Source organism: Beta vulgaris, chromosome 3 (assembly GCF_026745355.1).
Source record: "Beta vulgaris subsp. vulgaris cultivar EL10 chromosome 3, EL10.2, whole genome shotgun sequence".
In the NCBI taxonomy this organism is placed as follows: domain Eukaryota; kingdom Viridiplantae; phylum Streptophyta; class Magnoliopsida; order Caryophyllales; family Amaranthaceae; genus Beta; species Beta vulgaris.
Window position 1 is genome coordinate 34,644,925 of NC_079204.1, and position 72,089 is coordinate 34,717,013.

The 72,089-nt window shown below is 38.8% G+C and overlaps 2 protein-coding genes across 3 annotated transcripts; both read left to right on the top strand.

The window, feature by feature from the left end:
* The first annotated feature begins 1,471 nt into the window (after nt 1-1,471).
* LOC104883499 (squamosa promoter-binding-like protein 7) lies at nt 1,472-31,805 on the top strand. Of its 2 annotated transcripts, none has more exons than XM_048641408.2 (10): nt 1,472-2,243; nt 10,265-10,434; nt 12,640-12,836; nt 12,926-13,012; nt 13,091-13,198; nt 13,814-13,928; nt 18,889-19,024; nt 26,166-26,328; nt 28,976-29,554; nt 31,074-31,805. In XM_048641408.2, exons 1-10 carry the CDS (start codon nt 1,726-1,728, stop codon nt 31,374-31,376), a joined length of 2,376 nt encoding a protein of 791 aa, XP_048497365.1. In that variant the 5' UTR covers nt 1,472-1,725; the 3' UTR covers nt 31,377-31,805. The 2 variants fall into 2 exon arrangements, with proteins under 2 accessions (XP_048497365.1, XP_010666331.1); XM_010668029.4 differs by having other exon boundaries at nt 1,475-2,243; nt 12,916-12,990.
* Nucleotides 31,806-47,842: 16,037 nt separating this feature from the next.
* On the top strand, nt 47,843-48,991 carry LOC125495613 (uncharacterized). The gene has a single exon (XM_048640386.1). It carries the CDS (start codon nt 47,843-47,845, stop codon nt 48,989-48,991), a length of 1,149 nt encoding a protein of 382 aa, XP_048496343.1.
* The last annotated feature ends 23,098 nt before the right edge of the window (nt 48,992-72,089 follow it).

The window sequence follows — 72,089 nt, forward strand, 5'->3', positions numbered from 1 at the left end:
TAATTTTTCACTAAAACACCAAAATCATCTATTATTTGATGATTTTTCAACTGGGTTATTATGCCAAATTTGAATTTGATTCAGTTAAAAATTTCAAGTGCAAAACCAAAACTTTTTTTTAGTGCAAATGATGAAGCAAAAATGGAAATGGAGTTTGAAATGAGAACGTGCAAAAGAAAAATTAAAGAAAATTAACATTTAAGTTGCATAAGAGAATGAGAATTGGGGAGAATAGGATGTTGAATTAGGTTGTGGCTGCTCAACCCAAAATCTAGGAAGGAGAACAACTCTTTCTCTTTCCTCTCTTTCTGAGCTCTGGGTTGCTCGCTCTGAAAGATAGTTGTTGGCTCCGTCAGTCACTCGAAACATATACTTTTTGTTTTCTAAAAAAGGAGGTAAATACGACATGGCGAGAATTTTAGGAGAATTGCAAATTTACGATTCGTCAAGGAAGAAACTGGAGCAGGAGGATGAAGCACATAGCAGCGGATTGTCGAATCCTAAATTCTCACTAACCAGAGGGTTAAATGATGAATAAAATATGTAGCGGAAATTTAATGATAGGGGTAAACCATGTATTTTTCAAAACCTCAGGGGTACCAGGTAAATTGTTGAAAACATGAGGGGTACCCTGTCAGGGGTACCTCATGAAAAAACAGAAAGTTTATATTGAATTAGCCACCTACCTTACATGTATATTTATAAACTACATTAGGACACGTAGATGAAACAAAGTTTCTACATAGTGTACCTTTCACAAATCTATTTGAACGTTTTTTGTAATTTATATAAATACAAAAAAAGGAATCTATAAGTACAATAGCTTGACCCTTACATAGCAAAAATCTACTCATATACCTTACATATCTTGATTCTTAAATATTACTAGCTTAATTATAATTGATTAACACTCTCTTTTTCTATTTCAGAATCAATGAAAGAATCTCGTCGAGTAATTCAGGTAAATATCAAAATCATATTAAATGATATATTAATGCAGTTAAGTCTACCACATGCATATATTGGCATTTATAAGGCAATTCATGATAAAATAGAAGCATATGTCGATCTTCATAGAATTCCAAGCGCTCCTGGACCTCTAAGATTTGTTGGATTGTTATCTATATAACTAGGTCCTTTACAACAAAATGCAGCAAGAAAAGCAATTAAATTTCTTGAGGAATAATATATTTTATAAAAGATAAGATGTTGTAAATCAGATCATTTCAGATTAGATTAGATCAGATCAGAACAGAAAAAATAAGATCAGATTAGATCAGATCATAAGTTCAAATCAGAAAATTTTAGGTAAACCAAACATAGCGTTATTTGAAAAAGAGAAAAGGAACTCAACATGAGTTAATAGCAGTATAGCACTACATGTCTACATGTCCACAGCAGCAGTTGCATCTTCTAAAAGGCCAAAAACAAATGTCGTCATGTTGACAATGATAATTTGAGTTTCACCAACAGATAAAAATCAGACCACGAAAAAACCCAATCATTTTTTTGAGACATCCACCAACTAATCGCTGACTTCTCAACATCACCATTTCCTTAGTTTCCACCCTTCCCATTTTCTCGCTCTTCTTTCTCTCTCCTCTTCTTTCCTTTTTCGCCAACAACCCTCACCTAAATTCAGCTCAACCCCCAAAAATTGTCATATTATTATCGATTAAACCTAGAATTAGGGTTCTGAAGAGCTAGGGTTTTCGATTTCCCGCCATGGAAATACCACCGTTGACTGCCGGAGAAGAAGAATCGGCGACGCAATTTGAGTGGAGTGAGCTTCTTGATTTTACAATTGATGATCAATTGCTCCTCAATCTGGAGGTTTCCGATCACGGGGAGAATCAGTTACCTGTAGTTTATCCGACAGAGAGTGGGGGTGAGTTGGAGAAATCATTGACGGAGAATGGAGCCGAAACGGGGTCGTCTGATCGGGTGCGAAAGCGAGACCCAAGGATGAGTTGCGAGAACTTTTTGGCAGGGATAGTGCCGTGCGCTTGTCCAGAGTTGGATGCCATGATGATGATGGAGGAAGAAGAAGCTGGGCCTGGAAAGAAGCGGCCTAGGATTGGGCGAATGCCTGGGGTAGCAAGATGCCAGGTGCCGGGGTGTGAGGCTGATATTCGTGAGCTCAAAGGGTATCACCGGCGACATCGGGTTTGTTTGGTGTGTGCCAATGCCACTTCAGTTGTGCTTGATGGTCAGAGCAAAAGATATTGTCAACAGTGTGGCAAGTATGTATCTCCAGATTTATCTATTTCATTTTTGCATCTTTGTTCGACATATTATTTCTGTAGGAATATATAGATTCAAATAGCGGAATTTCGGGAAACAATTTCATAACATCTATAGTAGAATCACAAACATAAGCAGACACATAAATCATTCAATAGATATTAAATATCAAACCTTTGTAGCGTGATTTCCCTATGCGCTAGAATGATATAGGCGGCGGGGTTGAGGGAATAGATTTTAGGGTTTCACTTATCTTGTGAGAAGAAACTGATTACTGAACACCTAAACCCTAATATTATATCCTATATATATATAATAGAAGAGTCCCTGGCTAATTCTCCTTCTATTCTCCTTTGGAATGGCCCAACCCTAATTCTAAACGGATTTGGATTGCTTTGTCCAACTTGTGCTACAACGTGTGACCTCATAGGATTAATATATTTTAGTTATAGGCCCAATCAATATTGTCCTCTTAATTAATCATATTTATTCTCTAACAAGAAAATACGATTACTAAAATAATTAACTTTATTATCTTCATAATATTATTCCTATTTATATTTAGTAATTGTCGGGATGTGTAAAGACATATTCCTTTAATCTCCCACTTGTACAAGAGCGCAATGTTAAATTCCTTAAGCCACTTAATGTCAAATATGTTAAATTCCTTAAGCCACTTAATGTCAAATTTGATAACACAATGTTATTCTCAAATTTATGTTCCTTGATCGTTGAGTTTGAACTGCTCAAATAAGGATTCTCTTTAATCCTATTCCGCATGGCCATGCAATCTCCTAGTTCTCGCTCCTCAAGAGGCCCATACACCATTCCTATTTAATATGAGGACTTATCCACTCTGGTATGATCATAACTCCCACTCAATTCTTAGCTCACCTGATTACTGCCTTTATAATCTCCTTTTACGGTGCAGCGTTTAACAGTGTCAAAGTTAAACTAATTATATTGTGGTTATGAAGACATACTCATGTCTAAGGAATCCACTACATATAGTAGTTTGATTATACTTTTAAATTAGGTTAAGTCTCAATGTATTAATTATGCATCCATATAATCAATTAGACATCTGTATGTCTCCATAGCCCATGGAATTGCTCTATCAATTTTTATATATACTAGTCTTTTAAATGAATCACTTACGTCTAATTTAGTGATTTAGACTAGGGACTTTAAATAAATTGTGATTTCTGTTCACTTTATAGGGTTTCATAATCAAAACGTTTTTGATAATCCTATTTGAAAACACAAATTATTTAGACATTTTATCTAATACTAAACCAAACAATTAATTAAGAAACGGATTTTTATTGATAAACATCCAAAGCATAATAAATGTCTTTACAATTGTAAACATGAAGTAAACAACTTAAGGCTATTCTTCCATATGCTTAAGCCACATAGACCTAGTATGATACTCATGCTTAGGTTGAGCAAGCAGTTTAGTCAGTATGAACCTTGCTTACTTTCACATCCTCTCTTCTAACGATCTCTCGCATAAGATGGAATTTTCTGAGCATATCTTTAGACCTTTGATGCGATCTGGGTTCCTTAGACTCAGCAGTGACACCGTTATTGTCGCAATACAACTCAATGCCATTCTCAATGCTACGAACTACACCAAGCTAACCAATGAACTTTTTGATCTAAACAGCTTCCTTTGCTTCATCAGCCGCTGCAATATACTCAACCTCTGTTGTAGAATTCGTGATGGTACTCTGTTTAGAGCTCAGCTCACAACTCTTTCATTGAGACAAAAAATGAAATCAGAATTGAGATCGAAAATCATCTTTGTTACTCTGGAAGCTTGCATCGGTGTATCCAGTAACAACCAAGTCATTATCTCCCCCATAAACCAAAAAATTGTCCTTAGTTCTTTGTAAGTACTTAAGGATGTTTTTCGCTGCAATCCAGTGCGCATTTCCTGGATTTGAGTGGTATCTGCTGCATATACTCAAAGCATATGCAACATTCGATCGAGTGCATATCATGACATGCATAATGGATCCTATTGCAGAAGCATAAGGAACATTACTCATATGCTTGACCTCATCAGGACTAGGAGGACACCGAGTCGTGCCAAGTGTTATGCCATGTTGCATGGGAATGAAACCTCTCTTGGAGTTTTCTAGCTTGAACTTTGCAAGAACCTTATCAATATAAGTCTCTTGACTAAGTCCGATCAGCCTTTTCGACCTATCTCTATAGATCTTTCCCAATATGTATTTTGCCTCTCTTAGATTTTTCATAGAGAAACAATTTTTAAGCCATTTCTTGACTGACTCAAGCATGGTTTTATCATTTCCTATGAGAAGTATGTGATCCACATATAAGACCACAAAATTAATACTACTCCCACTTAACTTCTTGTATACACAAGATTACTCTTCATTTCTGAGAATGCCAAATTTCTTGACTGCCTTATCAAATATGAGGTTTCAACTCCTTGATGCTTGCTTTAGTCCTAAATAGATTTCTTAAGTTTGCATAATCTCGAATTTTCTAGATCTTTAAAACCTTTTGTTTCATGTACACATCCTCTTTCAAGAACCCATTCAATAAAGCGGTTTTGACATCAATTTGTCATATTTCAAAGTTATGAAAGGCAGCAATCGCAAGGATTATCCTAATGAACTTCACCATGACTACTGGTGAGAAGGTTTTATCATAGTCAATACCATGAATATGTTTGAAACCTTTCGCCACCAACCTTGCTTTGAAAACACTTATATTTCCATCCTTGTCTGTTTTCAATTTGAAAATCCATTTGCATCAAATGGGTTTTACCCCATGAGGTAAATCAACCAAGTCCCATACTTGATTTTCAGACATGGAATCCATTTCAGATTTCATGGCCTCCAACCATCTTCCGGATACAAAGCATCTTTGTAGCTAGTAGGTTCTTCTGATTCTAAAATCATTATTTTAGAACTTTGAGTCAAAAGAAAATCAATATATCTTTTTGACGGAATGATGGTCCTGTCAGACCTGAGTATGTCCATGTGGGACGGTAGCAGATACGTGAATTTAATGCACCGCCTCCTGAACATTTTCATGCCAGTCCGCCTCTGATGAGGTGTTAACCTCATCCATTTGTTGCTCATTTCGAACTTCTCCTACTTGTTTTTCTGAAAATAAACTCCTTTTCCAGAAAGACACCATTACGAGCCAGAAACACTTTGTTTTCGCTTTGGTTGTAGAAGTAGTATCCCTTAGTCTCTTTGGGTAACCCACAAAAATACATTTATCGGATTTGGGTGAAAGCTTATTAGAAAGTAAACGTTTTACATAAGCTTCACAACCCCATATCCTTAGAAAATACAATTTTGGAACGTTTCCAATCCACATTTCATATGGTGTCTTTTGCAATGCTTTGGATGATGCTCTATTAAGTGTGAATGCCGCTGTTTCAAGCGCAAATCCCCATAATGAAATCGGAAGATCAGTAAGACTCATCATGAAAAGTTCGATTCTTTCTTTCAGAAATGCCATTTAAATGTGGTGTTCCTCGTGGAGTTCATTGTGAAATGCCACTTAAATTTTCTTCCCAAGTTGGTTTTGTACTTCATTATGGAATTCTTTAAATTTTCCAAAGGATTCCGACTTATGCCGCATGAGGTAAACAAATCCAAATCTGCCTACATCATCGGTAAAAGTAATGAAGTAATTGTACCATCCTTGGCCAAATTACTCATAGGTCCACACATCCGTAAGTATGAGGGCTAAAAGGTCGTTGATCCTTTCACTTAGAAACCTCTAAAAGGTAAATTTGTCATTTTCCCCATCAAGCAAAACTCACAAGTATCAAATGATTTTTGAGAATTCCATCTTTATGCAGTTTTTCAATGTGGTTTGAGCTTATGTAACCTAATCGACAATGCCATAGATATGTAAGGTTTGACTTATTTGCTTTATGTTTCTTGTTGTCTATGTTATAGATGTGGGTTTCTAAGTTTAGCACATATAAACCATTTAATAACTTAGTGGAGACATAGAACATATCATACAAATACACATAATAACAATTGTATTTTTATCGCAAATGAATAACCTTCGTAATCCAAAACAAGAAATCGAAATAATGTTCTTTGTGATAGCAGGAACATAATAACAATTATTAAGTTCTAAAACTAATCATGAAGGTAAAAGTAGACTATATACTCGCACTTCCAATGGAGCACCTCGTGCTTCATTGGCAATGCGAAAATCTATTTCTCCCTTTCCCAATGTTCTACTTCTTTTAAGGCCTTGCATATTATAAACAATGTGCGAACCACAAGCGGTATCAAATACCTAAGAAGCAGTAGTTGCTAAATTAACTTGTATTACATAATATCTCAACTAGAAACTCCTTTCTTTTGATCCTTTAGATATTCAGGGCAACTACTTTTCATATGACCAACCCTCTTAGAGGTGTAACAATAGTGCTCATAAGGAACTTTTGGTTTTGGTGTAGTATTTTGCTTTCAGAATTTTCGGACACGACTTGTTTGCTTTTGTCCTCCTTTATAGCAATCCCAATCCTATTGATTACCCTTTACTAACCATAAGAACATGCTCACATTCTTTTCTTTGCTGGTTAGGGATGTTTCACTCAGTCTCAGTTAGCCTTTCATGCACATCTTGCGTGGCCTCGCCGAACTCACCACTCAGTGTAACACCCCCAAAATCCTTACAAGTCTAAACTACGTCACTCGACTCTGGGAGCGTTACCGTCGCGATGTAACGCAAGACTTTTTGAAATGAAGACATTAACTTAAAACATTAACTTACTCTTTATTATGAAAACTAAACTGCAGCGAAAATAATATGTTAACTACAACTCAGGAATCACTATGAACCCCTTTTTATTTAAAACTATTAACTAAATAATTCATAAACAAACTCTAGAAGGTTCAATAAAATTGAGGTTAGTTGTTACCTGAATATTTGAAAATTATTTGATTTTTGTGTTGTGCTCTTAATCTGTTACTCTCCTCTACTACTTTGTTGAGTTTTTAATTTTTATGTCTTCTACTCTTTTAGGTTAGGGGTTTATATAGATAATTTTGTTGTTTGTTTATGTTGGGTTTTTTGTGAAATTCAAGATACGAATTATATGATTTTTGCTTTATTTCATGTCAAAAATCTACTTTTTCTGCCTACAATCTTCCCACCGCTTGTTAATTTGTCATCTTCTTCTTGCCCAGACCCCATCTGAAAAGAACGGTCATTTTGGCCTGTATAACATTCTAGAACGGCGTTACACCGTTCTGTAACGGCGTAACGGCGAGAATCTTGTGAATTAAAAAACAAACGTTACATAACGATATATAACGGAACGACCACTCACAAATCCGTTACAAAGCGGCCGTTCCATAACGGAACGACCGAGTTTTTCTTCCCTGCATGTAACTAAGTCTATCAATGAAGAACTCAGTGGCTCAAGGGTTGGAGTTACTGTTCCATTGATTTAGCCAACATGCTCATATAGTAGACGAGCCTGGTGTCGGTGGCACCCCCATCTTCCTCCGTCCCATGAGAGCAGAGGTGCACGATAGAAAACACCCTTATTGTGCGCCACCTGATGGTTTCTTGATAGAGGTTTTTTTTTATTCTTTTTCCTTTTTTCTATACCCCTATTTACTAACACACATGAACATTGTTAGATAAACACGGAGTGCTTCATGCATTTTTTCTACACCCGTAGACTAAATGGAAAATAGTCTTTGTTAAATTGATGTGTTTGTTGCTTTTATCTAGGAGAGTACACATCCGTTAGTTTTTAAGGGTGGTGGTGAATTTTTGGCAAACTTTAAGGGTTTCAAAAATGCGTTTCTTAGAACTTGTGGGTACCTCATGCATTCTTAATGATGTCTAGAGCCTTTTAATCGAGGATTAAAGGAATTGAAGGATCTTGAAAGAAAAAACGAGTCTTTAAGCTTTTCTTGATGTTTTAAAATTCGAATATAACTAAAATACATGGATATGAATGAAGGTCTTTGTATTTAAAAAAATCTTGAAGGTTTCTGGAATCGACGAATTTAAGTGGTTTGTTTGTGCTTAGTTTTACTCTTGTAAAAGATCCCCTTCTCAACTCTAAATCTAATTAAAGATCCTCTTTCCAAACTCTGATTCTGAAAAGTGCAAAATTCCTTAATAATATTGTTAGTGTTATTGTTACTATGATCCCATGGCTATATGCTTTTCTATTACTTATTTTGCATTTTTAAATGCATAATACAACTATGCTCAGTTGTGTCCGAAAATGTTTAATCTAGAATATCGTCATGAATAGTTTTGAATTAGGCATCTAGAACTCCCCATACCCGGTAAAGTGGACGTTCTAGGCCTCCCTAATTTTTGGTAGTAATCGTCTTGTTTGGTTACAATTTCGTGAAGCCTTGTTCTGACGTTCACATATGATCTAGTTTATCTTATATACGAAAATTTTCAAAATAATCCAACTATTGGTCACCTACTTTAAATAATCGCAACTATAGGTTGTGTGCTTTTAATAATCTCAACTATGAGTTATTAAAGAATCGTCCCAACTATAAATGGTGTTTTCTAAAGATGAACGGAGGTGGCTGGTGGCTGGTGGCTGGTGGCTGTTGGCTGGTGGCTGGTGGTTGGTGGTTGGTGGTTGGTGGCTTGGCTGGTGGCTGGTGGCTGGTAACTTGTAACTGGTAAAAGAGTGGTGTCTTTAATTACTTTTTAGTAAAAATCACGAAATTTAATATTCTGAAAGTATATATCAAGACGAATCTAACAAGATTACACATGACTATTTTTCCAAATGTAACAATCACAATAGGTAGTAAAAAGGTGGTCGTGAATTGTGTAAATATTTCATGCTTGCAATAGAAAAAAGAACGAAGCAAGTATATATATTAGTGATTGATTTTTTTTTTTTCGCAGTAGTAGATGTTCTACATAAGGCAAATACATGAACTAAAGAAAAAGTACATTAGTAGAATAGTCATCCATAACACGTGTGCCTGAAGTGAAGAGAAATATTATCTTATGAACTGCCTTGAAGAATTATCCATAACACGTGGCATTGCAAAGATGAGATTAAAACTCTCGCGTTCCCTTACAGAACGGTTGTTTTGAAATGAATTTTGGATTTTCTGTTCCGCGAGATCCCGTTACGGAACGCCATAATAAAAATAACATACTTCTCGCGCATTATCCGTTCCGTAATGCGAACTCGCCGAGTCAGAACGCTTTTGTCCTTGTTACATCCGCTCTTTTCAAACATTGGCGAAAAATATTTTATGAATTAATTACATAGCTGATGAAACATGATATTCTTATGGTGGTTGATTAATATTTTAATAATTAATTAGTTTATGTTGTAATAATGCTTCATAAACTAAAACATTGCAAATAGGGTTAGAACATATTAATGTGAATTTTTTTAGAAAATTCATGCCGCGTCAGCTGCGATCCGTTTTATTCATCTGTTCCAAGCCTCTAAGACAACGCAATCGTTACCGAGATCGCGACCATATTCGCGATTTTTTTCCGGAGAGAGAGAGGGAAAAGACAATTGGATCCGTATAAATAATATATGGATTACAAAACTGATGAGCATCCGAGAGACTCACTTCTCTCTCAAGCTAAGAAATACTTAGCTTTGTTGATACCTTGACATGCTCCTTCCTCTGCCTTCTATTGAGGCACTACAGACCCTTTTGAACAAACTTCTGACACTTCACTGACACATGATGTATCAAACTTTCTTGAAGCAGGTTTCCTGATTTGCCCTTCTTCTTGTGCCTCTCATAAGTCAGCAACTTACGTGTTTTAGGCTGATGCATCACATGATTATGTGAATATTTTTTCATATTAGTATTGTTTGAAGGGAAAAAGTTAGAGCTTTTAACTATTGGAGTTTCAGTTGTGCTGGACATTTTCAGGACTTGAGGAAGTAAATTTTTATGATTGTGGATGATTGGTGTCAGTAAATAGTGATAGTTATCTCTTTCATGCTATAATCTTCTTTTGTACTTTCTGGCAGGTTTCACGTGTTGCCAGATTTTGATGAAGGCAAACGTAGCTGTAGACGTAAACTGGAGCGCCACAACAATAGACGGCGAAGGAAGTCTGCTGATTCTAAAGGAGCTGTTGAAAAGGAACTTGACGGTGATTTGCAGACAGAAGTTTTTTCTGATGGTGAAGCAGGGAAAGGTATTAACAAAGTGTCTTTCATATCTATACACTGTAGGTCACTTTTTCCCTAAGGATTCATGATAGGAAAATATTATTGCTAAACACAATAGAGCTCAGATGCCAGCCGCAGGCATCAGCATTCCCATAGTCCTTCATATCACGTATCAGAAACAGAAGGCAGCCTCTTTTGACAGCATTAGGCCTGCCTACCTACGTCTCTTCTTGGAAGTTGTTCAGATAGTAAGCTCATTGTGTGCTAGAGCTTATAGGCTGGTGTGAAGATCACAATCTTGAAAGATAAAGGAATTTAGTTTATTTTAATGTCTGAATTTGCCAATGCTTTTACTATATGCTATTTTCATTACAATCACCTGCACAATCCTTCCCACATGCCTGCTTCCCCTGGAAGATTGTTGCATATATCAGTCTGACGGCATATATTAGCTGCAGCAAGACAGGTAGCAAGGAGCCAAGGACTATCCACTGCCTTCTAATAGCTGCTTGAGGCCACCACACAGTTCATCTACACAAAATGTAGATCTGTTTGGACCCCAATCAAATCAAAATACTCCTTAGCATATAAGAAAAATATGTGCATAATGGTTCCTTGCCCCATAGGACCATGCAGCATAAAAAAAACCTTAGGACCATGCAGCATAATGATACAAAGTCATGAAAGAAAGTAGCTAATCTCAAAACACCAGAACCTACCACCAAGTCAAAATTTTGAGTTCAATTTTAAGCCTTTAAAGTCTATTCACAAAAGAACCATAGATTACAAACTAACAAGGACAGGTGTGCCATTAAATTGGTGAAGCATCAAATGAAAGCCAAAAAAGAACAAAACCTAACATGGTAGATAAACACAGTGCCAGAAGATTCAAAATTTGTGCAGCTTAGCCCACTATATTCAAGCACTCATTCAATAACTTATGCTGATTTTGAAGTGCCTAAATGGCACAATAAGCAGCTCACATCAAACACAAAATTAGCAAGCTAATTCATGGACGAAATTTATGAAGATTGCTATCATTGCTAGTACTAATTTGGCATCACAAACAACACAAACACTTGTTTATCTGCACTCATAGACAGAATTAATGAAGATTGAGATCTTGATGAATCATAAACCATAGCTTTATTGCCCAATTCAACTAAACAAAATAAAAATAAAAAAACCCCCAAATTAACAGTATTATAACCACAGCAGTGGCTTTCAAATAATGGTTTCAGAAAGGATATGACTCATCATCCCCGACTACACTCTTTTTCTTGCAATTTCAAACTTTAAATTTTCTGGTTTTGATTGGTTTCAAGTGTTGAAGTAGATGAAAACTACCACCGTCGGAGCCCAAATGTTTGCCTCTCTCTCCTGTCTTCCATCAATGGCTGATGCAATTACCACCACAACCAGCTCCTCCGCCGCCGCCTGCCGACTCGACACCAGAACTACTAAGCACTATCAATTTGTTCGTTCTTTTCTGTGTTTTCTCTCACCTCAAGTAACCCCAAGAGGTGATTTTCACTTTAAAAGAACTTTTGCAAGAAAAATCTGGAATTTCCTCCACATTCATTGAACTCAAGGAAGAAGAAGGTGTGATATTCAGGAATTTCTTGTATTATTTCTTTTAAAAAAAATAAAAATTGTGCAACGCTACTGAACTCTCTTGAACGCTGTGAATTATAACGTTTCTCAAAAGCTACCTAACCACTACTTGAAACTTTAAACACTACTCCAACCTCTACCATGCCAAACGTGTTTTGACTTGATCAAAACACTAAAAGCTAGTTAACAAGCTGTTGCCGAGCAGACCCTAATACTTAGGAACAAGAGCTAAGAACAAGACTCACTAATCCATGGACTTGGAACATCTTGGTCATCACATCTTCCAAAGTAGAAGCCACTAGTTGAATTATTTAGGATCCTTCTTCATGGGTTTCGGAGATGCTCCACCATCATATGCATTGCACCATAGTACAAGAACCTCGCACACAACCTGTGGTTTCAACCTTTTTTCAAGGCATAATGAATATCTGATTTCAATGTGTTTGCGTTATGAAATTAAAAACTATTTTTATAAATGGTAGCCAGTGTTGCTTAAAATCTACCCCCTCTATTAATTTTGAGTCAAGGAAAACGATCATGTGATATCTTCATTTATATTTGGTGAACAGGTTCTTTGGCAAGATATGTTCTTATGAAGTAAATTTCTTTGATGACAGAAAATGCATGGTCAAGCAGCCAAATAGCTGAGAAAGAGGATTCTAAAGATGGAACTGTATCAAACCTTTGCTCTGCTTTAGAATCTCAGAATATTGAGAGTGACAGTATTTTGACTTTTACTCACGTGGATAAAGCAATAGATAATTCGGAGCAAGATTATTCTCCACTTGATACTAAGAGTGCTTACACGTCTGTGGTAGGTGCTTATAGCCTTTCTCATAGTTGGCTAAAAAAAAACTATTATAAACTTCATTAGTTAATAATGTCATTTGCAGTGCCCTACAGGTCGTATTTCATTTAAACTCTATGACTGGAACCCAGCAGAATTTCCCCGACGACTTCGGCACCAAGTATTTTACAGATCATATTGCAGTTTAGTAGTGACATTGTTGCTATTTCCTTCTGAGAAATATCTATCTGTTTAGCTGACTAATTACCATAATTCTACAGATATTCCAGTGGCTGTCCAGCATGCCTGTTGAGTTGGAGGGTTATATTCGTCCTGGTTGTACAATTTTGACCATATTTGTTTCAATGCCGCAGCATATGTGGGTGAAGGTAATGCGTAAATAATTTGCTTTACATTTCTTTAAATTTACCAAGAGAGTCAAAGTGTGCTGTAAATGTTTCTTATGTGAGTAGTAACAATAATATACTACTAAGATTGTACTCACGACATCCACAAAAAAAGTTCTAGAAAACTAAGAGATTTTATCTTGTCTGTTATAAGACTATTTTTTTGATCTGACTTGAGTTAGTTCGACTAAGAATAAGTAATTAGGACCTTAATTAGGGTGAAGAGAACATAGCCGTCGACAATAAAAGTTTGCTTTAGGACCTAAGGAGTAAGGACCTATTTCCTTGGAATGTTTACTGCCACTGGTGCCTTTTGCTTTTGTTTGCTTGGTTGCATAAGATTGTTTGCATCTCAGTAAACCTCTGAAGGGTTGCCATTTATAGATTTCAAGTCAATCGGTTGATGAAGTAAAATTTATGCATCTTTGAAGCTTATATTGGTGTGTACCTTAAATAATTGTCAAATGAATCCCTTGGCTATTTCACAATTCCTTGAAATAATTCTTCCTTTTTTCGATTTTCCCAAGTCTTTTTTCATGCTGGATTGGCTTGTTTTTTTTCTTAACCTTTTAATTATAATTATGCATTCTTTTTTAGCTGTTTGAAGATCCGGTTTCTTATGTACGAAGCTCTGTGGGACATGGAGGAATGCTGTCTGGAAGGGGTGCTGCATTGGTTTACTTAAATGACACAAGTTACCGTGTTATGAGAGGTTAGCTGATATTTGTCTGTAAAAAGTTTGCATATATATTTTTATTTCTTTTTGAATGTTTGTTAGCATGCTCTGTGCTGCCACTTATGATTAATTTTTGTTGCTAGACCTGATTTATTGACCTTTTTACTTGATGTGAGTGTAGTAAGGGTGGAAGTAAGTTTATCTTTTAGGTGCCAGGCTGCAATAATTCCTCTTTGATTCTTTTTTATTCTTTATTGGTAGGGTCCTGGGTAGTTGTTAGAAACTGCCTGATATACCTTCATGCATTTCATGAGTTAGTGTGGTATGGTGGTGGACTATGAAGCACGGGTACTTCCCCGGAGTGTCGTTTCCCGTACCGGGGACGGGTATGGGTACGGGTACGGGACGGATACGTCAGAAAAATGTCCCCTAGACGACTCTTGAATGGTGGTGACTTGAGGTTCAGTACGGGACGGCTGGGGAGGTTGATGGGGACGGATTTTAAAGCTTAAAGACGTACCCTTCCCTCCTCTTCCTCTCTTTTTCTCAGATCTAGGGTTTGTAACACTAAATCTAAAAATGTAAGTACTAAGGGGGCAGCTCCGCTCGGAGAGGGAATCCATTCCAAAACCAAGGTTGGAGGTTAGGCCTAGAGTTTGGTTGTCATGGGGTAAAGGGAATGGAATCAAGAAAGGGGTAGAGGGGGAAAGGAAAGTGAAACCCTTAGATTTAAAGAGATGTTTGGTTGGTAAATACTCATTCCATCTTTCTTCCTCCTCTCACCATTATTTTGAGCGCTGCCACCCTTCCCCACCACCTGTCCCCCGCCAACCTTCTCCATCCGCTGTCGCCGGCTCGCCGCTCCAACCCTTTCCCCTTATGCTGCCGTCGCCACCTTCAACATATTGTATTATGTTTTAAAGGTTGGATTCAAGGTTTTGAAGTTCGAATTCGACCATGAAAATTTCAGATCTAGAGTTTTCATGGTCGAATTTGACCATCTAAATCTATAAATAATGAAAGATAAGAGGTATTTGCCCATTATTCCATTTTTTTACAACAAAATTCTAGGGTTTGTGGGTAAGTGGTGGTTTATCAGGTGGGGTTTTCGGATGGTAATGGGTGGTGTTTGTGGGTTCAAATTGTTTCCGGGTTATTGTGGTGGTTTTGTGGGTGGTGGGCATGTAACGCGGTTAGTGGTGGGTGTGGGTTTTGGTGGCTAGGTGAGCGGCGCGGGTGGTGCAGATGTTGGGTGGGCGGTGTTGGTTACTGGGTGGGTGGTGTGGGTGTTGGGTGGGGTCGGATTTGGTGGCTGGGTGGGTGGTTTGGGTGTTGGGTGGGTCGGATTTGGTGGCTGGGTGGGTGGTGCGGGTGTTAGGGAGGGGCGGTGTTGGTGGCTGGGTGGACGGTATGGGTGGAGGGGTCAGGTGTTGGTTAGGTGGTTGCATGCAAGTGGTGGTTGAGTGGCCAGGTAAGGTGGTTGTTGGGTGGTCAAAATGATGATCAATGATAAGTCAAAGAAAGGGTGACTGAAACCTTGGGGGGTAGGAGGGAATGAGTGTAGAGGACTTTGGGGGTAAGGAGAGGGTAAAGGGAATCATTAAATTGAGTAAACAAACAACAAGTAAGGGAATAGAATGAGTTAATTCCCTTACCCTTTCCAGAAGACCCTCAACCAAACGCCCCCTAACATATATGAAGGAGGATGAATGGTTAGGGATCGTAGTTGGCATTGAGAAGTGACCAATTTTATGGAGTCGCGAGAAGTTTTTGATGTGGTGGGCCGGTGGCTGCGTGGTGGCCGGATACTCATTGAAGAGCTCTACTTTGGAAAGCGCAAGTAAAAAGGTGAAGGAGGGGTTAATGTTATAAAGAGGAGAGAGAATTTACCATGAAAAAACGCCGAATCCCGTCTAAACCATCTCACTTATCCGGACTCTTCGGAGTAAGTTCCTTGGCTTGGACAGGACATTTAGTTCATGTCGCTATTCCCGGAGCCAGGGGAGAGTACGTTCGATGGAATAATTTCTTAGACGTATTACCACATCCTCAAGGATTAGGTCCCCTTTTTACAGGGGAATCTTTATGCTCAGAACCCCGATTCAAGCACTTATTTATTTGGTACTTCCCAAGGAGCGGGAACTGCCATTCTAACCCTTCTTGGGAATTTCATCCACAAACGCAAAGTTTATGGCTAACTGATATAGATAAAGAAGGTAGAGAAAGGGAAAGTGGGGACAGGTGGGGCTTGGGGAGATACGAACCAGCTGGAGGTAGGGGATTTTCCATGCATTTCCTGATACAATGTTTATATGTTTATCTTTATTTTATTTTTCTTTGTAAAGGGGATTTATTTGGGTGTTGGACACATTAGAAAGCCTTTTTTTAATGACTTTTTTTACAAACTTTTTAAAATTAGCAGTTTATGTTGTTACATATATGTCATTTAATATTTTTCTACAAAAATTAGATGATGATTCTATATCTGTTAAAAATGTAAGGAAACATATATATATATATATATATATATATATATATATATATATATATATATATATATATATATATATAATATATAATTTTGCTGAATCCGAGCTGTGCCCGTTTTTAGAAATTTTCTATTTTGCCGTTTTCCATCCCCATAACCGTACCCATATTTGTATCAGTGCTACCTAGGTGGTGGATCTATGAGTTCTGCCAGGTTACTATTTTAGCTATTGAGTGTGTTAAATTTCTTTGTCGATTGTGCGAGGGGAGTTTGTTTATTTCCATTGTTGTGCACTTGTGTGTAAGCGTAACCTATTTGTTAATTTGCCACTTGGAATAGAGATTGAAGCCTTATGGCTTGGAGGCCTGAATAAATTTCTTAATATTGGTGGATTATGTTTTCAACAATATTACAATAAGATGTAGTATGAAGTTTACCATAAATTGGGTTTGTAGAGGTCTTGATCTACTTTACCCTAACGAGTGTAAACCCATAGAGAGTCAGATTTTGAAAGACCTACCTTAAGAATTTTTAATACAAAATATTGCACTATTCACTATTAAGTTCATGGTTATAACATGAAGGTTCCATAACAATATATAATATGTACTTAATAATATAATAAGTTGTACATAACTAATTGTTTTATCTTAAGGTTGCGCTAACATGAGCTAATTGATGTGTTTTCTTACCCTTGACTATGAACAACACTCTAATGGTGCTAACTAAACTTTTAACTCTCGTTAAGATGGCAAAGTTCGAAACTTTATGTGTTTTGGGTGTAAAGAACGTAACTTTTTGTATGTTAACTAAGATAGGCTCTATTATTCCTTCCATTCTCTCACTAACCTTGATTAGGAGATGCACACAAACCTCGATTTGTATGTTTTCGGTTCACAGCCAATATTCAATTCCAAGCATTCGAGTAACTTCAATCAAATTCATCCACTAGTGTTATTATTCATAAGAAATTCATATAAATAGCACAAGCTAATTTGAACCCTAAACTAACTTAACTAATTAACAAGATAAACTTTAAGACTTCTTGTTGAGCTAAACAACCGAATAATCAACTCCTAAGATAGCTCTAATCACATGGCCAAATAGGATAGATTAACAAAGAACTCCTAAACAACACCAACAACTAAAGACTCCTATGATTGAGGGAAATTAGATTCCTAAACATAATAGGATTTCCATTAACTATTTACACGCCTAAATCAAATAAATGATTAGTAAACCTAAAGTTCAAACCATGTAAAACCTTTCCAATTTGAAAGTAAAACCATGGAAGCAAAACTAATACAAGAAAGCATAATAACTAACAATAACAACCAAGAAAGTTCAAGAAATCTCTATGAAAGCTAAAGAACTTTCAGGAAACCTTCAAGAATCATGACTCATTTGTGCTTCCACTTATGCATCATACTCCCCCTCTTAGAATCCAACATGCCCTGAAGTTGCGTCCAAGCACGGAACAAAATCACTACCACTTAGAGAGTAATACAAATGCCTTGATTACGTAGCACCTTGTACGTTTCATAACCAATATTTTTCACAATCTTGAATGGCTCTTCATCCATAGGCTTGCCATGCTTATGGTTGATATGAAGCTTTTGTGCTGCCAAAGAAAGCCACACATAATCTTCCTCGTCCAAGCTATGTTCACGCCGCACAACTTGGCTCGCCTCACATGGGGCACAACTACAACACTAGTAGACTCGGCACCAGGGCGTGGCTTTTGTAGTAGAGTTAGGGCTAACAGTAGGCAAAATCACACACCTTATAGCAACAGTTTTAACCTAATCCTTTCCCCATCCATTAGCACCGAATACACATTGTTCCTACGATGATGAATCACACTCCTATCCGCCTGCCATGGACGCCCAAGCAATAAAGAACTATGTTACATAACTCTAATGAATAAGTGTTGTAGCTCAAATTCAATCGTTTGTTTGAGATTCATTCTCATTCCTCATGTAAGAAGATATTCTCATGTGATCCTACCCCTATATATATATATATATATATATATATATATATATATATATATATATATATATATATATATATATATATATATATATATATATATATATATATATATATATATATATATATATATATATATATATATATAGTGATTTATCTAAATGGGTTTATCATGTTAACTTTCTTTAAATAAATGTGTCAAAAGACATCGATATTGACGTGCTTATTTCATTCTCGATTCATGTCACTTTGGATCAACTTTCCGTGCTTTAGTTATTGGTGATGCCTTTGTTTCTAGATCTTCATATTAGGAATTGTTGATCTAGTTTTTTTGAAAAAATTGTGAAGTAAAAAAGAAGAATTATAGTGCTAAAGCAAATTTTGTTGGAGATAACTAGAGGTGGGAAGAATCAATTACTTTTTGGCATTCTCTTTATCTTTTGTTGGGAAGTAAATGTCTGAATTATGGTGACTGATAATCTGTTCCTCCATCATCCCTCATTTTCTCCTGTGTAGACGGAGCTTCCGTTATGAAAGTCAAGGTCGCTGTTCGGGCTCCCAAACTTCATTACGTCTATCCTCCTTGTTTCGAGGCTGGAAAACCGATGGATCTTATAGCTTGTGGAAGCAATTTACTTCAGCCCAAATTTCGGTATGATTGGAAATTCTGTTATTTCTATTGTTTAATTTAGTTGTTGAATTATCGTCAATCTAGTGTTCGTATGTAATAAATTGCAATGAATTGTTTTTTTTCCTGCTGTATTGTGTTAGTCTTCATTACCTTGTCTCTTGCACTACTTTCTATTGCACGTGATTCACCTGGACTTTTTTAAAGTAGCAGTCAGGGTGGGCTGATGGCCTATCTGGATTTATTAAAAGGTTTTTTATTATTCTAAGTGCCCATTGGTAATAGGAATCATAATCATTGCTCTAGCTATCTGTTTTTTATTCAAATTTGTATCCTGTTACTTTTGTCTATTCCCCTTTTTCTTTCAGATTTCAACGGATTGATATATCAAGTTACTAAGATGGTATATGGAGTATGGACACTTAAAAATAGGGGATGGAGGGAGTATTAACCAGAATTGGCAATTTTTTTAATTATAATCATGACATAATTACTATCAAGAACTATTGACAGTTTAAATAGGTTTGGATATAGGCAATAGGTAAGAGGTACAATGTACAAGATTTGGTTTTGATCTTGGGTTATTATTGTCGAATGAATATATGGCTGGGTCATGAAGTTCGCGGAAGATAATGTCGGTGATAGTTATAGGAGATTAGGAGGGAGGAAGTTGGTGACCTTGACCTTAGTCGCGGATGACATTTACAATAGCTCTACATCTAATTCACTGTTCCAGTGCTTCTTATGCTGGTTCTTACCTACTCATTTAATCTTTGGGTATTTGATTAGGATGACATTGTAAAATAAACAGAGTAGCTTTTAGTGTAACTACTTACTAGTGTGTGTTTGGTGAATTAGAATTCCAACTAGTTGTTAGTGTCGAATAATAAGTGAAAAGAGCTCCTGAAGCTTATATTTGCTATCAAGAGTTCCTGCAATTCTAATACTTCCTTTACCTTTCTGTTCTTGGTAATAACGTATCTTGGACAAGTAACTGGATGTGGAAGCTGACTTGTGGTCCTTGAGATTTTCTAATAAGATAACGAAATATGGCTACGATCTAGGGGATCTCAGCTAAGCAATCAGTAGAATTAAGACAACAAAAATAGCACAGCAGTAGGATAGTATTGTATTAAGCAAGATTTAGGAAATCTCCTCTTATCACCCCTTACTTTCGGGAGGTAAGGTGCTCTCCCATTACATCACTCTTCATTCTAATATCTGCATACCTCTTTCTTTAGATTAACCCCCTATTTATATATTTACTCACATGCCTTTCTCTCAGGACTTTCTCTCTCTAATATCTATTACCCATAACTAATTTCTGTTATGATGTCAGTATCCTAGTTCTTCCTCAACTCTTTTGTTGCCATCTGTCCCTCCATGTGTGGTGACTTCTGGACCCTTCTTTCCTCCCTTCCTTCTTGCATATGTGTAGATAATAGGTGGGCGAGTGGACCCAAAAAAAATTCCAGAGTTTACTCCGGCAGTGGGCTAACTTTCATCGCCGGTGGCAGATTTTGTGGTGGAACAGTCAATGATTTTCTTCAGAAGAAAGTTCTAGAAACAGATGATGAAAGAGAAGTGTATGTGGGAAGTTTTGATGAGTCATTCATTGGCTTGAAGAAGAAGCCACATGAAGAGGCTGTCATTAAGGGTAATTTGGTCAATGACCAAAAATTTAATATCAGTGATGGAAGTTGGCTATTAGGGCCACGTGATGCACCTGAGGTCTGGCAGTTAGTAAGGGAATTGGAGGGGCCACATACTAACAACTCCTTTCACCCACCCTTTAATGAATTGGGGCCCATGTCTTTGATTTTAGAATTTCAGCCCAATTCATCAACCCAAACCTTAGGAAATCCCTCCACTCAATTTCTCAACTCCATTTCCCTTTACTCCTATCCTAAATCAGCCCAACTTCCTACCCAAATTTTGCCACCCACATTCCATATTGCACAACTTAATCATCCACTCAGCCCATATTTCATTAAACCCACCCAACTTTCTTTCCAGCCTCATCTTCTTTATGATTCCCCTAACCCAATTTTCTTACCCCGCGTGCTCAACTCTCCACATACCTTCCACCAGCCTTCCAGCTCACAAAACCAACATTTTTCTAAACTGAACTGTCCACCCACTTTTCCCACCAACAAAACACCACCTCCAAGACCAGATGTACAAGGACTCACCAATGAGGAGCTTGAACGCCAGTGGAAGCCGGGCATCAATTTTCGACAAGACACTGTCAAGTACTATCGAGGCCGAGAATTCAACAATGACTACTATCCACCTTGAGGACAAGGTGGAAGTTTGGGCGGCCGGTAGTGCTATGAACTGATATTTTAGGGGAAGGGTAATTTAGGTATTGTCCATATTAGTAGCTTGGGGAATAAGCTAGGTAGTTGTGCTAAGGTAATTACACTATATATAAGGATAATTAGAGGGAGAAAAGCATGTTGAAAATTGTTAAGAAAAATTGGGTGAGCTTCTTAAGTTCAATGGGAGAGAACAAGCCTCTCGAAAGCTTGTAACTATCATTTTATATTGCTGTAATTTCTGTTTTTCAATCAAATACTCATTTTCTTCCTTAATTTCTGCCATTAAAGTGTCCAAGCTATGTCAGTTCATAGCAAATTGCTCTTCTAAGGATGAAACTGCTGTACTGCCATGTTCAAACCTGAATAAAGGGGGAGGGTCCCTGCCATACACAGCCTTGAAGGGAGTGCAGTGGGTAGAGGCCTGAGTAGAGGTATTGTACCTATATTCATCCCAAGGAAGCCATGTTGCCCAAGAGGTAGGCTTACCACAAATGAAACTCCTGAGATATGCTTCCAAGGATTTATTCACCACCTCGGTCTGGCCATCAGATTGAGGGTGATAGGATGTGCTTTGATGGACGGCTGTACCATGAAGCTTGAAGAGCTCTTTCCAGAACAAGCTGGTGAAGATTTTGTCTCTATCAGAGACTATGGTGCAGGGAAAGCCATGTAAACACACAACTTCCTTAATGAAAACAGAGGCTACTAAAGCAGTTGTGAAAGGGTGTTTCAATCCTATGAAATGACCATACTTGGTAAGTATATAAATGACTACCAATATGGTATCAAACCCCAGGGATTTTGGTAGTCCCTCCACAAAGTCCATGGAGAGGTCCTCCCAAATAAGGTGAGGGATGGGAAGGGGCTGCAACAGCCCTGCTGGCTTTAGGGTAGAAGTCTTACTTTGTTGACAAATATGGCAGTTCTGAACAAAGGAAGTGATGTCCTTCTTCATCCCCTTCCAAAACCATTCTGATGCAATCCTTTGATATGTTTTATAGACCCCAGAATGCCCTCCAACAGGAGAAGAATGATACTCCATCAACAGGTCAGGAAGGGAAGACTTCCTAGGAACCACCAGCCTACCCTTATACTTGAGGACCCCATGCTCCACTGAAAACCCCTGTAGAGGAGTGTCCCCTGCTAGGACTGAGTTGGTGAGGGGCTGCAGCTCTCAGGTAAGCAATCAGTAGAATTAAGACAACATAAATAGCACAGCAGTAGGATAGTATTGTATTAAGCAAGATTTAGGAAATCTCCTCTTAACACCCCTTACTTTGGAGAGGTAAGGTGCTCTCCCATTACATCACTCTTCATTGTAATTTTTGGATACCTCTTTCTTTGCTTGGGTGCGTGCTTGCGTGCGTGCGTGTGTCTCTGTGTAGCGATCTGCGTATCCATTCTCGTACCCTGTATCAAATCGAATTGGGAATGGAGTATTGTTTAGTTGGAGCTTAGTACTTCTACATAGTTAACAATTCTAAAAAGCCAAAATAAAATAAATGGATATTAAGCATGTTTGACCCCAGTTTTTGTCATTGTGTAACTCTATGTTTGTCGAAGTAATGTTCTGATGTGAATCTTAATGAAGATTTCACTTAGCTAGGCTCTTTAATGTAGTTTAGTGGATTTGATAATGAAAGTTTGGATCTTTTTGTTGTTTTTATTTTATAAAGCAACAAGATATGATGAACCCAGGTGTATTTCAGCTCACGGTTCAACTAGGTTTTTAGATTCACTTTTAAAAACAAGGGTTGTGGATTCTCTCCTGAAACAATAGTTAACTCAAACTCATCCTAATTATTATTATGGTCGAAAAACTCATTATATAGTACAAGTTTTCCTAAACCTATTATGACTAGTAAAGCTTAAAAGATAAACCTAATATTATCTATCTTTATCTTAAGGATCAAAATAAATAATTATCCTAATTAAACATATCACACGCCTAATATAACTCCTAATTAGACTTTGACAAGGAATTAGACTCCTAAATATAATAGGATTCCTTTATCGACTTAAACACTTAATTAAAATAAACTGAAATTAAATTCCTAATTTACATACAATCCTAACAGAACTAGAATTCCATATAATTATTACTATTACCATATCAAACTCCCCCTCTAGAAAAAAACTTGTCCACAAGTTTTAGTCTGGGAAGCATGGAATCAAATCACAAGATGGAAATGTTGCACATATTCCATTTCCTAGGAGCACTTTGAATGTCTCATAGCCAACTTTTTCCACAATCTCAAATGGTCCTTCATCCATAGGTTCTCCATCTTTATGATTCACATGAAGCTTTTGAGCAGAAAGTGACAACCATACTTTGTTCCCAAATCCATCTTAGAACCTTGGCGCATTTGTAGAAGTTGTTGTCTCCCTTCCTTTTTGTTTTGTGCAGTTTTTAAAACTTCATGATGACATGAACTTATGCATACATGAGCTTTGTCTTGGCTTTCCGTTTCCTTTTCCTTGGGGCGCCTATGAGGTGGTAATGATTGTAAAATCATTCTTTTATCCCCCATTAAAACTGAATAAGCATTAGCTTTACCATTATGCATCACATGTCTATCACTTTGCCATGGTCTTCCAAGTAATAATGAACATGCAGTCATAGGTAAAGCATCACACCAAAGTTGATCATGTATTCACCAACACGAAAACCAACTAAAGCTGTTTACGTACCCAAATGCCATCATCATTCAACCAGCTTAGTTTATAAGGATGTGGATGCTTGCGCATTTGCAGATTTAAAGTTTCAGCCATAGACGAATACAAACATTAGTAATGAACCACTATCAATGATAAAAGAACAACTTACCCTTGATTATGCAGTTTGAATGGAATAATTGTTACGTTGCTCATCCACAGAATCATCATAGTGAGAAGATAATAAAGAGCGACGAATTAGCAAGGAAGGATGCTCTTGTTCCGGGGCACAGATAGGCTGACTCGACCAAAATTCATCCTCATCCATGGAAGGAGCCGGAGGGTGTGGTTCTTCGGCCAAAAGAGGACCAATTCTTCACGAGTGGTGAGGGTGGTGTTAGGGCATTCCCTTGCAATGTGGCCGAGGCCTTGACACCGAAAACATTGTGTTTTTTTACTTCGAATAGGACCAGTAGAAGGGGAAGATGTGGGGTTTGCTGGAGCGGGTGGTTGAGAAGTAGTGGAAGTACTCGGCACTTCAGGCGTTTGGTGGGATGGCGTGGCCGAAGGTGTGGCCGCAGGCATAGAAGCAGCCCATGGAGTACGTGTGCGATTTTCCTTTAGTTGTCGTTCAATCTTTGTTGCTAAAATACACACATCATCAAAAGTGACGTATTGTTGCAACTCAAGAAGATTGGCAATGGATCTATTGAGACCAACAATAAAGCGAGCATTTTTTTGTTCATCGGCTTCGTTAATAGCGCAGGCCATATGCAATCTTTCGAATTCTTTTATGTAAAGCTCGACACTCATAGTAGCTTGACGTAAGGCTGTGAGGCGCACAAATAATTCTTGGCGGTAGGTGCGAGGCACAAAGCGCTTGCGCATCTTGGTCTTTAAGGAGGACCAACAATCAAGAGGAGGCTTTTCTTCTCTCGCACGCCTAGTTCGGGTCGATTCATACCAAAGGGAGGCATATTTTGTGAGTTTAAGGATAGCATAGGAGAAGCGAGACCCATCACTAAGGTTTCGGTGCTCAAAGTGTCGTTCAATCCGTTGTTCCCACTCCAAATAAGCTTCGGGGTCCAAGTCTCCATCAAAAGCAGGTAACTCGGCTAAGCGAAGGTCTTCGTCACGCCGAGGTGGATATGTGGTTGGGCGAGAAAAAGTATTGTCACGCTTGAGGTGGGTGACTTTTGTGGCGAGGGCAGTGTGGGCTGCCATGAAGGCTTCAAGCTTGTCGTTGATGGCCGAGAGCATGTCGACCGGAGGATTGTCCATGGTGCGGGAGTCGTAGGCGAGGGCTGGGCGAGTGTGGGGAGGCTGGGCGCGAAGGATGCGCGCTGAGCGAGGGAGAGTGCGAGGCTGGGCGAGCTGGCTAGGCGAGGACGTGCGTGGGATTGGTGGAAGAGCAGCCACACCAATTGATGTGAATCTTAATGAAGATTTCACTTAGCTAGGCTCTTTAATGTAGTTTAGTGGATTTGATAATGAAAGTTTGGATCTTTTTGTTGTTTTTATTTTATAAAGTATCAAGATATGATGAACCCAGGTGTATTTCAGCTCACGGTTCAACTAGGTTTTTAGATTCACTTGTAAAAACAAGGGTTGTGGATTCTCTCCTGAAACAATAGTTAACTCAAACTCATCCTAATTATTATTATGGTCGAAAAACTCATTATATAGTACAAGTTTTCCTAAACCTATTCTGACTAGTAAAGCTTAAAAGATAAACCTAATATTATCTATCTTTATCTTAAGGATCAAGATAAATAATTATCCTAATTTAAACATATCACACGCCTAATATAACTCCTAATTAGACTTTGACAAGGAATTAGACTCCTAAATATAATAGGATTCCTTTATCGACTTAAACACTTAATTAAAATAAACTGAAATTAAATTCCTAATTACATACAATCCTAACAGAACTAGAATTCCATATAATTATTACTATTACCATATCATGTTCCGTGTCATGTTTCAAGCACTATTTAATGTTATATAAAAGTTACGAAAAGCTATTGGCTCGTGGTATCTTACAATTCAAGTACTCTGCATCTGCAAAATCCAATATTTCGGCCGTTCAGCATTCTCAAAGAATGTGCTTCCAGATATACCAACTCTTAGCTGTAGTTTATATGTGCTAATGGATCACCTTTTGACCGTATTGCCTATGATTGCAGGTCTCTTATATCGTTTGCTGGGAAGTATTTGGCTCATGATTACTATGTTGCTTTTCCACGTGGGAAGGGAGGCCATGACACTGCCACTGATTATGATCACCAGTTCTGCAGAATATATGTGCCACACACTGAACCAACTTATTCTGGTCCTGCTTTCGTTGAGGTTAGCAACGGGTGAAGTTCGTCACTTTTGTAATTCTCTATACACAGTTAGTCATTCTGTGAATCTTCGCCTTTTTACTGCTTTAAGAATGTCATATATTTGGAGTTTTTGTGATTGGTGACATGTATCTATTACATCCACGATGATAACATTTTTAGAAAATTATCCCTCTGTTAAGAAATCTAGAAGCTGGCACTGCTTAGTTTGGAGAAGTCTCTCACCAGTTTCAGTACTGGCTTGGTATTGCTGTACGGATGCTTGAAATGCAGTTTGGATGTGGTGCTTTGCTATACATAATAATTTGGAGGGGTTTTATTCGTTGGTTTTCAGTTAAAAAATTGGAATGTGGTTCAAGATTATTTTAGAGAGATCCACGGAATGTGGGCATATGTTATCTATTGCTATGATATTCCTGATTATTAAAGTTAATAAAGCCTTACCCTTTTATGGTAGATGGATCCGGCGACATCGAAATTCCGTCTAGAAGCCATGTCAGCCTTGTCTAAACATATTGATCTTGTTGCTCAGAATATTATATAGCTACTTCTTCTGATGGTATCTTGCTCTAGAAGTGTATTTTGATATCTTACCATTTTACTGTACCATTCCCTTGAGATGTAAGATCTTTGTTTTTTGCTTGAAATTTTGTGGATCTTTTACTGATAGGCCACGTTAAATAAACATTAAATGTAGCTAACTTTTACAAAATTGAAATGTAAGGACACAAATACTAGTTAATATCTCGTAATACAAATAATGTGATTTTAACGAATACCCCATCAACACTCTAATATTATTCTTGTGTAATATGGGGATCTTTGTATTGAGTTTTATCTAAAGCACAAATCAAGACAAATTATTATTATTCACTCCCTCCGTATTTTTTTGTTCTTCCTACTTGGAATCTTGACACTATTTTCAACTAGAGAGAATCCTTTAATTATAGTATAGTCATGTGGTGTCTTGTTTGATTTGTTTCAATGAGTACTTCATTAATATTCAAGCATTATAATTTTTACTAATATGTAATGAAAGATATCTAAAGTCAAAAAAGTGCATTGACAAATGTGCACAATTAAAGCATGAAGAACAAAAAAGATACAAAAAGGAATACATCATAAGAAAATTTCATTTTTGCATCATCATGTATAGCTAATATTGAGGTAGAGGTGGTGGAGTAGTGGCACCACTTCCCACCTCGTATCCCTGAAATCTAGGGATCAAACCTCACGGGACTCATTTGAGGAATTCCCCTCATCCCGTCCTCCTCCCCTCAAGTGATCCCCTTCATCTTTGCTTAAAAATATATAGCTAATATTGACTAAATATTACCAGTGTAGCATTTACGGTATAGATATAGAATTATTGGTGCTGATGAAAAATTCTAAATTTCATTACCACAATGAAAGTAAGCAAAATGTTAGATGTGACGAAATGAAAATTTCTCAACATGCTAGAATATGAATTGAGTTTTCATTATATAATCAGTTTTTTTCCCTCCTTCCTTTGTCAGTGAAGAGAATACGAGACAAAGTGAGGGCAAAGGATCAAGAGGATAGTTAGGCTAGTCAGTGCTGGAATGCTGGGAGAGAGGAAAAGTGAAAAACAGGAAAATAAAAAAGCACTAGAGAAAACCAGAAAACCAGTTTTCAACATATCTTTTCTGGCTGCTTGTGTTGGAGGAAGGCGTAGAAGAATTCTGGGGGGAGAAGTTGAGTCTATTTGTTTATGGAGATGAAGCCCCACTCTTAGAAATTGAATCAAGGGACTTGAAAAGCTTGGGGACTGTAGAACAAGAAGCTTTGGAATTGGAAATGTGCTTGAATGTCAAAGGTTTGTAGTCCACATGCAGCGAGAGAAACAAATCTTATCAGGTTTTTGAGGGGTACAGATTTTATTGTGGGGCGGGGGGGGGGGGGTGTTGAAACGGGAGTTTATGTTGTACGAGCTAATGGATAAGGAAAAATCAGTACATCATAAGTTTCAGAGGGCGTTCTGGATCCATGACTTCACCCCCTTTGCTGGGAATGCCTGATTCAATGCATCCTAAATTCCCAACACAACTCATAGAGGATGGAGAAAGTACAATATAATAAGTGACACCACACTTGAGCTGATTGTAGTATACTTCCACTAATTGAGTGTAAAAAGCTTAATTGAATATTTCTAACGACAGATAGCAAAACAACTGGTGGTACTTGCTGCTAAATTTTAGTTGGTGAATGTAAAAGTTTTACTAGTGTTAAGAATTCTGTAAAATGTTATGGTAGAAGAATTTGACAACAGATAGTTTACAATGTTGCAACCATTTGCATACAACCTATGGTCAAACTTGTGTTCCTTTATATCTTAAAGAACTCAAGCTTCTTGCTTTAATGTGGTACCAGAACTTGGTGAAGGAAAAGAAAGCTACAGACGGAAAATGAGGAACTTAATTCTGCAATTGACAGAAATAATCTTCTCATTATGGTGCTTATTAGTTTTGTTGTTAGGTAGCTCTGAGCTGCTCTTTGCTGACTATGGCTTACCCTCTGACAACTGTTAGCCTTAATAATTTACTATTAAATACACGGTCTTAATTTCAAACCTGTTCGTGGGAATTAAAATTTGCATGTTCTAAGTAGTCTATTTGAAATTATTTATGCAGGTAGAGAATGAGTGTGGTCTATCCAACTTCATACCTATACTAATCGGAGATGAGCATGTCTGTTCTGAAATAAAGATGATACATCAGAAGTATGATTGCTCTTATTGTAGAAAAAAGTTACAGTATAAACCCATTGGTTCTTCACGTAGAACATGTGAAGGTTCATGCTCAAGACAAGCTGCATTGTCTGAGTTTACTCTGGATGTAGCATGGTTGCTTAAGCAGCCTTGTTCAGAAAAGCTTCATTGCATCTTAACATCCTACCAGATTCAGAGATTTAATTGCTTATTGAAGTTCTTAATGAGCAATAAATCCACTTCTATCTTAGAGAAAGTTGTACAATCTCTGCAGTTTGTGTTTGATGAGATGAACTCCAGTGAAGTGACTCATGATGTTAATGATACTGATAGGAGGTTGTTCACAGAATATATTTCTCATGCTAGAGATTTCCTTCACCAAAGTGCTTATGAAAATGAAGTGATGTTGCAGCAGGCTGGGGATGGTGTCCCAAAAGGTGACAAGTATTTGGAAAGTTTCCCTCATGATGATGTGCTGTCCGTTGATGGTACTGTTTGTCAGGTGATGCTTCACATATTAAACTGCAATTTCATCCTTAATATGCATCACTATTCGATGTTATTATACATGTATCAGAGCTCCATGCTTAAAAGAAAAATCTGCGGGAACTACCTTCTTACAGGCTCTTTTGTTTTGTTTAGTTTTTTGCTTTTCTTTTTATAAGGGGGGGGGGGGGGGGGGGGGGGGTTAGGCGGTGACTGGTTAGGTGGTTCGAGGTTAGGGAAACTACGAGTTTACTAATTTGGTTGTATGAAGCTACCTATTGCCAGAGTCTTCTGGAAAAACTGCCAAACTTCTGGATTTGCCTACATGTGGCTCTTGATGACTCATAACCTTCCATTTCCAGTTTCTATCAGATTATCTTCTATTAGGAGTCTTAAGACCAATGTGTGGGCAAATCAGAAAACTTAGGTAGTATTTCCTTTGGAATTTGACAAATGATAGTTTGTGCAACCAATACAGTCATAAATACAAGTCGTCATCATGATATGTTGTTGGCATTGCCTTGATCCTTGGTACAGAGCTGCCAAGTCTGAACTGTTAATTGATGTTTCTTAGCTACGACTTTTGGCTTCTCATGAGAAGGTTTGGATGTGAGGGAGGGAACAAAGGTGGGTTGTTACCTTGTTGGGGAGTCTAACACAAACCCCCTGCCCCCCCTCCCAAAAAAAAGAAACTAATGAAGATGTTACTTCCTATTTAAGACGACTAAAAGCCACATGAAAAACCCACACTTTAAGACTAAGAGTTTAGTAAAGCCATGTTGGTCCAAGGAAAGCAATAGTAATTAAGTCCCTTTAAGCTGCTTTGTTCCAAGTAATACATGAAACAAAAGAGAAGTTGCCATTTGAATCCAATCTAAAGCCTACATTATCAAGAAAGATCTGTACATGTTCCTAACCTTGCTCAACTTTAGCCTCCCTGCTAAGCTATGTTATTCAGATTCTTCATTTTACGTGAGGTACCCATGTCGAATCTTCGTCACGTCAACATGGATATAAACACTTTGACACTTGTATTTTCATCAAATTGAATTTTCACAAAAAAGCCCAATCCCACACTTGGGCACATACCTGTGTTGGTCACATGTACTCCAGTCCAAGTAACGCAAGCATTAAGGAAGTCTTACCAGTTTCTCTCTTTCTTGGGATTGGAGTTGGTTCCAACTCTTTATCATCACATGTGCTTGGCTCGGCTCATTATACACTGTTCAAGAGAATGCCTTCATTTCTTGTTTTGACCATCATAACTCCTGCCAAACCTCATTCTGAAAAAGGCTCCAGTATGTATATGTAAGACAACTCCATCTCATTATGTTCTGTTTAAGATTGTTTTGTCTGTTTCGCATATTTGAGATGTTGATTTTGGATCTTTAGATATGGGTAGAGAGCATGTTCTTCCTAAGCTCTCTTGCTTGGTGGCTTTCTTAATAGCTAGACTACATTTATCTGGAATGAAGTTGCTCAGAGATGTGCATAAAAGCTAACCTGTAACGTTTGATTCTCTATCTGCATTACAGGGTACAGAGATGAAAGCCGACATGAACTGCCCGCTTTTGGAGTATTCAAACTGTCAGGGTGAAGGGGAATCTAATTCACTTATGAATGCAGAAGTGGCAATGCATGTAGACGACAACAGAGAGTGGCCAAGGAAGTCATGTAACTACATGATATCTAAGAAAGTGATAAATCCTCGGCCATTCCTTTATATGATAGCTGTAGTTGCTGTTTGCTTTGGTGTATGTGCAGTTGTCTTCCACCCAGACAAAGTTAATAAATTCGCAGTAACAATTAGAACGTGCGTGTTTGACAATTCTTCATAGGTTTTGTGACTAAATTGGTCATCAACCTGACCTCTGATGAATTGCCCAGATTAACCAGGACTGCGGGGCTCACATAATATTTCAAAGCCAGAAATTCCATTGTACATTTCAGATGGGTGCCAAGATGACTGGAAAGGAGCTCGCGGAGCTTCTTTGATTATGATGAAGTAATTGTTTCTGTATGTTGGTTGGTCTTGTACATATATATATAAGCATGTCAGATGAAATGAGGCAAGAATTTTAAATTAGATCCTCTAATTAACATACAATATATACTTGTCAAATGAAATGTGTTGCAAATCTTGTGCTGCGATATGGTTGAAGTCTTAATGCACAATAAATATGTATCAAATGACACAAGGTCACAGGGACGGGAAGGATCCGTCAAAAGCAGCAGCTATATACTAATGTTTCATTTTAATTTTTGTACTTTCCTTATTATTTTTTTTAATCTATTTTTTTCTATTTTTGTGTAAAATGTCTCATCCTTTTTTTTTTTCTACTTGTATGATGCACGATTGGGCACAAAACTTTCTTAGACCACCCAAGTGGTATATATTGGTTTGCTAGGCCATTCAAGTAAAATTTTGACTTGTTAAGCCATTCTACTAACATAAAATAGTGTGTTTATGATGTGATTATTGTTGGCGGATCGAACTTTTTTGTGTTTTTATGAACTTATGGACGGACAACAATAACAACAAAAAGAATAGGCTCTTTAATCGCAGTTTAAGAGGTTCTATTGTGAGTCTCGGCTCCAAGATCACACAAAGTCGCGGTTTGCGTATTTGAACTCCCAGTTCTATGCAAGCACAACAAGCTTAACACCTTAATTTATAACCTCAAAATCTTCTACTTTATTATTATGGCCGAAAATCTTGATTTATAGTACAATATTCCTAAACCTATTAAAACTAGTAAAGATTAAAGATAAACATAATTAACTAACTAACTTATCTACTAACAAACTTATCCATCTTTATCTTAAAGGATAAAGATATATAACTAACTAAAACTTATCTATACTACACGCCTATCCTAATATAATTAACAAAATAAAACTCCTAATTAGATTCAATGACAAGGAATTAGACTCCTAAGTATAATAGGATTCCTTTCACTCAAACACCTAAAGTAAGGACTTATAAAGCAATTAAAATACATAGTTCCTAACATAACTAGGAAACTACATAAGAATCCTAACATAACTAGGACTCGTAGAAAATGACCATATTCCATATGTATCATCCTCTCCCTCTTCAAAACATCCTTGTCCTAAGGGTCTTCTAAGCACTCCAAGATATCATCCAAATCAAGCGCACAACAATGTAAATAATCTGAATCTTGTCTTAATCAGTACCATGCTTGGCGTTACAAAATTTCAATCTTCCAAAACTCCAACATGACTGTAGACTCACTTTGTTATTTCGCCTAAAAACAATATGAATGACCTTTGAATAGTGAACATCAGGAGTGATCGGATGGGTTAATGCACAAGGAACTTCAACTAAAGGTATATATTTTGTTGTATCAATGTGAAGGATTGAATCTTCCTCATTAGAAACTTCAAAGATCAATTCTTTATCTTTAGAAAAGAAAAAGTTTCAATCTTTTTGTCATCTTGAACAATAAAAACCAAATTTGAAAATTCGTCCTCTATAGTGCAAGGAACATCTTCCAAATAGCTATTAAGCTTTTCACCCAAAGAATATTGATTCAAGTCATATATCAAATCCCACTTTGGTTGTAGACGTATGGACAATTCCCCGTGAATTTCATCGGTTACTCATCATAAGAATGGAAACGACAATTCATAGTTGGTTTATCATAATGCAGAAACTGTCCAGAAATTTTGAATAAAATTTGGAGATCTTAAACCTAAGTAAAACACCTCGAAATTTCATGAAATTTTGTCACAACATACCCCTTGGTTTCCTAAACACTCGACCCAAATTTCATCAAAAAATAATGAGCCAATCGAATGCAGTTTTTATTTTACTAACAGTATGTAATCTGTCCGAAAAACAGAAATTTGCATCAAATGTTTGCGTTCTTTGTGACTTCATTACTGATCTGATTTGGCTGAAATTTTGACACGACGTAGCCCTGTATGTTAGCTTTCTAAAAAACCAACAAAATCACTATTAGGACATCGGATGCGCCCACACGCGCCGTCGCAATGCACCCTGCTCTGATACCACTTGATGTGATTTTTGTTGGTGATTCGAATTCGTTTTGTGTTTTTATGAACTTATGGATGAATAACAATAACAAAAAAAAGGGATAGGCTCTTAAATCACAGTTTAAGAGGTTCTCTTGTGAGTCTCGGCTCCAAGATCACACAAAGTCGCGGTTTGTGACTCTCAGTTCTATGCAAGCACAACAAGTTTAACACCTTAATTTATAAACTCAAAATCTTCTACTTTATTATTATAGCCGAAAATCTTGATTTATAGTACAATATTCTTAAACGTATTAAAACTAGTAAAGATTAAAGATAAATATAATTAACTAACTAACTTATCTACTAACAAACTTATCCATCTTTATCTTAAAGGATAAAGATATATAACTAACTAAAACTTATCTATACTACACGCCTATCCTAATATAATTAACAAAATAAAACTCCTAATTAGTCTCAATGACAAGGAATAGACTCCTAAGTATAATAGGATTCCTTTATCACTCAAGCACCTAAAATAAAGACTTATAAAGCAATTAAAATACATAGTTCCTAACAGAACTAGGAAACTACATAAGAATCCTAACATAACTAGGACTCATAGAAAATGACCATATCCCATATGTATCAGTTTAGGCTACCCTGAGGGAAGTGGTAATCAATCGGATAAAAATTAGTAACTTTTTTATTATTAATTTTTGTAAAAAAAATATATATTTTTTTTTGACGGGAAAGAGGAAAATATTTGTACTCCATGCACATGTCTGCACTTACAGCACTAGCTATTGCTGAAGGGAATTCCTCCGGCCACACATTCAAACCATTCTTAGAATTACATAACTTTGCTAGACTATGTGCTACTACATTACCTTTCCTCTTAATATGACTAAAAGACACATGAGAACATTGGGCAGCAAACATCCGAATATCTTGGACAATTTTCCCAAATGGCGTAGGATCACATCTTCTTTCCTTTAGATGGGTAAACAGTTGCAAGTAGTCAACTTCCAGGATTAAATTCACAAAACCTGCTTCGATGGCGGTCTTTAAGCCCGTGCGAGCGCTTAGAGCTTCGGCTACAACTACGTCTTCTCCACCTTCCATCGTACAACATAATGCAACCACCACATCTCCTTCGAAGTCCCTCATAACTCCCCTCATACAATTAGGTTACCTCCTAGAATGGCAACATCCGTATTTAGCTTGTACATTCCTTCAACCGGTGCCTTCCACCTCACATCAGCCTTTTCAACTTTGTCATTTTTCCCATTGCAAGAATTCGCATCTACATACTCCATTCCTCCTTTCACAGCCTTCTCTATTACTTCCAGAAATTCTCGCTGCTTCCTTTCAAACACCCATGAGTTCCTACCCAGCCAAATGTTCTAGCACATCGTCCAAAATAAAACCCACCATTTCTCTTCTTTTTTATTCTGTGCTAGTCCTTCCACCCAGTCTCGAAACCTTCCATGAGGGGTTTGCTCAACATCAATTCGCAGAGGAGAATAATACCAAGCTTTTCGGCTATCCGCACAAAACATCAGCATATGTTCTAACGTCTCATCAGAATCACCACAGCGAGGGCACTTCTAATCAATTTCGAGCCCTCTCTTTGCAAGGTTAACGTTGACCGCTATACCATTATGAAGAGCTTTCCACCCAAACATTTTGATTTTTGGTTGGATTTTCAAGTGCCACAATTGCCTCCACAAGGTATTTTTTTAGACTGTCGTCCAGTAGTACAGTAAAAATAGGCGCTTCTTGTAGTATAATCGCCGTGCTTTGTAAGGCTCCACATCCACGAGTCCTCCACATTATGAATATATAGCGGTATTTTTGTGATTGCTTCCCTTTCCTAGCTGTTGAAACAACTCTCCAAAACCGAACCTTTCCACTCTCCCTCCTCCAATAAGTCGCTGACAACCTGAGGGGAAGTGTAATTCCTTGCTCCATACGTACTGCAACCCCGAAAGTTCGATAAACTGGGCACCCATGGGTCATTTCAGATGCTAGTTTTCCTTCCATCCTTGATAACTCTACAAACGCCTTTTAGTAGCACATCCTTAACAGAAAGGATGGACTTCCATGTATAACTCGCATTCGGATTAATGGACGCTTCAAGGAAAGCTATCGAAGGGAAATATTTCCCTTTGAGTACACGAGCCATAAGAGAGTGCGGCATTGTCAATATTCGCCAGGCCTGTTTTGCAAGTCCCCCCTCTTTCTTAGGTAAGAACATTTTCTCCCACGCCACCCATGCTATTTTCTTCTCCTCATCTTTTTGTCCCCAAAAGAAACTCCTACACATCTTCGCAATTCCATTTGTTATACTCTTCGGAAGGCGGAAACATTGCATGGCGTAGGATGGAATCGCTTGAGCCACAGCTTTAATTAAGACTTCTCTACCCGCTTGTGATAAACATTTCCCTTTCCATCCTTTAAGCTTTTTCCAGACACGATCTTGAATAGCTTGAAAAACTCGTTTTTTGAGCTTCCAATATACGTCGGAAGACCCAAATATTTGTCATGTCCCTCAACTGCCTTAAAGGTTAACTTCGTCTGAAGCATATTAATCTTCTCCGACTCCAAATTTCGACTATAGGGCATTTCCGATTTTTCCATATTCAGTTTCTACCCAGATGCAGCTTCATACGTGGAAAGAACATCTAACACATTTTCCACTTCCTCCTCTGTGGCTCGAATGAAAAGCAAACTATCATCTGCGAAAAAAAGGTGAGATATAGGACTAACTCGCCTTCCAATCTTAAGACCATGAATAAGCTTTTTATTTTTCGCATCCCTAATTAGAGCTGATAATCCCTCCGCACATAATACAAACAAAAACGGTGACAATGGGTCACCCTGTCTGAGACCGCTGGATGGCTTGAAACTCCTAGAAGGTTGGCCATTTACAAGATCAAAGAAGGATCAGAAGAGACACATTTCATCACGACCTATGTATAACCTCTAGGAAAAGCCAACCTCAACATCATATTTTCAATAAAGCACCATTCAACTCGATCATAAGCCTTGCTCATATCCAATTTTAGACCCAAATAACCTTTTTTGCCCTTTTTCTTTTTCCGCAAATAGTGAAAGCATTCATACGCTACCAACACGTTGTCTGTAATTAATCGTCCCGGCACAAAACCACTCTCGCTATCATGAATAACCACAGGCAACACACTTTTCATTATGTTAGCAAGCACCTTTGACACCAAATTATATAACACATTACACAGACTGATTGGGCGATAATCAACAGGAGACTCACATTGTTTCTTTTTTGGAATAAGAACAACATGTGTCTGATTAACGTCACCAATATCATCAACATTGTTCATATAATTCAGCACTTTATCAATTAAATCTTCTCCTATGGTGGGCCAGAAAGTTCGGAGAAATAAAGCATTCATACCATCGGGGCCTGGGGCCTTATTAGGATGTATTTGTGGGAGTGCGTTCACAACCTCCTCGCGCCTATAAGGGGCACCAAGCATTGCTGCAATTCCATGCTAATAAGAGGGTTGACCAGGTTAGTAACCGGATCTATGTAACAACTATTTGTTGCACCAAACAGGTTCTCATAGTATTCAGCAAAACACTCAGCTATCTCCTCTTCCTCCTCAAAACAAGTGAGAGAGGCAGGAGAGAAAATTTGTGTGGGTAAAATACAAGTTTAGTGTATTTATAAGTAAGTTTTCTTTTTGGGCCTAGAAAAAAGCAATTGGGTTTTAAGTAGGATTGAATGATGAATAGGATTGATGAATAAAACTCCTAACATCACTAGAAGTTTCTTTTTCTAGCCCAATTAGTATTTGGGTTCCTCAATCCCATTTAAAATCCTTTTTCAAATCCAAATAGTATTTTAAATATTTTTCAAAATGCCTTAACAAAATATTTTAACTTCTTTAAATCCTTAAAATAATTCCTTTAACTTTCAAAATAGTCAATCTTTTAAATAAATAAATTAAATTTAAATATAAATATATATATACTAACATATATTTATAGAATTCATAAATTTACGGGGGATTACAATCTATCCCTTTTAAAAGAAGTTTCGTCCCGAAACTTGACACCAAACTGTATTTCGAAAAATTTGATCTAAATTTTCATTTGAGAAATACTGGCGTTACTTCTTGAACACACTGTTCTATGCGGAGAATCTATTATTTTGCACCAATATGTACAAATCGCCAAAATAAGCATAAAATGCATAAAAAATCTCATAAAAATAGGTAAAAAGTGTGAAATTCTATCGCATTCTACCCCTTCCCCCTTAAACAAAACGAGTTACACCCTCGTAACTTACCTCAAGGAACAATTATGGATATATATTCTTCATGTCATTTTCGGCTTCCCACATTGCCTCTTCAGACTAGTGGTTAGACCAAAGTACTTTCACGATATGGACATCCATATTACGTGTACTACGCACCTTCCTGTCAAGAATTGTAATACTTTGTATTTTTATTACTTTATTAATTATAATTTTTAAAAGGATTTTATTTATTAAAGAGATTTATTATTAATTATAAAGGTTTTAAATAAGCTTTTATGATATACTATGGGGTTTTCAAGTAATTTCTAGCCCAAACTATATATTGGGCTAAGTTTACAAATTATAATTCAAGTAGTTAGTTTAGTAGTTAAAGATATTCATTAAAATAAAACCAGAAAAGATTTACAAAAAAAAAGAGGAAAAAAATGGATTTATAAAAAGAAAAAGAAATTTTTTTAGCGCATGCGGCTAAGAGTTAAGCGCGTGATAAGTTTTGGTTATTTGTTTCCTTTTTGTTTATCTTTTAATTATTTTACCTTATATAATTATGTATTATATGATAATATATATCTTTTCTTAATCTTAATTGGATAATCGTAAATATTAGCTTTATCTTAACTAGATTAGTTTATCTTTTTCTCTAAATTCATCTTTTAGTTCCCTAGTCCTATTCTGATTCTACCTATCCAACTAGTATAAATAGGGTTCTCCACCCATCATATTATTCACACCAAATTTGAAAAATACATCTCTTTTGTCAAGTTTAAACTCTCTCTCTTAGCCTACCTTTTCTCTCTCTTCTCCCTTAGTAGTTATTAATGTTCAAGATGCGTGTATTTGTAGATTTGTAATAATTATTTTGCAACCATAGTATTATGTTTTTAGGAAAATATTTTGGATTGAAGCCCATGTTTTTATAAGTTTTATTATGAACTACATGTGTTTTGTATGAACATATTTGAATGTTTATTAGTTTTATTGTGCACTTGAATCATGCTTTTAGTTCAATACTATTATAAAGTTTGATCCTTGAATCTATATTCATATAATTTACAAAGAGTTTGATATTTAAATGCATGTTTAAATATTTAAAAAGGAGTTGTTTTGAATTATTATTATTTTTCAAAAAGTCACCTCTTAAGTAAGTTATTTTATTTATGTCTTTATACGTCTAAATTTATAAATACTACTATTCTTTTTAAAGGAAGATTATTTCAGAAGGATTTTTATTAGATACATGATCTTTTATGATCGCAATTATAAAGAGGCAACAACTTGTTATTTATTAGAAAGAACGGTAGCCATTATATTATTTACCCATGTACTTTTTGTAACCCCTCATAATAGACTCGGTAAGGAATAATAAACTGGGGGGGGTGTGTGTGTGCACACTTTAGGAAAGGTACCTAGGCAAGAAAAACGGATTTTTATCAAGGTTATATACTTTATACTATACAAGTAAGTATCCAAGTTCAATGTTTAATTAAATAAAGTGTTTAATATTCCGCATATACATGTACTCAATATTTTTACTAACACACTTTTTGTTTGTTTTATGGCTTTGTCTCTGTGATGATGCATACTTCATATTTTGGCGAGCAGAATTTACAGGTTGATATGATGCATACTTCATATGGGGGAGCTAGTGTGGAATCATAATTAGTTAAGGAGTTGTTATTTTATTTCCATTGTTATATAGTTGTACAATAAAGTTATTTCAATAAAGAGAAGTTAGTTCAGTTATTTCCGCTGCATTAATTTCAAGTTCTTTTAATGGTTAATATTAAAGCCTTTAATGTTATCACGTGGCGATAATACTCTCAAGTTTCTCAAGGAGTTTTATATTAAAATAAGTTTTTCAAAAGAGAAAAATTTGGGGGTGTTACCAAGTGGTATCAAGAGCCTTTAGGTTTATTAATGAGAGTGGGGTAGATTTAGGAAGGGCATATAAGTTAGAGTTTCACATTTTTGTGCTTAAATTTTTTGCATTTTATTTGCATAATTTTTTTTTCATTATCCTGCCCAAAAAGTGATATTTCCAAGTATAAATATTTTTCAATTTATATATTTTGAAGAACGGAATAAGTATGTGGATTTATTTTTCAGGGGAAAGTTCTGGCTAACGAAAGACTTGGTACTTAAGCTGGCCGTTTGTGTCGCACCTCTTTTTCCTAGGAACTCATTTAACTAATTATTCATACACTACGAACCTAGTACTCAGATAAATAACTCTTTTGGTCATATACATATATCTGTATTTTTCAAAAATATCAAATGAATTTTTTTTTTTAGGAATTTCAAATATTTTTTCGATTCATTTCAAATTATAGTTCAAATGCTATTTTTATTTTGACTATTATGCAACATAGCAATCCTTATTTTACTTATAAATCTCTATATATTTATTGGAATTATAAAGTATTGGTTTTTTAAAGAGTTATTTATTGTTTATTGTACCATTTGTAATATGATTATTTTGAATATATTTTAAGGAAGTGTGACTTATTGTCAAGTTAATACTTGCATTCTTCATAAGCAAAAGAAAGAGTTTATTTTTTATTATAAGAAGTGAGTATTTATTATGTCTTTCATGACATGTTATTACGAAGCTACTTGCAAGTTGTGATATCACTATTTCTTACGAACTTTTTTTTTGGCATATATATTTTCTATGAGATGAACTTGATTAATTAATGTCTTATATGACATGTATGCATGTGATTCAATTCATGCAAAGTGATTTATATACATTGTGTAAAGCATCAATATGTTTATTTTGTTGATTTATAAGTTTTAGTAGAACCTATGAGTTCAAAGTAAGCCTAATTGACGATTTTTAAATTCATTAAAGGTGAAAATTGCTCTAGTTTATTCCTCTGAAGGAAAGAAGTTTAGTAGGGGTGAAGAAGACAATACATTATATTATGTGCTAAGAATTGTGAAATTAGTCATTTGAAGTTTTATGTAGTTGGATGATCTTTAATGTTTAGTGACATGGAAATTTCATAATTTATGGAAAGCAGTAGGAGGTCAATGGTTTATACCAGTTGGGATGAATTATCAAGAGATGAGTTATATATTATATTTAAGATATTACCTTAAAAACGTGAAAAAAAAATAAGGGATATTACGAGGGCTTTACATGTATACCAGGTACCATATTTGAAGTTGGATTTAACTAATGATTTTCCCCCTATGCTGAATTGCAAATATTTTAAAAGGCATTATCGTTGTTATATATAGTTAAGCAAAGAAAGTACGAAGTAAGACCCTATTTGAAACTTTAGCAGGTTCCTTTAGATAAATTTTGTTTTAAAAGGTGAAGTAAGATACTAGAATTCTCTAAATGTATTCTAAGTTGAGTTTGCGGATTATTGAGTGTCAAGGGGAGTATTATTTTTGGGAGTAGTCTTAATCTTTTGCTTGAATGATAGTGTATAATTGTTGTTTTCGCAATATGAAAAGATAGAGTGATTATAAGGATTGGGTATATCACTTATTGAAATAAATAAGTGACTCTAATAATAGAAGAAATATATTCTTTTTAGAGAAATATGGAGATTAATAAAAGAGGAAAAAGAAAGAAACTAGTCAATCGAGGTAATTTATTTTGGAAAGAATAGTCGTATTTTTATATTATGGATTTAAACATTGAGTGTATATTATGTGAAGGAGTTAATTTTATTGAAATGAAGATTATATGAATTTTCAGGAAAAGATTGTTTATTTACTATCTCATGTCCTAGTTGACTACTGTCTACTTTTGCGTGAATATTAATTATCGTACTTTAAAAAAAATTTGAAGATGAATTTCGAGGAATTTTAGTTTTGAGGACCTAAATAAGAAAGTCTATTTTTCTTCAAGTATATGTTGTGTTAGTATGTATGCTAACAAGTTGTACTTGTGAACCATGATGAATTGATTTGATTTTGATTAATAATAAAGTAGGATCACAGGTGATTTTTTTTATGATATTCATTGTGAGACCTTCACGAGTTATGTGAAGTTGATTAAATTTTGAGGAGAAAGCAAACGTGTTTTATAAACAAAAGGAAAAAGTTGTTTCAATATTGTTTTTTCGAGTAAAGTTTACGAAAGGTTTTCTAAATTCTTTTGTGCTCACAATATTATAGAAGTTCCATAATATATTAGAATTTGCCTCAAGTCTTTCTTTTTCTACTACTCCTGCCTTTAGTATCAATTTGTAATTCTTTATTATTCTAGAATTTGGAAATTTTCCTACTCAAGTTTTAGAAAATTTCCAGTTTGTCATATATTATACCCTTTTGTACTTATTCAAATACTTTCTTTATTATGTTGATCTAATATTGAAGGCAATTATTTCTATTATTAATACCTTGAAATAGAGGTTAATTTTTTTAAAAAGCTTAACAATTATTTTTGAAATTGTTATTATCTCTGTAGTGATTTTATTATTACATTTCCAGTAACGTTTCTTATATTGTTGTATTACAAAGTAGGGAAATACTTCTAAGTCAAATTTTAAGCCTTAGTGAGTTACAGGGGCGTAACTTCTTTTAAGGGGGTAGAATACAACAGAGTTTCACGCGTTGACTTAGAACCCTATTTGTTTGTCATATTTTATGAGTCATTATGGGAGCCTACTTATTTTTATAGAATGTTTGTGGTATATGTGAATTACATGCTTTATTTTTTGTCTGCTTGTTTTATGTTTCGAGGACGAAACTTCTTTTAAAAGGGGGTACTCAATAAAGAGAAATTAGTTCAGTTATTTCCACTGCATTAGTTTCAAGTTCTTTTAGTAGTTAATATTAAAGTCTTTCACGTTATCGGGTGGCGGTAATAATCTCAAGTTTCTCAAGGAGTTTTATGTTAAAATTAGTTTTCCAAAAGAGAGAAATTTGGAGGTGTTACAAGAATCTTCACAGGTCTTTCCTTATATGTGAGCCTACTATCAATCTATATCCTCTCAGGCTCCAACACATGACGCTCATCAGGGATATATCGCTTGAGTTGGGAATGTGGAACACATTATGCATCTTCTCAAACTCCATTGGGAATCCCAACCTATAGGCTACTTTCTCAATTCGCTCCAAAATCTCATATGGGCCTACATATTTGGCACTTAACTTATCCTTTTTCCCAAATCTCAGGAAGCCCTTAGTTGGTGATACTTTCAAAAACACTTTATCACCTACCGCAAACTCATATTCGCGTCATTTTAAGTCGGCATAACTCTTTTGCCTATCTTGAGAAGCTTGAATTCTAGCCTAAATCAGTTTGATATTTTTGACGGTTTCTTCAATCCACTATGTCCCCAATACTATATTCTAACTAAAGTCATTCCAGCAAATGGGGATTCTACAGTTCCGTCCATATAGTGCCTCAAAAGGTGCCATCTTGATGCTCGTATGATAGCTATTATTATAGGAAAATTTGATCACGTCTAATTGGTCCTCCCAACTACCTTGGAAATCAATAAAGCACGATGTCAACATATCCTCCATAGTTTGGTTAGTCCTCTCTGTCTGACCATCAGTCACAAAGTGAAAGGTTGTACTCATCTTTAATGTTGTCTCAAGGTTTAATTGGACCTTTTTCCAAATTTTCGAGAGGAATCTCGAATCACGATTAGAAATAAATTCACTTGGAACCCCATGCGATCTCACTACATGCCTAAAGGACGCCTTTACAAGTTGCTTCTTTTTCCATGTCTCCTTAATAGGTATGAACAAGGCCGACTTCGTCAGTCGGTCCACAGTAACCCAGATTGTATCATTGCCACTCGTCGTCCTAGGCAAAGCAGTCACAAAATCCATAGAAATAGAATCCCACTTTCATCCAAGAACCTCTAAGGATTGAACCTTTCCCATGGGTTTCTTATGATCTATCTTCAGTTTCTGACAGGTTAGGCACTTAGACACATATTCGGCTACATCACGCTTCATGTTTGGCCACCAATAGATACTCTTTAGGTCTTTGTACAACTTGTCACCCCTAGGGTGCACAGAATATGGAGTGTTATGCCCCTCATCCATAAGACATCTCTTAAGGTCATTACACTTTTGTGGTACACACCATCTTCCCTTAAACCATCATCATGGATCTTAAAGTCGGCTTCCTTACCTTGCTTTATTTTCTCCTTAATCTTTTTAGGTGCTCATCCCCAACTTGACCCTCTTTGATCTCGTCGAAAACTGACAACCTCAAGGATAAAGCGCTCAGTCTTGCCTCACTTTTTCCAAGATTTAAAATTTCTAGGCTCAACCTTTGCATATCTCGACACAACATCTCAGGGACTATCAAGGCACTCACGCTATGGCTCGACTTTCTACTCAAGGCGTTGAAAACTACATTTGCTTTCTCCTCATGATTATGGATTTCTAGGTCATAGTCCTTATTCAACTCCAACCATCTTCTCTGCCTAATATTTAGGTCTTTTTGGGTGAAAATGTACTTCAAACTTTTATGATCGGTAAATATTTTACAAGTTGTCCCATAGAGGTAATGTCTCCAATTCTTCTATCCAAAAACTATGACAGCTAACTCTAGATCGTGGGTAGGGTAATTATTCTCATAAAGTTTCAATTGACATGATGCATATGCAATTACCTTCCCATTCTGCTGTAACACACATTCCAAACCATTCTTTCAAACATTACTATACTCCTCAAATCCCTCATTCCTGTCAGGCGGGGTCAAAACAGGTGCGGAGGTTAAACATTCCTTCAAAATTTGAAAGGCTTCTTCACACTTTTCACTCCAATCAAATCTTGACTTTTTCTTCATCAAGTTGGTCATGGATCTCACAAATCTCCTATAATAGTCAGCTATATAAACCTAGGAAATTTCGAATATCTTACACATTCTTTGTAGTTGGCCATCCACTCACAGCTTGAATCTTAGCAGGATCTACGGAGATTCCTTCCTTAGACACATAGTGACCCAAAAACGCTACATTCTCCACACGAAACTCACACTTAGGGAACTTGGCATATAATTGATTCTTCCTAAGCGTCTTCAAAATAATTCTCAAGTGCTCATCATCTCTACCTCATTCCTCAAATATATCAGTATATCATCAATGAAAACCACCACAGACTTATCTAGAAACTCATGGAAAATCCTATTCATTAAGTCCATAGATATGGCTGGAGTATTGGTTAACCCAAATGGCTTACAATGAACTCATAGTGACCATAACGCGTCCTAAAGACAGTCTTAAGCCCATCATTATCAGCTACCCTTAATTGGTGATACCCCGCACGCAGATCAATCTTTGAGAACACACTCGCTTCATTTAACTGATCGAATATGTCATCTATTCTAGGCAAAGGATACTTGTTCTTGATGGTTACATAGTTCAGTTCCCTATAGTCAATACACAACCTCATACTCCCATCCTTTTTCTTTACAAACAATACAAGAGCTCCTCAAGGTGAGCACTAGGCCTAATATAACCCTTCTCTAGCAACTCCTGCAATTGCATCTTTTGGGAGAAATTTGGAGCTTAATAAAAGAGGAAAAGGGAAGAAGCTAGTCACTCGAGGTAATTGATTTTGGAAAGAATAGTCGTATTTTATTTATATTATGGATTTAAACAATGAGTTTATATTATGCGAGGAAGTTAATTTTATTGAAATGAAGATCGTATGAATTTTCAAGGAAAACATTGTTTATTTCCTTTCTCATGTCCTAGTTGACTACTGTCTATTTTTTGCGAGAATATTAATTATGGTACTTTAATAAATAATTAAAGATGAATTTCGAGAAGTTTTAGTTTTGAGGACCTAAATAAGGAAGCCTATTTTTCTTCAAGTATATGTTGTGTTAGTATGTATGCTAACAAGTTATGCTTGTGAATAACGATGAATTGATTTCATTGTGATTTGTAATAAAGTAGGATCAACGGTAATTTTTTTTATGATATTTATTGTGAGACCTTCAAGAGTTATGTGAAGCTGATTAAATTTTGAGAATAAATCAAATATGTTTTATAAACAAAAGAAAAAAGATGTTTCAATATTGTATTTTCGAGTAAAGCTTACGAAAGATTTTCTAAAATTCTTTTGTTCTCACAATATTATAGAATTTCCATAATATATTAGAATTTGTCTCAAGGTTTTTTTCCTACTACTCCTGCCTTTTGTATCAATTTGTAATTCTTTATTATTCTAGAATTTAGAAAATTTTCCTACTCAAGTTTTAGAAAATTTTAAGTTTGTCATAAACTAAACCCTTTGGTACTTATTCAAATACTTTCTTTATTATGTTGATCTATTATGAAGGAAATTATTTCTATTATTAATACTGTTGTAGCCTCGAAATTAACGGCTATAAAAGTGACACGTGGCTCCATCACAGCCTTAGAGGTGGCGCGTACCTTTACTGGTAATGTACATGGGTCATGAGTTTGTATGGGTTAAATTATAATTTTCTGAGGAAAAGGTGTACTAAAAACCTTTCTTACAGTCCAAAATTGTACTTAGGCCCAGTAAAGGTAAAGCCTAATTATGTAAAAGCGTGACGTGTACTATCCAATCAGCACCTGCCACGTGTCACATCATTGTTGCTTAGCCAATCAGATGCTCCCAAATTAGGGTGACATCAAGGTACATCAGTCATTTCAAACAGTATAAATAATCCTTGAAATCAGTGGAAAGGTACGTTTTTCAGAGCATTGTACTGTTATTCTGCCATAAATTCTCTCTCTCTAAAAGTTCCTTCATATCCATGATACATGACTTATGCTTTGGAGGGGGAAATACCACCCAAACCTCCAGGGTGGGTCCCTTTTTGTAGGTTTCAAAGCAGAGCTCAGGTTCGGGATTCGAGTTCAGACGTTGTTGTATAAGTCTCCAAGTTGAGAACCTACTGTTGGGGATTGTAGTATTAGTTTACGAGTTAACGCTACGTAACATTTGGCGCCGTTTGTGGGGAGACGCAACAATGACTGATTGTCACTCATCCAACGTTGTTAGGAATAGAAGCTTTGAGATACAAGTGGAAGATAAAGTGGGTGACGAGAGGCCACCCCGAGGACGAGACAGGCCTTCTGTTGCATTCGTCTCTCTGGAGGGAGTCGGGGCCCTGTCATCCAGGAAAATCTTGACCGTCCAGTGACAGCTGGTCATTTGGAAAATGTTTTGAATGACTTCTAGGCTAGGATGGTCGCTGCCATGGAGGAACAAATTAAAAGCGATGTGCTGTTTTTTCAGGTTAATCCAAGGCAGGATGCTGCGTTGCCGCTTAGGGGTCAGTCCCAAGAGGGTCGTCCAGGGACAAGCCGGCCTCCTCGGCAGGAGAAGACAAAGCCATTGTCTAAGGGAAAGCAGCCAGCCGTTAGTGAACCAAGAAGGAAGATGGACTGGAAGTTGGTAGTCCGTCCGGGAGATAACATTCCTCCTAGTGGCCACAAGATGGAGACGGATGCTAGGGAGTATTTGGAAGCCAAGAGGGCAGCTGCTCTCCAACGTTCGGCCTCAGGGTCTACTCCGTATATGAAGGATCCCCCATTAAGGATTCCGCCCAGAACAGAAGGAACAAGTCAAAGACCTTCGGCTGTTCAGCCAAGGCAGAAAAAAACGGTTTTACAACCTATGGTGTATAGGCGTCAGGCCTTAGCCAACACGTCCTCAAACCCAGTGCTGAAGGAATATCGCCGGGAGCACATACCCACTGAGGGACATGTTGGGGCACTCAAGATTAACTGGCCGACTTCCTTCTCAGCCAGAATCATGGAGTCCCCCCATTCCCAAAGGTTAAGCTTCCGACAATAGAGCCTTTCAATGACACTACAGATCCGGATGATCATTTGTCAGCATACAAACATCAGATGTATGTTCAGGGAGTTGATGATGCTACATGGTGCAAGAACTTTCCAGCCACGCTGAAAAGGGGTAGCTAAAAAATGGTTTAACAATCTTCCGCCTAACTCGGTGAATAATTTTACTGAGCTTAGTATCTTGTTTACCAGCCATTTTGTCGCAAATCGACAAGAGTAGAAGACCAGCATGCATCTAGGAAAGGTCGTCCAAGGACCTAAGGAAGCTTTAAGAAGTTATGTGAAGAGATTTAACCTGGAAGCATTGCAGATCCAGAATCTGAATGTGGGAGTGGCATTTGATGCTTTCATCTGGGGTTTAAGACCTGGAAGTTTTAAGTTCGATTTGGTGAAGAAGAAGATATCCACCTTGACTGAGGCTCTTCCGGAGGCCGAGGCCTTTATTCATGCTACAAAAGTTTGTGCTGAAGCAAAACAGCTAGAGACAAAGAAAACTGAAGAAACCATCCAGCCGAAAAAGAGCATCCCCAAGAAAGTTGAAACTTGGGCGGTGACTTCAATGACAACTTTATCTAGAAGACGCAAGAGATATGAACCGACAGCATCAGTTGAGCCTATAGAGTTCAGCAAAGATCAGTATTCCATCCTCATGGAGATCAAAGATCAATATGAGCTTAAGGCACCAGCGGAAATGAAGACACCTTACAGGAACAGAGATAAAAGCAAGTACTGTCATTTCCACAAAGATTGTGGTCATGAGACGAATGAGTGTAAGCATCTGAAAAGAGCCTTGGAGGACTTAGCTCGCAAGGGTAAAATGAACTTCTATTTACCTCAGGCAAGTAGAAAATTCCAGAAAAAGGACAATCGTCACGGGATAAGAAAAGATGATGAAAGCACTGACCAAGATGTAGTGCTAGTGATTTATGGAGGATTTGCAGCAGGGGGTCCTACAAATCGCGGCCACAAGAAATATTTGCGGGAACTCAGCCAGGTAATTCTTACCAACCAGGCAGAGTCTGATCCTTTCCCCAAAATTGTGGTCAGCGAGCCAGATCGTGGAAAGATAAGAGCACCTCATGATGACCCGCTGGTGGTAGAGATGAAAATAGCAAATCTCAAGGTAAAACGGATCTTGATTGGTACAGGAAGTTCTACCGATATCATCAGTGCAGATTGTCTGTCTAGATTGAAGTTTGACGAGAGTAATCTAGTTCCAGTCAATCACCCCATCATAGGGTTCGGCGGAGGAATCATTCATCCGATGGGAACTGTCACTTTACCCGTCAGGGTAGGCGACAAAGAAGCTTCCAGTACGCTTTTTGTCAAATTTCTGGTGGTACGGGATTTGACAGCTTATAATGTCATTCTCGGATGACCCACCTTGAATCACATCAAAGCGATGATTGTTACCATCTAATGTTAATGAAGTTTGAGTGCGGTGGAGGAAAGATTGGATCCCTATATGGAGATCAGCAAGCAGCAAGGGAATGCTACCTCACCACTCTAAAACCGTCATCATGGAAAGGAGAGAAGACAGAGTGGCCAAAGGCCATAGAGGAAGAACTGGCCGAGATAGTAAAAGGCCAAATAAGTGAGCTGAAGAATGAAGTAGGGAAAGCTCAAGAGAAGGTTCCTCAAGAAGGCAGGCCGTCCATACTCTTGCCGAGCAAGAAGAGGAAATGCCTGGTCATCAAGGAAGAGAAGGCTTCCTTGGAATAAGTGATGGCCATTATGGACATAGGACTAGAACGTCCAAAACCAGTGGAAAGACCAGAGGAGATTTGTCTAAACGAAGAACGTCCAGAACGGACGCTGAAAATCGGATCAGTTCTAGGTTCTCAGACCAAAGACGAATTGATTGTGCTACTATAGGAGTTTGAGGATGTTTTCGCATATACAGTTGAGGAGATGCCGGGGATTGATCCTGAGGTTGTTGTGCACAAGTTGAACATAGATCCGGGGCAGAAGCCAGTCCGGCAGAAAAAGAGGCATCTGGGTCCGGCAAGGAATCAAGCTGTTGATCAGGAGGTTCAAAAGCTATTAAAGTCAAAGTTCATCCGGGAAACCCATTATCCGGATTGGATTGCCAATGTGGTCATGGTGCCCAAGCCGAACGATACCTGGAGGATGTGCGTTGATTATACCGATTTGAACAAGGCTTTTCCTAAGGACATTTTCCCTTTGCCTAAAATCGATTGGTTGGTTGATTCCACAGCGGGGCATGCGCTGCTTAGCTTTATGGACGCCTATTCAGGTTTTCACCAGATTCCTATGTGGCCTGAGGACCAGAAAAAAACCTCGTTCATTACTGAGAAAGGTCTTTATGGCTGGCTGAGGATGCCTTTCGGCCTCCGAAATGGACCAACCACCTTTTAGAGGCTCATAAACACAATCTTTCAGCCGCAGTTAGGACGGAATATGGAGGCTTATATTAACGATATGATCGTCAAAAGCCGAAGGGAGATAGATCATCTGGAAGATTTGCGAGAAACATTTATGACTCTTAGAAAATACAAGTTAAATCTCAATCCGCCGAAATGTGTATTTGGAGTTGTTGCCGAGAAGTTCTTAGGGTTCTTGGTGGATCAACAGGAAATTGAGGCCAATCTTGACAAGATACAAGCAATTCTGAATATGACTTCTCCGTCCAAGATTAAAGAAGTCCAACGTTTGATGGGGTGTATGGCCTCCCTTGGACGATTTCTATCTAACTCTGGTGATAAGTCTCATCATTTCTTCGCAACAATAAAGAAGAATGCGAAATTTGAGTGGACGGAGGAAGGAGAAAAAACTCTTCAGCAAGTAAAAGAGCACCTTCGGCAATTGCCCAGGCTTATCAGCCCGACTGAAGGAGAAAGATTATATGTATACTTGGACGTATCTCCATTCGCGGTTAGTGCTGCTCACGTAGATAAAAGGAAATCAGTACAAATACCCGTCTACTTTGTTAGCCATGTGCTAAAAGATGCTTAGAGCAGGTACTCAATGGTAGAAAAGTTCGGCCTGACACTGCTTATGGCCAGCCGGAAGCTAATATTTCCTTGCCCATAGTATCCTCGTCTATACTGATCAAACTTTGAAGCAAGTTTTGCATAAGATGGATGCCTCTAGACGAATGCTAAAGTGGGTTGTGGAACTCAACATGTTTGACTTATCGTTTGAGCCCAGAAAAGCGATCAAAGGGCAGGCCTTAGCAGATGTCATTATAGAGCTTACTCGGCCTGCAATAGAGTGCGACCAAGACCCAGCAGAAGGAAAGCGGCATTAGACCCTTATGGTGGATGGGTCGTCCACTACCAATGGTTGTGGAGGTGGGATCATCTTTCAGTCACCAGAGGGAGACAAGTTTGAATATGCCATGAAATTTCAGTTCCAGGCTTCGAACAATGAAGCAGAGTATGAAGCTCTCTTAGCCGACATCAAAATGTGCAAAGCGGCCGGAGCCTTGGAAATTGAAGCAAAGACGAATTCTCTGCTAGTAGTTAGTCAAGTCAATGGAGATTTTGAATGCAAAGAATCATCCATGAGTAAATATATGAAATTGATTAAGCAAGAAATAAAGACATTGAAACGATTTGTTCTTGACCAAGTCCCAAGGTCGGAGAATCATCAAGCCGACACTCTCTCAAAATTAGCAAGTTCGGCTGAAGGAGATGAGCCGAGGACTGTGTTTTGGGAGATAAAGCCGGTCAAGAGTATTGATCAGAAGGAGGTTCTTTTCCTCAGCCGAGAAAACGTCTGAATGAGCTCTATCATAGAATACAAGAAAACATGACGACTGCCCACTGATCCTTTGGAAGCTAAGTATGTAAAGGCAAGGGACAATTGGTTGGAGCTGTGGGATGAAACTCTCTACAAAAAGGCTTTTAACCGGCCACTCCTCAAGTGTATTTCTTGAGAAGACGGCCTAGAAGTCCTAAAAGAGCTGCATGAAGGAGCTTGTGCTTCCCACATTGGAGGATGGGCATTAGGAGAAAAGGCCTTAAGGACTTGTTACTATTGGCCTACATTAAAGGAGGACGCTTTGCTGTATGCAAGGAAGTGTGATAGTTGCCAAAGGCATGGCAACATTTATCAGAAGCCGTCCAACTATCTGACTCCAGTTCTCTTTCCCCTTCCCTTTGCCAAATGGGGAATGGATATTCTTGGTCCCTTTCCTGTAGCCGCCGGCCAGAAAAAATTTGTGATAGTCGTAGTAGACTACTTCACAAAATGGGTGGAGGCTGAAGCAATGAGAGGAATCACCACTAATGATGTGAAAGGATTCGTCTGGAAGAACCCATCACAAGGTTTGGGATGCTTCAGTCTATCGTTTTTGACAATGGACCACAGTTTGAGACACCCAAGCTCCGCTCCGTGAATGGTTGGCCGATCAGGGTATTAAAGCTCACTTTGCTGCAGTTGCTCATCCTCAGGCAAATCGATAAGTTGAAGCCTTCAACAAGATCTTATCGGCAGGAATTAAAAAGAAGCTAGATAATGCAAAAGGATTCTGGGTAGAAGAGTTATAGTTGGTTCTCTGGTCGATCAGAACAACGGCCAAGAACTCAACTGGAGAAACTGCGTTTATGCTTGTCTATGGCTCGGAGGCCGTCCTCCCTATTGAAATTGAAGAGCCAACTCTGCGAGTCATGCTATATTCGGAGGATGGCAATTGGGCTGCTCTCCGGACGGCCTTGGATGAAGTTCCTGAAGTAAGGGGCAATGCTCTGTTAAGGATGCAACTCTATAAATTAAGAATGGCTCGAGAATTGAACAAGAGAATGGCAAGGCGGCCACTGAAGAAGGGAGACCTCGTCGTAAGAAAAATGGAAACAGTCGGCCGAGCCAAAGAAATGGGTAAGCTCACCCCCAATTGGGAAGGACCTTACAAGATTGTCCAATAAGTTCACAATGGTACCTTTCGTCTGGAGCATATGGACGGTCGTTCTGTTCCCAGGACGTGGAACTCTGATACTTTGAAGAAATACTTTGTTTAAGATAGCTCCAAGAAGTGTAATCTTTTGCTAGTACACATTAATGAAAAAGTAGAAATGTATACATATATCTTGGCTCCCAGCCAAGCAAAATTCATATAATACAAATCTACTTCCCTCCTATGATTGTCTCTTTGTTTGATATGTTTTCCTTATTTAATTGTCCAAAGGTACATACCATCGGCCAAACCGACATACAAAGCAGAGCGGCAAGTAAGAGTGTTTATGCTAAAATTTATCGTTTTGCGACGAAACTAAAGTTTGGGACGATTTAACCAGATTATGCTTATGGTAATGCAATAAACGAATGCAATGGGGATCAAAGGGGATGAACACACAAGAATGGTGACGCGGAAAACCCCAATGGAGATGGGTAAAAACCGTGGGTGGATGGAGGTCCACCAAACTAATATGGTTCACTATCTTTCTTAGTGATTGACTGTCGTTACAAGAATGTTATTTTCTCTCTAGTGTTCTTCCAATTATGTTGCGTAAAAAACTTATCAATGACCTCTCTTTCCCTTTTGTATGCCTTCTTTTTTCCCTTGGCTTTTCCTCAACGAATACAAAAATGAATTCATTAATTATTACATTAACTTTTGGCGCTTCAATCATGGGAGATCTTCTCCATTTATGTTCAAACGTCACAATGCACGCTCTTTAATGGCTGATCTTATTGCCTCATTACGCTCTTTCCTTATTTAGGAAACCGTTACTTGTTTTAATGCTCAGCTCCATCCTTGCGTTTTCTGCTATGTCTTTAAGTCATAACTGCTTCGTCATCTCGTCAAACGGCAGCACGTCATCGCGTCATCATGTCGCTATGTCAATGTCATCCTGTCAAAAAATTCAGCCATAACAGTTTGCCCCCAATTGTTGAATCGGGGCGGGGTAACATAAATTCCATGAGACAATTGTTAAGAGAAACCAATAAATCAAACGAAATTCTTTCTAAATCACCATGATATCAAAAACCACAAGAAGAATCTCGCTCGTGTTATTTATAGAAAAATTTCCCAAAGAAACATAAGGGGGAAAAATTCGTTTAGGCAGTTATACTTGGTAACCCATTGGTCACAAAACACAAAAGGTAGTTTCATATTTTTAAATAGCCGTTTTAATTATAACCGTTGGCACGATTGTCATGATTACTCTTTGTTGGCATAAGTAATGTGGGCGGTTTAAAGATCCCAACTCTTACTCCAACTTCATCAAATCTTTCTCTCTCTTTAAGTAAGGCAATTTCCTTAACTTCCATTATTCTCTCCGCCGGAAAATCGACCGTTGACACCAGGTAATTTTGCACTATTTCGCTCGTTTTTTCCTTTAATTAGTTCTACTTTCTCTTCTTCCACTGTTCTCATGGCACCTAGCAGACGTAGCATTAGGACTTTTGTAAAAAACCAAGAAAAATCGAAAGGGAAATACAAGGTTGTGGAACAGAGGAGTGAGAACGAAGATGAACTGTCAACAATGTCGGAAGAAGACATGTTAAGATTTTTAGATTTAGGGGGTTTGCCCGAGTGTACTGTCATTAGGAACGCTGAGTCTGACGAACCACCAGAGTCGTGTCCCCAAAAATGGGTGGTGCTTTACGAATACCCTTTCAAAATAGTTCTTAGACTTCCCTTCACCCCGCTGGCAAGGGATCTGATGCAAATTTACCAAATCATCCCTAGGCAAATTATGCCCCAAGCCTGGAGGATTCTGAGTGTCATCGACAGGGTGACGACGTCGTGGGAAGAGGCCTTTACCCTCCACGACCTACTGTTATACTATGAGATGAGGGTCAAAGCAAAAAATAGGATAGCCCTACATGCGAAGGCGAGGTTAGAGCCTCTGGTCGGGAGAATACAGTCGAATGACAGAGGTTGGAAAAACAGGTTTATGTTTGTGAAGAGGTCGTCGCTAGGGGAAGCTGGGACGTCCTTGGTTAGCGGCTGGAACACCGAAGGTGTGTTTTACTTTCAGACTTTTTACGTTTGCGTCATGTTGTTAACACTACTACTCTTACATCGTTTTTCCTGCAGGTCTTAACCCAAAACTACTGTCGCATCGCGACGAATCTCAGAGTCTCTGTGACAAATTCTTGAAAGTGCCAGAGGAAGACAGGCAATTTCAGAAGGATTTTATTTAATTCTCAAGACATTTGTTAATCTATGGCATCTGGTTAGTCTATCTATTTTCTCTGATTTTTATTTTTGAGTAGGACTTTCCAAGGAAGAGTTTCGTGTTACTGACTCAGACACTCTTAGACAGGTTCATCGCAGTCGCGTCCTAGAGGGAGTTTGGACGGACAAGCGTTAGCTGAGATGCTGCATAAACGCAAGAGGGAGTCCTCTAACGACGCTGCGTATCTGTCGTCAGCATCAACGAAGAAAGACACAGCAGTTGTCGTCCACTTGGACGACGAGCATGACGCTGCGTCTAAGACGCGCAAAACTGACTTCCTGGCCCCTCCGGACAAGAGTGGGCCTTCTTATACTGTGACCGTCCCTAACGACTTCATGTCGTTGGAGAGGTCCATATGGCCTGAAGCTGACAGGTTCCTCTTTCCCAGCGCAATGGAAAGGATCAAGGACCATACTCTCCCCCGCATGATGTCAGATGGGCTAGAGCTCCTATTCCAGGTATAGGCACTTGCTCTCCCCTTTGAAACACTATACTGTAATGACTTACGACTTTTGAATAACAGATATCCTATCTCTTCTTGTGCAGTCTTCTCAACATCTCCTAATAGCTAAGAGGGAGATCTCGTCTCTACTGAAGGGTCACCTGTCCATGAAGAAGAGAATGGAGAAGCCTGAATTGGACGCGAAGTCCAAAGGCGCTGAATTGGAGTCTTGCAAGAAGACTATGGAGGACATGGGGGAGACTTTGAAGAAAAACGGAGATGAGCTGGAAGAGATTAGGTAGAGGGCAACTAAGCTGGAAGACTCTTCGCGTCAGGAGATTAAGAATCTCCAAGCGAGTATTGACGCACAGAAGAATGAGCTGGACCTTCTTCAGGCTGAGGTGACAACCAGGTTCAGGGATAAATTAATGTATCAGTTCCTGATAAAGAATACGGCGTCGTGGACGCCGCAAAAGGATATTGACCTGTACCTCCTGTACATGGGGTCAATGAAAGATCTGATGGACGAAGAGGACTTGGCTGCGACGGCGGATTCTTCATCAAAAGTTGATGAAAACCCCCCGTCCTGTGCCGGGTTCATAGCGTCGGATGTGTCCCCTGACCCTAAAACTGAGAAGGAGGCTCCAGCCACTGTCTTACCAGCTGAAGCGTCACTGGAGAACGAAGCTGAGGAGGCCCCTGTCGTTTAATTTTTAGGCACTTTATATCATGCCCCTTTTGCTTAAACTTTAATCAAACTCTTTTATAGGTCACTCGAAGGAGTGACTGTTTGTACTGTACGTTTGGGTCACCCATGGGGGTGACCATAACTTTTTATCGTTTGAACTTTTTGGGTCACCTACGGGGGTGACCATTACGTTGATGCTTTTAGATTTTAACAAAGTTGATCTTATGTCCTTGCTTTATGTCTCATGTATGTGTCTCAGTCGTTATTCTGATGTTTCTAGAGGATGGTCAGGCGCTCAGTAAGCCATCTTTGGTCGTTCAGACGTAATGTTTGGACTTAGTAAAAGCCATCTTTGGTCGTTCAGACATAACGTTTGGACTAAGTAAAAGCCATCTTGGGTCGTTCAAACGTAACATTTGGACTAAATGACTTTAGAACACATATAGGAAATATATAGATACTTACGTGTGTTTGTCAGTGAGATGGATGAAATGTCGTAAGCAGTTATAGCTTTAAAACGACTGTGCCCCCTGTTTCAGTGTCGGCTGGGGTAATAAAGGACCAAGAAGCTTTGGATGGTTGTTGTAAAACGCAAGTTTGACTGTTGTCTCAAAGACCATTGCAATTGTTATTAAGATGGATGGGAGCGGTTCTCCTGAAATTTAGAAATACCCAGTGAGAGAACACGATGGTCGCTAGCAACTAGCGTCACAGATACAATAGTATTATTGTCTAATTTTACATGACGAAGAAAAAAAAAAACAAAACTTATTACTTAGCTTTAAAAGAAGTATCGTTTAAGGTGTGTAGCGTTCCAGCTATGTGGCACAGAGCTTCCGTCAAGTCGAACCAGTTGGTAGGCGCCATTGCCTACTACCTTGCTAATTTGGTATGGTCCTTCCCATTTAGGTCCTAACTTACCAGCGTTAGCCTCTTGTGTGTTCTGAAATACTTTCCTTAGGACCCAATCACCTTTAACGAAGGACTTAGTGTGGACATTTTTGTTGAAACTCCTTGCGACTATTTGCTGCTGAGCCGCCCTACGTACCAATGCTGCATCGCGTAACTCCTCAATGGTGTCTAGGTCGTTCACAAGCTCATCGCAGTTCTGTCGTTCCGTCGCAAGACCACATCTCGCAGTTAGGACATTCACTTCTGAAGGCAGGACAACCTCGCAACTGTATACTAGTGAAAACGGTGTTTGTCCAGTCGCGGTGCGCGGTGTCGTGCGATTAGCCCATAAGATGGAAGGCAACGCCTTCGCCCATTTACCCTTCTTAGCTGTGAGTCGTTTCTTCAAGGAGTCAATGATCGTCTTATTACTGGACTCAGCCTGTCCATTGGCTTGCGGATATCTTGGTGTCGACGTTAACAACGTTATACTCCATTCGTCGCAGAAACGTCTTGTCTCATTGCTAATGAATTGCGATGCATTGTCGCATATTATCTCTGACGGGACACCAAACCTGCAAATAATGTTAGTATATATAAAAGAAATCACTTCCTTGTCGCGTACCTGTTGAAAAGAACCTGCTTCAATCCACTTAGAAAAGTAGTCAGTTAGTGCCAACATAAAGACCTTCTAACTGGGGCTGGAGGAACTTGCCACTATTCCATGCCCCATTTCATAAAAGGCCAAGGGTTAAGTGGATGCAAAATCTCACAAGGTTTATGCGTCATACCTGCGTGTCGTTGACAACTAACACACTTGGCGACATACCTTATTGCGTCTTTCTTCATGGAAGGCCAGTAATATCCCATGCGCAACATTTTGTTGGATAAACTGCGTCCTCCTGAATGATTTCCACAAGTGCCTTCATGCATGTCCTTCAGGACTTGCTCCCACTGATCCTTTTCCAAACAACGCAGGTAGGGGCATGCGGCAGATTTTTTGAACAGTACTCCTTGAATGAGTATGTATCGCGACGCTTTAACCGAATTCTGCGTGCCCTGCCTTATCTGTAAGTACGTGTTAGCAAGGAAATCATAAAGCGGTTTTGTCCAACTGACACTTACCTCCTCGCGTCAGGGTCGCTATCAGATGCGAGATTACCGATGTTACTGACGACCTCATGGTTGTCTTGAAGCTGTTCGACCGTCGTCGTGACAGCGTCCCCAATGCTCCTAGCGATAGCAGGATTCGTCAAATGAACTATAGGGACGGACGTAAACGAAACGTCCCTTAAAGAAGATCCGAGATTGGCCAATGCATCCGCTTATGTATTTTGGTCCCTTGGTATCTGCAAAATGTCAAATGAATTAAACACTTTACTTTTACGCTGAGCTATTTCTAAATACATGGCCATTTTAGAGTCCTTTGCCGCGAATTCGCCCTTGACTTGGCTGACTATCAGCAGTGAATCGCTGAAGACTTTCAATGCTTTTGCTCCCATGTCTTCTGCTAACGTCATTCCTGCTATGAGCGCCTCGTACTCGGCTTCGTTATTCGTCGCTCTAAATTCACAACAAATGGCTCGTACTATCTTGCCCCCTTGTGGCGACTTTAGCACAATGCCAGACCTGCACCAAAAATTAGAAGTCCATCAACAAACAGTATCCAAGAGTCGTCGTTTACTTGATTAATTTTGCGACTTCGTCGTCCGCAAGCTTTTCTAGCTCGGGCTAAAGTCTGCCACAAAATCTCCAAAGCTTGTGACTTGATAGCTCGTTCTTGGATAAACTGGATGTCGTACGCACTGAGTGCTATTGCCCACTTGCTCATGCTCCTGTCAATTCTGGGTGTCGCAAGACAGACTTGATAGGATAGTTAGTCATAACGAAACAGTATGTGTTTCAAAATAGTGCCTAAGCTTTTTAACAGCTACGACTATGGCTAAAATGAGCTTCTCAAGAATACCTGGTCTCCGCTCTAGCAGAGACTTACTGACATAGTAGATTGGTAGCTGCTAGCTTTCCGCTTCCCGCGTCAGGACATCACTGACGGACACATTGCTTACCGCGAGATAGAGTGCAACGTCTCTCCGATATTTGGCTTCGACAGCAATGGCGGTGACGCTAAGTAGCTTTTAAGTTTCTGCACGCGGTCTTCGTGTTTTGCGACCAGTCGAAGCCCTTATTCTTTCTTAGGACGTCATAAAATAGATGGCATTTTTCAGAGACCGGGATATGAAACGATTACAGCGCGGCACACGCCGGTCAACTTTTGCACCTCCTTGACGCTTCGTGGAGATTGAATGTTAATGATGGCTTTTATTTGATCCGGGCTGGCTTCAATTCTTCTTGCGTAACGACTACCCTAAACTTTCCTGCAGACACTCCAAATGTGCACTTAGGGATTTAATTTCATGCCATACCTTCGCAGGACATCAAAAGCCTCCGACAGATGCTGGATGTGATCGTCTGCTCGCTTGGATTTGACGAGCATATCGTCTATATATACTTCCATGGTGTCGCCCAGTTGGTATTTAAACATTTGGTTGACTAATTACTGATAGGTGGCACCTGCATTTTTCAAATCAAAAGGCATAACCTTATAACAATATATACCTTTATCAGTGACAAACGCAGTCTTTTCCAGATCGTCCCGATGCATCAATATTTGGTTGTACCCGGAGTATGCGTCCATGAACGTTAAAAGTCTGACCTGCCGTCGCGTCGACCATTGCATCTATATGAGGAGAGGGAATGGATCCTTGGGACACGCTTTGTTCAAATCTGTGAAGTCGATGCAGACTCTCCACTTCCCGTTCTTTTTGCTGACCACCACGACATTGGCTAACCAATCTGGATACTTTACCTCACGAATCTTTCCGTCGATCAGCTTTTAAACCTCGTCGTTGATGATTTGATTCCTTTGGGTGCAATTTGCGTCTTTTCGTTTTACGGGCTTGTGACGGGGTCGACGTTGAGCTTATGCGTGATGACGTCAGGACTGATTCCTGTCATATCCTCATGGGACCAAGCAAAACAATCTTGGTTAGCTTTTAAAAAATCAACTAACTGACCTCGTATTTCTTGCGACAACGTCGCTCCGATTCGAACGACACGATCGGGGATGGATGGATCGAGCATCACTTCATCCACGTCCTGCTCGCTGGGCGCGTCGGGCGCTGATCCATCCTTTAATTGCTAGATGGACGCTTTTGGGGGTTTGAGCGACGAACTATAGCATTCTCTTGCAGATTTCTGCTCGCCCTTTATTTCTTGAGCCCCACTTGGTTGGAAACTTCAGCACTGATGTAAGTTAGGGAGACCTTCATCTTGTGTATCCATGGAGTGCCGAGAATGATGTTATACGCGGACGGCAATCCACAACGTTGAATCTGGTTGGCAGGTTGACGCCTTTGGCTAGCGTTGGAATGTGACTCTCCGACAGTATGTTGGCCTCTCCACTGAATCCTACCAAAATAGTAGATTTTTTAGTAATATCTTTATCGCACAAACCATACCTTCGGGCGCTTTTGAATATAATGTTGGCTGAGCTGCCCCCATCGATACACCCGCTTCAACAAGCAATTACTGACAGTCAGGGATATGACTAATCCATCGTGATGTCACGTCGCAGACGTCGTCGTCATCAAAGGTTATTGCCATTGCTTCGAGCTTGCGTTCTTCGACTGACCTGCAAGATTTAAAACGGCGGACAGGGAGTACCCTCTCTTGCTAGCCTCTTGGCTGCGAAATACGTTAGTCCACATACATCAGATCCACCATAAATAACATTGATTACCTTTACGTGCGTGGGCGACGCAGGAAGGTCAGACTGCGCGACGTTTCTCTCGAAAGACGCTTTACCTTTGTCGCTCAAGAGATCCTTAAGGTACCCCTTATTGAGCATGAACGCGACCTCTCGTCGCAGCGCAATGCACTCTTTCGTTTTATGGACGTGGTGATGATGGAACTGACACACCACCTTGTCTGATCTTTTGCGCATCTGGCCGGTCGCTCTTCTTTGGCCAACGGACAGGTGCTCCGATTTTGGTCAACGCATTCACGATGCCTCCGACATCGATGGAAAATCCATATGAGTCTAGGTCCGGGAAGGCTGAGGATTCCGTCCTTGTGTCATTACCTGCATTCTCGACAACGTCAGTAACATTGTTTACCTGATTTGAGCGACCATATGGATGGCTTCGCCAATTGTTCTTTTTAGGGACGAAAGCCTTCTGGTCAACAGAAGTCTCTGGCGCTCGTCGCGTTGATATAGTGTTAAGGATGGCATCATCTTCCTCCAATCTCATTTGCGCTAACGCTCGCGACTTGACTTCCTCAAACGTCTGGCACGGATACTTCGTCAAACGGTTGTATAGCTTTGATCGCAAGATTAATCCTTTCCTGAAACATTTAATAGCAGTCTTAGTATCAAGATCTTTAATGCTAATCATTTCTTTATTAAAGCGATTATAATAGTCGCAAACAGATTCTTTAGGTCCTTGAACGACGCCATATAAGTCGCTCGTCTACTTTTCTAGGCTACGACTGCCTTCGAACTTCTCATAGAACTTATTGACTAGGGTGGAAAAATTGCCAATACTCCCTGGCCTGAGGGATCCGAGCCATTTGAGAGCGGGACCGGTGAGGGTGGCTCCAAAAGACTTGCACATGCAGGCCTCTACCAAATGCCAAGGAATTGACGCTTGCCACATCCGTTGCTTGTATTACGCGACATGCTCGCCTGGATCGGTTGAACCATCATAACTAGTAGTTAGGGTAGGTAGGTTGAGCTTCTTGGGAAGCACGGCCCTTCGATCCTATCGACGAAAGGCGATTCTGCATATCCGTCGGGATGCTCCACGATGCCTGGCGTTGGGGCTTCAGGGAGCTGGGACATGAGCTTCATCAAGCGCTTATTTTGCTTTTCGATCTGGGCCATGCGTTATGTCATAAGATTCGCTTCACCTTCGCCTTGGTCGTTCTCTTCATTGTTCAAGGGCTCTTCATCCTAGGGCTCTTCGTCGTTTTCAGGCTCCTCATTATCTGACTTAGAAAGATTCCCCATAAAAGGGATGTCGTTCAGATTAGTACGACGTCGGACCTTCGAAGCTTTGGACGATGCTAACTCTTCTTGCAATTTCTGGATCCTCTCGTGCGATGTTGTAAAGTCGGTAGCTAGCCGCTCAATAGCTTGCTTCATTTCGAGCATTTCTGCTCTCATTTGTTTGTATTGTCTATGCATTTCCTCGAGATTAGGTGTTTCTCCCATTTGATGAACTTTGGACAGTAGATGGTCTGGTTATGCCCCACGGTGGGCGCCAAATTGTTTATGCTAAAATTTATCGCTTTGCGACGAAACTAAAGTTTGGGACGATTTAACCAGATTATGCTTATGGTAATGCAATAAACGAATGCAATGGGGATGAAAGGGGATGAACACATAAGAATGGTGACGCGGAAAACTCCAATGAAGATGGGTAAAAACCGCGGGTGGATGGAGATCCACCAAACTAATATGGTTCACTATCTTTCTTAGTGATTGACTGTCGTTACAAGAATGTTATTTTCTCTCTAGTGTTCTTCCAATTATGTTGCGTAAAAAACTTGTCAATGACCTCTCTCTCCCTTTTATATGCCTTCTTTTTTCCCTTGGCTTTTTTTCAACGAATACAAAAATGAATTCACTAATTATTACATTAACTTTTGGCGCTTCAATCATGGGAGATCTTCTCCATTTATGTTCCAACGTCTCAATCCACGCTCTTTAATGGCTGATCTTATTGCCTCATTACGCTATTTCCTTATTTAGGAAACCGTTACTTGTTTTAATGCTCAGCTCCATCCTTGCGTTTTCTGCTATGTCTTTAAGTCATAACGGCTTCGTCATCTCGTCAAACGGCAGCATGTCATCGCGTCTTCATGTCGCTATGTCAATGTCATCCTGTCAAAAAATTCAGCCATAACAAAGAGCATATTCTATTAGGAGACCGGCTAACATGTTACAATCCTATAAAGGATAGCACATGACATATGCCTACAATTAGTTAACTTAAAGAGTTAACATCTCCTAAACGAAGGCGGCTGGAATTAGGACGCTTTAGTAAAAGTTTCATACTTTCTGTCCAAAGGCCATACCCTGAGATAATAACCTTAGTAAAGGAACAAGTTATTTCAAATTTTAAACAAGGATGGACGAGTTGCCATAACCTTCATAAAGTGTTAGGTTATCTTGCATCAGTATATTATGGTCACTCTCCTTCTTGAACCAAAGAAAGGTTACTGAGACCTCTTCGTCCAAGAAGGGGGGCATATATGGGCCAAACATACAACTGCAGATAATCAAGTTCTTGTACAAAAAAGTTGGTATGACAAGTTCTAACGAACAATACCCAAGGTTCACGCCGAACAGTTTTTTAACTTGGCATATTTGATAAATAAGTTAAGTCTTTGGCCAATGAACACTGATTATTTAGAATAATTGGATTAAATGATAGACATCATAAGCATAGAATTCTGAGGCAAAGATGTAAGAAAGAAGAAACTCTTTTTTAGATGATTAACAAAGGAAATTACAACTTAATCTAAAAATACAATAAATGGAAAGTTCTACAAGTCTAAGTACAAAAGGCCTACGTCTAAAGACTGAGAAAAGAGGAGTTAAGCTTCTGGACGAGTGTCGTTATCTTCGGCCTGGGCATCAGCATCTTCCTCTTCCTCGTCATCATCTGAAGACTCCTGGAAGACGAGAGGCTCCTCCCCAGCAACGCTGGCCTTATGAAGGCTCTCCTGAAATTCCAGCCGACGAACATACCTTGGAATGTCGTCCTCTTCGACCAACATCTCGAAGGCCTTCACAGCCCATGTCTTCGAAGTATCAGTCACTTCGTTCAAAGCTTCGTTGGCCGACTCAAATGATGCAATAGCCTCTTCCTTTAGCGTGTGGTTTTTAGCTCGAAGATAACGATTTTCTCTTCGTAGCTCCGTAGCCGCTAGAAGGGCTGCATTTCTCTCGTCCTTGAGAGCCAGCTCAAGGGCCACCTTCTCGTCCAACAGTTCTGTTATCCGGATCAGGTACCTCTTATTCTCGGCCTCCATCTCGGCCGAGCGTTTTTCCCAAGCCATTCTAGACTGGAGATGTAGTACTTCTTGCTCGACCAAGGAAAATTGGGCCTCATCCGCTGCCTTAGTAGCATCGCAGACGATTTGTTTGTTCTCTTTTCTGAGCAATCTTCCCCAGTCTTCAGTTATCATGCTGCGAGCAAAGAGCTAAAAAGGGAAGGACGAAGGCATGTCAGAACGGTTGTAAAAATATGAAATATATACAAGTGCAGAAATCAGTCGGCAAGAGAATGAGAATATACCTTAGCATCTAGTTGAGACATGTAACCTACATGTCCTGATGAAGCCCCCCTCAAACCTTTGATGTAAGGCTTAGGGAAACATTTGAAAAGCTCCTGCTTGAGCTTCTCACGATCGGCCAAGGACATCCTCGCGAAAGCAGCCGAGGATTCGTTGTCCGAGAGTGTGGGAGAGCCATCAGGAGCTACTTCAGCCTGCCCTTTTCCTTTATTTGAATGAGGAGATTCATCAATATTTCGGACGGGAATAACAACGGCATGTTTGTTGGACGCACTCATCGGACGCCCGCCAACTCGCAAAATCCTAACTACATTAGAATAATAAGACTCACTAGAAGATTGGGAGGCTGTCCTATAAGCCTCCGGCATCTGGGATACCAGTTTGGCAACTGGCCCAGAGAAACCGACCCGTCTAATTCGTGTCCGGCTGAGCAGATTGATTCTTTGTCCCGTCCAGTTGAACAACCGCGTCCGGTTTCTCAGAATTAAGGGGGAGAGTAGGGTTGACGGGGCGGATGTAAGTAACCAAGGCCCTCCCTCAATGATAGGAGGTGCGCCTCTTCTTGCTAGTCGCCTTCTTCGCCAACTCCTTGGACGTTGAGGCATTTTTCTGAAATAAACAAGTAAAAATGTTAAAGGCCAGAAAAGGAACACAAATCGCCCAGGAATATTTCAGCTTTAGTGGACGAAGCTCTGTTAAATGAGAAGGCCGTCCTACTAGAGCTAAAACGTGATGAAGGATGTCCTCTGCGGAAGGAAGCGGGCCAGTAGAAGCAGGACGACTTCCCTTCTAGGAAAGAAATGGGTTCTTGGCCGAGTTCCCCCATTGGAGCAAGATCTGTCTAAACCACAATACTCGTCCAAGAGGGCAGAAGGTTCGCTCTTAGACGAGTCTAGTGGGTTAAAGGAAGTTGGCCAAGATAACTTCGGACGATTTGCTTATAGAGCAAGTGTTCGTCCACACATTAAAAAAAATATAAAAAAATATATATGCTGCTAAAGTGTTTACCAGAGTGTCCTTCCTCTTTTCAGAGACGGACTTGCTGTACTCCCTCCATAGGTTATCAGTAAAATTTGACATGCTTATGTCCCCCGTCCAAGATTTTTTAAGAGCTGCTCTGGCCGAATCTGCATAAGAAAGTATGATTAGATGAATAATAGTCATTAGACGAAAGCATTACTTCGAAGAAAAAGCAAGTATACCTCTATCCTCGGCCTGCCGCAAGCCGGCGGCGACCAAGAAGTTATCGCTGGAAAACATCTCCTTGAAAGGGATCCAATTGGACGGACCCTTAAAGGAGGAATTGTTGATGAAATACTCCGATAATCTGAAGTATTCCATCATCTCCTCAGCTGAAGTACTCTCCAACTCTAAGTAGGACGCTGTCCGTCCAGTGTTGGTAGTAGCCCGGCTAAAGTACCGGTACCGTCTAGCCACGGCTTCATTGTGCGCCTAGATGAACATGAATTCAACCTTCCAATCATGCATCTTGGACGTTTTTTCCCAGGATGTCAGGAAGCCCAGACGATTGCGTACACTGAACCAGGCTCCGTCCACTGTTCTTGTAACTTTAGAGACGTAGTGGATTTGAGAGAAGTCGGTCAGCGAGGGCTCGTCACCCTTTAGCTCGTAGACGGTAAAAAGGTGAGGATGTTGTGCCAGGAGTTTGGAGTCAGTTGATTATGTCGAACATTATAATAATGAAGAAGGCGGCTGATGAAGGAATGCAAGGGATATCGCAACCCGACATCCAAGGCCAGCCGATAGACAGCAAGATGGCCGGAAGGAGCAGATAAAGTGTTTAAGGTTGGAACCTACTCGTCCTAGCTAACGGTTGTCGGCTAGAATGAACCTAGGGTCAAATAAAGGGCCCAGACGACGCCTCGGAAGAAGTGGTGGACGGCTCCTCTGAGTCGCTGGCCGGACCAGAGGAGGCTTCCGCCTCGTTCACCTCGTCTGTGGCCGTTTCTTGCCTGGACGGGCTGGGTTCTGGAGACCCTGTGACAATAGTTTCCTCCTGGACGCTTCCAGGAGAAAGATTTTGGGTTGCTGGCCGGGCGCTCTGGACTTCACGCTCCCCGTCAGCAGGAATTCGTCCAGTTGATGCCTCCATCTCTGAGCTGGAGGCAGGAAGGTTAACCACTCTTCTGATATGAGTTGATTGCTTGACGCGTGCTAGATTACGCTGTACAGGGAAAGACTGGGTCGTCTGACTTTGCCGTCGATGTCTAAAATAAAAGAATGCATGTCCGGCCGAGATAGGTCCAACACTAGAATATGCCGAAGAAGAAAGGCTCTTTGTTCTAGGGTCAGAACCAACCCTTGAGCGGCCGGGGATATTCGTTGAACAGAACGAGTCCATTTTTCTAAAAAAATGCATGAAAATACAAGGAAAGTAAAACAGAGAAAAGAATACCTGTTGAAAGTGCTAGGACGAACGTTAAGGACGAACTGGATGAAACTTCGGACGAATTGGAAAGTACTTAGCAAGAACTTGGGCAAGAGATTTTCTCTCTTTAAGAACTCAGTAAAAATGGGGCAGAGTCTCTCTCTCTAGAAAATCTCTCAAGAATGTTAAAATGATCCCAGAAACTACGAAGGTACATATTTATTGAGGGGTGAAAGTGAACCCCTCATCCGGTAAGAATAACCGTTGCCTGCCAAAACACACTTGAGGGTGACCTGATAAGACCGGCTAAATGGCGCCCCTTTATTGAAAAGAAGGGCAGTTCTGGTCAGTTAAAAGAGGAAACCAACCGTCATGGCGCCCAAATGGTAATTTCCTCTTTTGAGGGGTAAAATGTTGTAGCCACGAAATTAACGGCTATAAAGGTGACAAGTGGCTCCATCACAGCCTTAAAGGTGGCGCGTACCTGTACTGGTAAAGTACAAGGGTCATGAGTTTGTATGGGCTAAAGTACACTTTTCCGGGGAAAAGGTGTACTAAAAACCTTTCTTATGGTCCAAAATTGTACTTAGGCCCGATAAAGGTAAAGCCTAATTCTTTAAAAGAGTGAGGTGTACTAGCCACTCATCACCTGCCACATGTCACAACATTGTTGCTTAGCCAATCAGATGCTCCCAAATTTGGGTGATATCAAGGTACAACAGTCATTTCAAACAAAATATATAGTCCTTGAAATCAGGGGAAAGGTACGTTTTTAAGAGCATAGTACTGTTATTTTGCCATAAGTTCTCTCTCTCTCTACTTTCTCTCTGTAAAAGTTCCTTCATATCCCTGATACCTGACTTAAGCTTCGAAGGGGGAAATACCACCCAAACCTCCAAGGTGGGTCCCTTTTTGCAGGTTTGAAGGCGGAGCTAAGGTACGAGATTCGTGTTCAAACGTTGTTGCACAACTTTCCAAGTTGAGAACTTACTGTGGGGGATTGTAGTATTAGTTTACGAGTTTGGGGCCTGTTGATTATGGCCAACATTATAATAATTAAGAAGGCGGCTGATGAAGGGATGCAAGGGAAATCGCATCCCGACATCCAAGGCCAGCCGATATACAGCAAAATGGCCGGAAGGAGTAGATAAAGTGTTTAAGGTTGGAACCTACTCGTCCTTGCCAACTGTTGTCGGCTACAATGAACCTAGGGTTAGATAAAGGGCCCAGACGGCGCCTTATCTCGGAAGAAGTGGTGGACGACTCCTTTGAGTTGCTGGCCTAACTAGATGAGGCTTTTGCCTCGTTCACCTCGTCTGTGGCCGTTTCTTGCCTGGACGGGCTGGGTTCTGGAGACCCTTTGACAATAGTTTCCTCCTGGATGCTTCCAGGAGAAAGATTTTGGGTTGCTGGCCGGGCGCTTTGGACTTCACGCTCCCCGTCAGCGGGAATTCGTCCAGTTGATGCCTCCATCTCTTAGCTGGAGGCAGGAAGGTTAACCCCTCCTCTTACGGGAGCTATTTGCTTGACGCGTTCCAGATTATCCTGCACAAGAAAAGACTGGATCTTCTGACTTTGCCATCCATGTCCAAAATAAAAGAATGCATGTCCGGCCGAGATAGGTCCAACACTATAATATGCCGAAGAAGAAAGCCTCTATGTTCTAGGGTCGAAACCAACCCTTGAGCGGCTTGGACGAACGTTGAAGAGAACGAGTCGATTTTTCTAAAATAATGCGTGAAAATACAAGGAAAGTAAAATGGATAAAAGAATACCTGTTGAAAGTGCTTGGACGAACGTTAAGGACGAACTAGATGAAACTTCGGGCGAATTGGAAATTACTTAGCAAGAACTTGGGCGAAGAGATTTTATCTCTCTAAAAACTCAGTAAAAATGGGGCAGAGTCTCTCTCTGTGGAAAATCTCTCAAGAATGTTAAAATGATTCCAGAAACGACAAAGGGACATATTTATAGAGTGGTGAAATTGATCCCCTCATCCAGTAAAAATAGTCGTTACCTGCCAAAATGCACTTGAGGGTTGACCTGATAAGACCAGCTAAATGCGCCCCTTTTTTTGAAAAAGAAGGGTAGTTCTGGTCGGTTAAAAGAGGAAACTAACCGTCTTGGTGCCCAAATGATAATTTCCTCTTTTGAGGGGCAAATGTTGTAGCCTCGAAATTAACAGCTATAAAGGTCACACGTGGCTCCATCAGATCGTTACAGGTGGCGCGTACCTGTACTGGGAAAGTACATGGGTCATGAGTTTGTATGGGCTAAAGTACACTTTTTTGAGGAAAAGGTGTACTAAAAACCTTTCTTATGGTCCAAAATTGTACTTAGGCCCGATAAAGGTAAAGCCTAATTCTGTAAAAGAGTGAGGTGTACTTTCCAATCAGCACTTGCCACATGTCACAATGTTACTGCTTAGCCAATCAGATGCACCCAAATTAGGGTGATATCAAGGTAGAATAGTCATTTCAAACAATATCAACAGTCCTTGAAATAAGGGGAAAGGTACGTTTTCAAAGCATAGTACTGTTATTCTGCCATAAATTCTCTCTCTATCTACTTTCTCTCTCTAAAAGTTCCTTCATATCCCTAATACCTGACTTAAGCTTCGAAGGGGGAAATACCACCCAAACTTCTAGGGTGGGTCCCTTTTTGCAGGTTTGAAGGCAGAGCTAAGGTTCGGGATTCGAGTTCAGACGTTGTTGCACAAGTCTCCAAGTTGAGAACTTACTGTGGGGGATTGTAGTATTAGTTTACGAGTTTGGGGCATGTTGATTATGGCCAACATTATAATAAAGAAGAAGGCGACTGATGAAGGGATGCAAGGGAATCGTAACCCGACATCCAAGGCCAGCCGATAGACAGCAAAATGGCCGGAAGGAGCTGATAAAGTGTTTAAGGTTGGAACCTACTCTTCCTAGCCAACTGTTGTTGGCTAGATGATATGAAAGAGAAGTCGTTATATAGAGTTCTAGTTCTGTTAGGATTCTATGTAAATTAGGAGTTTTATTTTAATTAAGTATATAAGTGATAAAGGAATCCTATTATACTTAAGAGTCTAATTCCTTATCATTGAGTCTAAGTAGGAGTCTTATTTTACTAATTATATTATGAATGGGCGTGTGATAAGTATAGGTTATTATTTGTCTTTATCCTTAAGATAAAGATATATAAGTTTATTAGTTGTTATCTTTAAGATTTACTAGTCATAATAGGTTTAGGAAATCTTGTACTATATATATGGGATTTTCGACCATTAATAATAGAGATTAACAGATTTATGAGATTAGAGTTTTAATTTTCTTTGTGAAAATTTTCGGACTTCTTTGTGATTTCCAAACCTTGAATCAATTACTTTGTGTTTGAGATTTAAGATTGATTGCTTAATTACTTTGTGTTTGAGAGTGAATCAAGACCCAATTCGTGATTTACTTTGTGTTTGATCGAATTGTTCTATCCTTAATACTTAAAGAAAACCCTAAAGATCCAGTCTTTCTTTCAAGATTCTTAGTTTTCCGTAAAACTCGACTAAAGTACATCGTCATTCATATCAAAGTGGTATCAGAGCTGGTCGAAAAAAATTCAAAAAAACTTGCAGTTTTCGTTCCAATTCAAACAGTTTCCAGGTGCGTTTTGTTTATTTTCGTTCTCCTAGTTGGAAACGAATTTTTGGGTTATTCTTAAGCCTAAACTGGACTACTACATGTCTAGTTTACTGTCCTAAAATTTCGTGGGAATTGAAGATTGTTTCGTATAGTTTCGGGACGGTTTTTGTTCATTGGTCGTTTTCGATTGAATCTGGCATGGTTGGGATAAATTGGTCGTTGTGGTTGATATACTTGGAGATTTTTGGTGAAATTTTGGTCGAGTGCTAAAAACATTAGTAACTAGATCCTGACAAAATTTCATTGAATTTGGAGTTATATTTCTTGAATTTTCGATCTTTAAATTGCATGGGTATTTGGACAGTTTTTGATGGACTATTTTGACACAAAATTATGGATGATTGGTATAGAACTATTAAAGCCATTAATAAACTTAGTCTTGAAGAGTCTATTGATATTTTAGTAGATCTCTTGACTTATTCTAAGCTAACAAAGACGGAAATAGGCATTTATGAAAATGAATTGGCTATTCGAAGGCATGTCCAAAGAACCGAAACAAGAAAAAAGGAACTTGAGAGGCAACAAAAGGAAAAAGAAAACTTGGCTACACTCATGGAGACACTTCAAGATTTGAATGATTTGGTTCAACTTCAAGAGAAACAACATGAAGAAACAATAAAGATACATCAATGCCCCAATGAAGAATACGTATCTAAGGAAGAATATGCCTTGTTCTTTGCACAATTGCTTGAAGAAGAGAAGGTATCTTTGGAGGATTCGGTTCCTATAGTTCCTTCTTCGGCTCAACTTACCTTACAGCTTGAATCTTTGAATTGTCCCACTCCCCAAGATCCATCCTTTGACATTCAAGAAGATTTACCAATTGCACCTTTGGTTTTTACCACCACTAAAGGTCTGATCGTTGCTGCCCCATGTACACCTATTGATACCCCAGGTACGCCCAAGGCGCTAAAGACGTGTTGGGTACCACCATATGGTGCTATTCAAACGGATTTTTGTTGTCCTACGGTAAATATTGGTAATCCAAGTCACACAATCTCGTGTACTCTCCTATTGTTTGCCAGTCGTGATCTTGTTTTAATGGATCATGGATTTCGTGCATGGATGATTGCTTGGCTATGACAAAACTTGAGGACAAGTTTTTTTCAAGAAGGGGAGTTTGATATGAAAGAGAAGTCGTTATATAGAGTTCTAGTTCTGTTAGGATTCTATGTAAATTAGGAGTTTTATTTTAATTAAGTATATAAGTGATAAAGGAATCCTATTATACTTAGGAGTCTAATTCCTTATCATTGAGTCTAAGTAGGAGTCTTATTTTACTAATTATATTATGAATAGGCGTGTGATAAGTATAGGTTATTATTTGTCTTTATCCTTAAGATAAAGATATATAAGTTTATTAGTTGTTATCTTTAAGATTTACTAGTCATAATAGGTTTAGGAAATCTTGTACTATATATATGGGATTTTCGACCATTAATAATAGAGATTAAGAATCTTTGAATGAATGAGGATGTACTTTCGTCGAGTTTTATGAAAAACTAAGAATCTTGAAAGAAAGACTGGATCTTTAGGGTTTTCTTTAAGTATTAAGGATAGAACAATTCGATCAAACACAAAGTAACTCACGAATTGGGTCTTGATTCACTCTCAAACACAAAGTTATTAAGCAATCAATCTTAAATCTCAAACACAAAGTAATTGATTCAAGGTTTGGAAATCACAAAGAAGTCCGGAAATTTTCACAAAGAAAATTAACACCCTAATCTCATGAATCTCTCTTAATCTCTATTATTAATGGTCGAAAATCCCATATATATAGTACAAGATTTCCTAAACCTATTATGACTAGTAAATCTTAAAGATAACAACTAATAAACTTATATATCTTTATCTTAAGGATAAAGACAAATAATAA

Bases quoted from the DNA above. Each gene is read 5' to 3' on its own strand.
- LOC104883499 (XM_048641408.2), top strand. From the start codon at position 1,726: ATGGAAATACCACCGTTGACTGCCGGAGAAGAAGAATCGGCGACGCAA. The intron at 13,199-13,813 runs GTAATGCGTAAA...ATTCTTTTTTAG, and splicing joins CGCAGCATATGTGGGTGAAG to CTGTTTGAAGATCCGGTTTC. The intron at 26,329-28,975 runs GTTAGCAACGGG...TTATTTATGCAG, and splicing joins CTGGTCCTGCTTTCGTTGAG to GTAGAGAATGAGTGTGGTCT.
- LOC125495613 (XM_048640386.1), top strand. From the start codon at position 47,843: ATGCATCTAGGAAAGGTCGTCCAAGGACCTAAGGAAGCTTTAAGAAGT.